This window comes from Thamnophis elegans, chromosome 4 (assembly GCF_009769535.1).
Source record: "Thamnophis elegans isolate rThaEle1 chromosome 4, rThaEle1.pri, whole genome shotgun sequence".
NCBI classification, from domain to species: Eukaryota; Metazoa; Chordata; class Lepidosauria; order Squamata; family Colubridae; genus Thamnophis; species Thamnophis elegans.
The window spans coordinates 35,232,933-35,293,880 of NC_045544.1; the positions used below are offsets into that span (position 1 = coordinate 35,232,933).

At 41.8% G+C, this 60,948-nt stretch overlaps 1 protein-coding gene and 1 long non-coding RNA gene across 2 annotated transcripts; both read right to left on the minus strand.

The window, feature by feature from the left end:
- Nucleotides 1-8,734: 8,734 nt before the first annotated feature.
- LOC116507276 (cytosolic sulfotransferase 15-like) lies at nt 8,735-45,612 on the minus strand. Its single transcript, XM_032215308.1, has 13 exons — nt 45,466-45,612; nt 44,900-45,108; nt 38,073-38,199; nt 37,615-37,709; nt 36,580-36,760; nt 35,959-36,080; nt 31,873-31,910; nt 28,691-28,845; nt 25,507-25,715; nt 20,832-20,958; nt 19,920-20,014; nt 12,025-12,205; nt 8,735-10,466 (listed from the first exon to the last, which is right to left on the minus strand). The coding sequence occupies exons 1-13, from the start codon at nt 45,602-45,604 to the stop codon at nt 10,273-10,275; spliced, it is 1,872 nt and encodes a 623-aa protein (XP_032071199.1). The 5' UTR covers nt 45,605-45,612; the 3' UTR covers nt 8,735-10,272.
- On the minus strand, nt 45,607-59,839 carry LOC116506944. Its single transcript, XR_004255110.1, has 4 exons — nt 58,766-59,839; nt 49,588-49,736; nt 48,419-48,575; nt 45,607-45,694 (listed from the first exon to the last, which is right to left on the minus strand). It is a non-coding gene; the product is annotated as an uncharacterized LOC116506944 (long non-coding RNA).
- Between the last annotated feature and the right edge of the window lie 1,109 nt (nt 59,840-60,948).

The window sequence follows — 60,948 nt, forward strand, 5'->3', positions numbered from 1 at the left end:
ATCACCACGTGGATGTAAACTGTATTATCATTATCATTATCATTATCATTATCATTATCATTATCATTATCATTATCATTATCATTAATATTTGTAACAACATCATTTATTACTAATATCCAGCTTCCTCACCTCCAGCCAACATAGAAATACACCTTGTTACCATTATCAACTATTTATTTAAGCAAGCAATCTAAAAAATTACTAAATTCCTACTTACTAATCATCAAACTTAGCTATTATTATTATTATTATTTATTATCAATTTTCATATATCAACCTATGTCCTTACAGAAGGCATATAGTCTTATTTCTTTTGCCATTTGTAGAGTTAATTTTCTATTTAATTCCTTGGTAAAAATTTTATGGACATCTCTCCACACTTTATTGTCTGTTGGATCTCTCAGGTAATCTCGGTGCCCTTTTGCTACTTTAATTGATTTATCTTTGATTATCAATCCTGTTTCTGATAAGATTTTTTACTTTAAAACCATCATTTTTTCTCTTTTTTCTTCTTTTGTGCCTTGAAATTTGGGGTAGAGCTCTGGACCATCAAGTTCCCCCCTCCAAACTCCCATTTTTTTGCTTTCAACCACTTTCAGTTCAGAAATCAAATCATTAGGTTTCTTATCTTTGTGTTCCTTTTTCTCTTCAGTTTTTGGGACTCCATCTCCCTCATTTTTTTCTGGTATAAACTCTATCTCCTTGTCAATTCCCCAAGTTACCAATAACTCTTGAATTGCATCCCAAGTCTTTTGCAAAGTTAAAGTTTCCTCCTCTGTAAATTGCTCCATGTTCCATATTGTAAATTACTGCCACTGTAGCTTTAATCTTCACAAGAGAGAGGTTCCGTTTTTTTTCCTTCTCCCAGTACCGATAAAGCTCTCGAAAGACAGCTGTGGTAAACAATGTATGGCCTTGACCACCATTCTACTTGTACCCCTTGTGATGTCAATTCTAATCCAGTTTTAATCTCCCCCTGTCTGTTCAATAACTCTATATGTAAATATGTTTTCCATATTAATTAAATTCGGGTGTATGTATGCTTCCATCGTAGATAGCCAAATGGGTATTTTGGTGTAGTGGTTGTGTTTAATTTTGTTCCATATTAATAACTGGGACTGTCTGATATAATGTCTACTGAAATATTTAAGTGCGGGTCCTTTTTCATACCAAAGGAAGGCATGCCATCCTACTTGGAGGTCATGACCTTCCAATTTGTGTAATCTTTTATTTCTCAACATTATCCATTCTCTTAGCCATGTTAGAGTGGCCGCAGTATAATAAAGTTCCCAATCTGGTACACCAAATCCTCCTTTTTCCTTAGTGTCTTGCATAGCCTTGAGTTTTATTCTTGGTTTTCTTCCCTGCCAAATAAATTTCAAAACCAGTTGATTCAAATGCTAAAAAACCTTTTTCTAATTTAATGAGTATGAGTATGAGTAGTTTATTTATATGCTGCCCTTTTCCCTGGGGGGACTCAGGGCGGCTCACAATTCGGAAGGAAGGGAGGACAAACAAATTAACACATAAGACAGTACATCATTAAAAGCACAACATTCATACAATTCGGGTGGGTTGCGGTCTTTAACCCCAGGCCTGACAGGACAGCCAGGTTTTAAGGGCTATGCGGAAGGTCTGGAAGGTGGTGAGGGTACGAATCTCCACAGGGAGATCGTTCCATAGGGTTGGAGCTGCCACCGAGAAGGCTCTCCTCTGCGTGGTTGCCAGTCAACATTGACCGGCAGATGGAACTCGGAGGAGGCCTAATCTATGGGATCTAATTGGTCGAGTGGAGGTAATTGGCAGTAGGCGGTCTCTCAAGGCGGTCTCTCTTAATGGGAATATTCTGAAATAGGAAAAGAAATTTTGGTAATACGTTCATTTTTATGACTGAGATCCTACCCATCAGAGACAGTTGTAGGTTTTTCCACCTTTCTAAGCCTTTCTTAGTTTTATTGATCAAACTAGTATAGTTATCTTCTTTGATGGTCACACATCAAAAACCTCCACTGTTGGAGCGCTCAAAACTTCTGAAGGCAAGCTGTTCCACTAATTTATTGTTCTAACTGTCAGGAAATGTATCCTTAGTTCTACATTATTTCTCTCCTTAATTTACTTTCCACGTATCACTTCTTGTTGTGCCTTCAGGTGCTTTGGAGAATAGCTTGACCACCTCTTTGTTGAGATATCGGATTGCTATGATGTCTCCCCTAGTCCTTCTTTTAATTAAACTAGACATACCCAATTCCTGCAACTATTCTTCAAATGCTTTATCCTTCGGTCCCCTAATCTTCTTTGTTGCTCTTCTCTGCACTTTTTCTTTTGTCTCAACTTCTTTTTCATATTGTAGTAATCAAAACTGGATGCAATATTCCAAATGAGGTCTTACCAAGGCATTATAAAGTGGTATTAACACTTCATGTGAACTTGATTCTATCCTTCTAGTAAGGCAGCCTAGGACTGTGTTGGCTTTTTTGTCAGCTGCAGCACATTGCTGGTTCATATTTAAGTGATTGTCCACTAGGACTCCAATATCCCTCTTGCAATTACTACTATTGAGCCAGGTATCATTCTATTCTATACCTGTGCATTTGATTTTTTTTCCCCCCTAAATGTAAAAGTTTACTTTTTTCTATGTTGAATTTCACTTTGTTAGATAGCACCCAGTGTTCAAGTCTGTCAAGATCCTTCTGTATCTTGAGCCTGTATCTTCTGGAATATTGGCTATTCCTGCCAGCTTGTCTAAATCTTTGATAAAGTTATTGAAGACAACTGGGCCTAAGACAGACTCTTGGGGTACCCCACTGCATACATCCCTCCATGTAGAATAGAATAGAATAAGTTTATTTATAGGCCGCCCTTTTCCCTGAGGGGACTCAGGGCGGCTAACAACTTATATGGGAGGGGGTACATACAATGACATATAGCACAATATATAATTAAAAGTAGAACAACATTCATTCAACATTCGGGTGGGGGCGGATTATAATCTTTACCCCCAGGCCTGACAGGATAGCCAGATCTTGAGGGCTGTGCGGAAGGTCTGAAGGGTGGTGAGGGTACGAATCTCCACGGGGAGATCGTTCCAGAGGGTTGGAGCTGCTACTGAAAAGGCTCTCCTCCGCGTAGTTGCCAGCCGGCACTGGCTGGCAGATGGCACTCGGAGGAGGCCTAATCTGTGAGATCTGATGGGTCGCGAGGAGGTAATTGGCAGGAGGCGGTCTCTCAAGTACGCAGATCCACTACCATGAAGGGCTTTATGGGTGGTGAGAAGCACCTTGAAGCGCACCCGGAGATCAACAGGTAGCCAGTGCAGCTCGCGGAGGATAGGTGTTATGTGGGTGAACCGAGGTGCGCCCACAATCACTCGCGCCGCCGCATTCTGAACTAGCTGAATAGCAATAGCAATAGCAGTAGACTTATATACCGCTTCATAGGGCTTTCAGCCCTCTCTAAGCGGTTTACAGAGAGTCAGCATATTGCCCCCAACAATCTGGGTCCTCATTTTACCCACCTCGGAAGGATGGAAGGCTGAGTCAACCCTGAGCCGGTGAGATTTGAACCACTGAACTGCTGATCTAGCAGTAGCCTGCAGTGCTGCATTTAACCACTGCGCCACCTTGGCTCTTGGCTGAAGTCGCCGGATGCTCTTCAAGGGCAGCCCCATGTAGAGCACGTTGCAGTATTCCAGCCTAGAGGTCACAAGGACACGAGTGACTGTTGTGAGAGCCTCCCGGTTCAGGTAGGGTCGCAACTGGCGCAACAGGCGAACCTGGGCAAATGCCCCCCTGGTCACAGCCAACAGATGGTAATCAAAGGTCAGCTGTGGGTCCAGGAGGACTCCCAAGTTGCGAACCCTGTCTGAGGGGTGTAATATTTGGCCCCCCCAGCCTGAGCGATGGAACACTAGCCAAATTATTGGGAGGGAAACACAACAGCCACTCGGTCTTTTCCGGGTTGAGTACAAGCTTGTTTGCCCTCATCCAGTCCCTAACGGCCTCAAGACCCTGGTTCATCACGTCCACTGCTTCATTGAGTTGGCACGGGGCGGACAGATACAGCTGCGTATCGTCCGCATATTGATGGTATCTTATCCCATGCCTCCGAATGATCTCGCCCAGCGGTTTCATGTAGATGTTAAATAGTAAAGGGGACAAGACCGACCCCTGCGGCACCCCATATGTTAGGGGCCTAGGGGTCGATCTCTGTCCCCCAACCAACACCGACTGCAACCTGTCCAAGAGGTAGGAGGAGAACCACTGCAAGACAGTGCCTCCCACCCCCACCTCCCGCAGTCGTCGCAGAAGGATACCATGGTCGATGGTATCGAAAGCCGCTGAGAGGTCAAGGAGAACCAAGATGGAGGCATGGCCTCCATCCCTGGCTGTCCAGAGATCATCGGTCAATGCGACCAATGTAGATGGAGTTCCATCAAGGACTATATGTGGAATGTGGTTGATTAGCCATTTACAAGTCTATCTGGTGGTGATGCTGTCCATTCTTCATTTTTCTATCTTATTAAGCAGTAGTTTGTGATCAACTTTATCAAATGCCTTACTGAAGTTCAAATAAATTCTATCCACAGCATTTCATTGGTGCACTAACTTTGTCACTTTATCAGTTGCAGTAAGATTTGTCTGACATTATCCACTTTTGACAAACGTGTTGGCATCTGGTTATGACTTTGTTTGCTGGTGCTCGCTGACTCGTTATTTGATTATCCTTTCCAAAATCTTTCCAGGTATTGAAATCAACTGATAGGTCTGTAATTTCCTGGATCCAATTTTTTTTCTTTTTTGAAGATGGGAACGATATCAACTCTTTTCTGGTCATCTGATACTTCCCCGGTGCTCCACGCATCTCAGAGTTGCCAAGTTTAAGAAATACTTCATATTAGCAAATTAATGGTTATTGATTTTAATAATATTTGGAATGTTTTTTATAATCTTAAGAGTATATTCAATACTAAGAAAATGTTTTTAATTTTATTGGATATAATCAGAGAAAGAATTAACTGTCAACTTCATTTTGCTGGAAATGTAAAAGGAAAGCAAAGGCATTTTCTAATTTTATATAGACTTGTAGCCATAGACTTTGGAGTGGCATAGTATGTATTGTGCAATTGAAGGAGGAAATATATATTTCTGGCTATCTAAGCAGTAATTCTGTGGTGCAAAAGCAATAGAACTTAGACATATACCTTTTCGTAGTGCTTTATCGTCCTCTCTAAGCATTTTATAGAATCAGGATATTGCCCCCAACAATCTAGGTCCTCTTTTTATCAATCTCAGAAAGTCAACCTTGAGCCAGTCAGCAGAGCTTTCCTAACTAACTAGCATGAGGGAGGTGTGAATTAAAAGACTATGCTGTCCTGAGTTGGGTGAGGAAGGCAGGAGGGAAGAAGTTCATTGCAGCCACATCCTAGAATCCCTCGGGATAATATATGGATTTTACTGTGTCATCTCAGGTGTAGAACAACTTGGCATGGGTAAGATGGTGCAAGAAGCTCAGTGTGGATGGGTTGACACCAACAGATTGGTGTGGATCGCTTAGCACCACTGGGGCAGTGTTGATGGATTGACGCTGATGGGTCACTGATGATAGTTCGTTGCCAATGGCATGCCCGGTTGCCTGAATGCGTAACAAGTGGTCCCCCACCCCTTGGATGTGGGGACAATTCACCACCATGGGACAACAAAGTGGGGAGGAGATAACTTACGAGCGGAGAGGGAATAACATCTCCACCAATTTTTTACACATAAAAATGTCTCTCAGCTTGCGAGATGTTATGATTTGAATGTAAGGGATAAAGTAATATAAATAAGTGACTTTTTATATATAAATCTACTCAAATTTTAATTCTACTCAAAGGTTGTGTGGTTCTTTGCAGCATCACACACTGTGCCTGATCAATTAAAACCAATCTAAACTCCTCTGGAACAGGAGCTTGCAAGAGGTTATAAGTTTGGATACATACTGAAAACGATTTTCAAAGATAAGAGTTTTTAAAAGTGCAATGTGATTTAATTAATTATACATCATTGTTTCCTTTCCTTTTTAAAATGAAACATTTCCTCTCTTTGATACCAAAGTATCCGGTTTCAGTAATGAACATGAGGAATAAAAAAAATGATTACATACATTGACACCTTGACTATAACTTTTGTTTTAACAATGAAGTGACCAGTGACAGCAAACAGTTGCTCAAGGGTATTGTTTGCATTTAATGTCTGAATTTTAAATCTACTTGAAAGAGAACAAAACGAGCAAAAAACAAAACAAATCTTATTATGTGGCTGAAAACCACTGGCTTGACCATTAAATATTTCACTGGATTAGTGGGGATATGTGTATTTTTCTTATGATTTTGCCAAATGCCTTCTTGGATTTGAGTCCTGATGTGCCAGGAGATGGGAGGATGGCTTGGCCCTGGCATTGTGATAATCAGTTCATAGACTTTGTCTATGGACCTTGGAGGCCTATCGCCTAGCTGGGTCCAAATAGGACAATCAGAAACAAGCTTTGAAATGCCAAAACCAGCCCAGTAGGAGGGAAGCACTTGGCTAGATTAGATCCTAACCATCCCATTCTGATCCTGAAGAGGCTCCCAAACAAGCCTACATAGTTGGCCATGAGAAGCACTGATGTTTCAATTTTTTTTACTACTGGTTCTGTGGGTGTGATAGGGGAAGAATACTGCAAAATCCCCATTCCATCCCCACTCCTGGGGGAAGGATATTGCAAAATCTCCATTCCCACCCCACTCTGGAGCCAGTCAGAGATGGTATTTACCAGTTCTTCGAACTACTCAAAATTTCTGTCACCGGTTCTCCAGAACCCTTCAGAACCTGCTGAACCCTGCTCTCAACCTTTAATATGGTTTCCCATAAATTGTCTGGAAAACTCCAGATCTGACCTTGTAAGCAGGTTTAATAGTGCCAAAAGCCAAATCTTCAGAGGATAACCCAATGTGCATTAAAGCATGGGAAGACTGATTAACAGAGTTGAAAAGGACCTTATAGGTCATCTAGTCCAACACCCACCCACCCCCACTCAATCAGGAGGCCCTACACTATTTCTGACAAATGGCAGTCCAATCTCTTCTTGAAAGCCTCCAGTGATGAAGCTCCCACAACTTACGAAGGCAAACGATTCCATTTGATGGGATGCGTTGATGTAAATGGGGATCAGAGGTCTTTCAAATAACCTGTTCCCAACTCATGGAGGACTTCAAAGGTTCCAATCAGCATCTTGAATTGGATCCAGAAGCAAGCTGGTAGGCAAACTGGTAACAGGTGTAATATGTGCAATTTTTGGATCACATGCAGCTGCCCATGTTTTTTGTTTTTTTTAAAATATATTTTATTCATTTTCACATTCCATTTTACAATCACTTATATACAGGGTATTTGCTATAAGAAAAAATAAAAATAAAATAAAATAAAAAAGAAAACACAACTCATCATTCACAACCCCACCTGACACTTCCATCCTCCATACACCCCATCTACCCCCTCCAACTTTCCTTTCCTCCCTCTAACACTCCCCTCCTACTTCCCTTTCCCCTCAAACCTTCCTTCTCCCCTTACTCCCAACACGCCCTCCTTACATTCCCCTTACTCCTTCCTTACTCCTCCCTCTTCTTTCCCTCTACCTCCCTCCTTGGTGTATGCCTTTATTCAAGTGTTGTTTAATCTGATAAAAAGTAAAATAAACCAAGGAAAAAAAATATAAAGAAAGAAAAGAGAAAAAAAAAGGAAAAAAAAAAAAAACCGTATATAAGTGCATTCTTGTTCTTATTGAGACTATGTTAACACCCACCCACCCACCCCCCATAAATCCCCATCCCTAATCCTCCCGACTTCCCAGGGCCCACACCTGGCACTGCCTTCTATCTAAAGTATCTTGTGTTCGTATGGATTAAAAATAAAAGTAATATATTAAAGGAAAGAAAAACAAGAAAAAAGAAAGAAAAGAAAAAAGAAAAAAGAAAAAAGAAAAAGGAAAAAAAAGAAAAAGAACTCTTTGTGTTAAGCTCAGCCCCCCATCTTTATCTATGCTTAAATAGTGTAAGTCATTCTATCTATATTTTATTCTCGTCTCTTACTTCTTTGTTATTTACCCCAACCTCCTGTAGACTCTCCCGTTCCTCTTCCTTAACCTTGTATTCAGATAAACATTTATACAAATTTGTATAAACATCAATATACAATCTAGCTCAAAAATAATCCCTTCTAGTAAAATTTAAGCAGCGTGGATCATTCCACATATTCAAATATTACTTTACAGAAGAATAATCAAACTTTCCCTTCTAATAGGATTTAAACAGCATAAATAATCTTTCTTAACCTTATTTTCAAACAGTAATTCAAAATAATCTAACCAAACTTTCCCTTCTTAGTAAAATTTAAGCAGCGTGGATCAAGTATTACTTTACACAAAAGTACACAGCTTTACACAGCTGCCCATGTTGTTGCATTTTGTACCAGTTGAAGCTTCTGAATGCCTTTAAGGGAATCCCCATGTAAAGATGTTATGGTAGTCGATCAGAGTTTAACTACAGTATGAGTGACAGAGAGTAGAATGCTCAGATTTGAAGAAACAAAAGGTAACATTCCTCAACTTGGTACTCTCCAGAGCTAGCCATGCAGCATAATAGTTACAATCCATCTGGAGGTGTCATTTTGGAAAAGGTAAGATTAAAGATCTCTCTCTATATGGATCTTTACTTTGATTCTTAGCCTATTTCTGCCAGGCTGGACATAGAATCTGTTGCAGATTAAGTGTTGATAGTAACTTGAATACTGGGAAGTAAACTTGCAAATTTATATGGGCTGGCTAAAATTGGTAACCATATTGGTAACCATAAGTCTATATAACCTTATGTTTTATGCTCTATTCGGAGAAACAGGCGAGGACATAACATTTTATGTTACTGTCATACTATTGGGAGTTGTGATGTCTCCCTTGGAGACCTGCTTGAGGGAGGATGAGTTTATTCTAGGCACATCGAAAATGGGTTTAATTACTGACGCTGAACTGGCAGGATAAAGAGAATTTCAGCCTTTTGCGGGGAACGGCTTGCAAGTCAGTGAAGAGGATGGGGAAGAGCTGTTTTCTATGGTGGATCTCAGAGCACACAGGGTAGAGAAACTGAGGTCTGCCAGATTGCTCAGGAGAAGGCCCCACTCCTTTTGATGGGTTGCACAAGGAAGCTGTTTATTATGGCAGAGAGAGGGAGGCGTTGTTGGGAACAACATGTATGCTGTGTGCTTGTTTGCTTCCTGAACTTCTCCTGACAAGTGAGTTCTCGTGGAGGTACATTCAGTTTTGTCTGGTGACTTTGAGTTGGTTCTAGTGGAATTACTTGCTAGAGCAGTTTTGTATTTGTTTTATGGACTATTGGCCATCGCCTGGTGAACTAATCTTGGCTTGCTTGTGAATGGCTTATTGTTCAATGATTGAATATGAGTGTTTTAATATTTGTAAATCAGTGAGAGTTGCAGAATTGCAGTAGACTAAAAAAACCTAATGAAATATATCTGATCAACTAATTTTTAAATAATTTTATTAGCAAGATAGATCAAATAAATGAAGAAGAATGCTAATGTTTGGCAAGAAACTGTATGGAAAGAGAAAGAACTTCAGGGGAAAAATAAGCTCCATATGATATCAACTGCAAATTAATTTTTAAACTTATTATTAAACCAGAGCTATAGAGAAACCTGATCAGCTGTACCCTCTGGCTTGGCCTCTACATCATGATCTACATCAGTAGGTATTACTTAAAGTTGTTGGATATAACATGCAAGTAACCTAATGTGCTAAGTATTTTTTTCTTAACATCATCTTTTTTATAAAATTAATTGTTACAAAATTAATATATCTAAGATATATAAAGGTGCTGTCCCAAAATTATTTCCCATTATCGAAGCAACCGTTATGTTGGCCCATAAAAATAATAATAGATTAACATATCTTTGTTCCCTACACATTACAAGAACATTTCTCCCAGCTCCCAAAGCATTTATTTGTATTGCAAAGAACTTATGAAACCATTCTGGTATATCTTGACCCATTTGTGGTGATAAATTATAGGATGTTTTCAACATTTTGAAAAAGATGCGGTTGCCAAAAGCCATGATTTTTTAAGGACGCTTCACTAAGCAGGAAACAGCTTTGAGCAGAAAGCACTTGTGCACACAATACACATAAGTACATACAGAAAACGCATAGGTGTATTGTAGTAGCTTTAACTACATATAGGTATTACAGTTGTGTTGGACATTTCTGCTCTTTGTCCTCCTGGAGAGGTACCTGCAGCTTCCCATGCTGAATAGATTGTATTTCTTTTATATCCCAAATGAATTTGAGATCGATATCCTTCATTTGTGCTTGAAAAATATTGTCAAACCTTTCACTTTGCGATACTGTCATAATATTCTTCCAGTCTCCAACAGTTCCTGATGGAAAAAGGAGCAGATTGAGGAATCAATTATTGGTCCTAGCCTGTAGTGTGTTTTTCTGAAAAGAACCTCAGCATTGATCCTGAATCCTCACAGATCTACCCACCAATGGTGGGTTCCTACTGGTTCAGCCGAACTGGTAGTGGTTTGGTGGCCTGGGTCACTGGAACCGGCAGCAACCCAGGTCTGCCACGCCCCTGAACTAATTCTCCGGCGGCGCCATAGGTGCTGCCATCTTGTTTTTAGCTTCTGCACATGCGCAGAACAATTTTTATGGTACTGTGCTTGTACGCGCAGCATGCCCATGAGTGAACCGGCAATAGTGCCTGACGGAACCCACCCCTGCTACCTACCATGAAGGTCCCCCCACTGCCAGTGAGGACCATCTTTTTGGCCCTGTGTATTTGGTACAATTTTAGAAACACTGTTCTGTCTTCCCACAAGATCCAGCTGCTACCTTTATTCTCTCATAGTACATTTATTCATCAGGCAGTAGGTAAAAAAGTGAGTTTAGGACTCAGCAATAATCCCAACTGAGGTTTTTATAGTAATGCATTACTTTGGACAATTTTTTCAACAGGACACTGCACCCGTCATAAATATGAGTCAGTTGCCATGCACCTGAATTTTGCTCATGTAACTCTGGGGATGCTGCAACAGTCGAAAGTGTGAAAAATGGTCATAAGTGACTTTTTTCAATGCTACTGTAACTTTGAACAGTCAGTAAATGAACTGTTGTAAGTCGAGGACTACCTGTACAACATAAGCATGAATGAAAAAAATAAATAGTTCTTTGCTTAGCAAAAACAATCAGTTCTTGCCCAAGGGATCCACAAAATGGATTCTTAGTGCCTTATTGGATCTGGAAGTAATAAAGGTGGGATCAAAACCTAATAAATAAAAAAAACTGCACTTCTGAAGGAGCAGGAAATCCTCCCACCAGAGCCAGCTTTTGCTCAAGTTGCAGGGGCATTAGCGCTCTCTCTCTCTCTCTCTCTCTCTCTCTCTCTCTCTCTCTCTCTCTCTCCCTCCCTCCCTCCCTCCCTCCCTCCCTCCCTCCCTCCCTCCCTCCCTCCCTCTCCATCTCCCATTTCTCTCTCTCTTTCTTTCTTTCCTCCAACACAACCTCTCAGCCTGTTTCAGCCCCCTTTCAAAGCTACACCTCAAGTTCTGGAAGATCCAGGGGAAAAGCTTGATCAGAAAGAACTGGATTCTTCACTGCCCAAGCCAGAATGGCCCTGCAAGGCCTAGAGAATCAAGGCCATGCCCTTTCTGTTCAATGGGAGTTGAACTGATCCTACCCCCAGGAATCACGTGAGTGCAGAATTCGCCTCTCCTCACAGTAAACTAACATGGATTTTGCCTGCTGAAGGAGTGGAAATGTTCGTTGAACACTGAGGATGACATAGAACTACCTCAAGTATATGCTGGGGACAAGAAGTCAATGTCTTGACGACCCAAGAGAAAAAGAAGTGGTTTCTGAAGCATTTTTGTCCCCTGTTTAGATGCGAGAGAGGAAAAAAACCAAAGTTTGATTTTTTTCTGTCAGTATTACCTTTGCGTATATGCTTTACGTTTGTTAGTCCAAAACACTCTTCATATGTTTTCACAAAATTTGCTCTAGGGTCCGCTTTCATATTCTTGAATGTAGCCATCTCCACAACTTTGTCCACTTCCTGGCTGTTCAGCTCTTTTCCAATAAATTTGCATATTTTAAGTACTACGCCTCTAAGATCCTGGAAGAAGAATTATTTGCTTTTGGAATATTTCTACAGAATACCCTTAATTTGGAGTAAGCTCCACTGAACCCGCTGGAATTGATTTCCGAGTGAAAGGATTATATAGAATAGCATTAAAAGTTTTAAAAGTGTCATTTATTTCTTTATGCGGATAAAACGCTGGTGGAAATGAATTGGATGGAGATCCTGGATCTACACCTATATCAATTTCAGATGAAACAAGTTATGTGTGTATGTATGTGTTGCAAATAACTACATGCATATACATGCATAGATGTAAACACATACACACACACACCTGTATTGAAGTAATGGGACATGTTATATGATACCCTACTGCTTTTTCTCCATCCTATTAGGGCCAGTATTATCCTAATGTTTTCTTGATAGTTTTCTAATAGATTATTACAGATATCTATTATTTTTCAGATCAACAATTATAGATCTTATTAATGTATTTCAGCTCTTTATTGTGTTTTATATCTTACGTTATTCATCTAGAAATGTTATCATGAGCTGGACACCATATAAACCAGTGGTTCCCAGGTCCCACGGGGGGGGGGGGATTTGATTTTTAATGGGGGCAATTTGAACCTTGTTTAAACCACATTAATAGCCTTTTAGACTTCCTCCGCATGAATAAAGTTCACTTTTTGACTAAAGTAAGAATTATATGTCACAGGGGGGAGCATCAGCATTTTAAAGGGGCATGGCAAAAAAGAAAGGTTGGGAACCACTGATATAAACCAGCTAATCAACCAATTAGTATATATCCATTCCCATCATGCTTTTTCCTTGGGGAACAAGCAATGTTATGCAAAGCACACAAAAGGAATAAGGCAACCAGGAGAGGAAGAAATAAAACTATGGTTAAATCAAGCTAAATCAATACTGTGCACTATACCTTTCCAATCTTATCAGCTTCATCTAACTATCATTTTCTCTGTCTTCTTCTGCATCCATTCACTGTTCTTTCAAATATTTGTTATTTAATTGATCCTAATTAATATGACTAAGTCATTGCAACAAATGTGCTTCTCCTATATAGCTTACTCTCATTTGTATTTAATCCACATTCATTCAGCACTTATTAAATCTTAAGGTTGACTCTTCTTGTTTCATCACCTATTTACAGTTCCACTCAACTGAAGTTTATATTTCTGCTGACCAAATCTCAATTCCTTTTAACAAATTGAGCAAAGCATGCTCTTTTATGCAGTCATTTTCACTGTACTCTTTGTCAAATATTCCTTCTTGCTGGGCACCATATTATCTCCTACCTTTATACCTATCTATCAGCATTCGTACATTTTAAACTTGTTCTGCTCTTTAATTCAATTCTACTAATTGCACATATTTAACCATTTCAAAGAGTTCAATGATTCAATCCATATTTATATTAATTTTCAAGTCAATATTTCTCATTCTACATGTCTTCTAACTATCTGTGAGAATCATTTGAATTATCATCCAACAACATTATCTATGTATGTAGGCATTGTCTACATACATAAGTATAGGAATGTTCATATACCTATGAATGTCAACAAAAAAGTAGTTATTATACATACTAACGTATAATGGGAACATATCAGATTTTTGTAGATTTTGTAGATTTTATTAATATTTGTAGGCCGCCCTTTTCCCTGAGGGGACTCAGGGCGGCTCACATAAAATCGGGGAAGGGGAATACAGACATTAAGATAAGACATATAATAAAATAGTAAACAACATACATTCATCATTCGGGAGGGGAACTATCCTTGTCCCCAGGCCTGACGGGCGAGCCAGTTCTTCAAGGCTGTGCGGAAGGCCTGGACGGTGGCGAGGGTGCGAATCTCTACGGGGAGCTCGTTCCAAAGGGTCGGGGCTACTACTGAGAAGGCCCTCCTCCTTGTAGTTGCCAGCCGACACTGGCTGGCCGATGGTATACGGAGGAGGCCTAATCTATGTGATCTTATTGGTCGCAGGGATGTAATTGGCAGAAGGCGGTCTCTCAAGTATCCAGATCCACTGCCATGTAGGGCTTTATGGGTGACTAATAGCACCTTGAAGCGCATCCGGAGATCGACAGGTAGCCAGCGTAGCTCGCGGAGGATAGGTGTTATGCGGGTGAACCGAGGTGCACCCACAATCACTCGCGCGGCCGCATTCTGTACTAGCTGAAGTCGCCGGATGCTCTTCAAGGGCAGCCCCATGTAGAGCACGTTGCAGTATTCCAGCCTAGAGGTCACAAGGGCCCGGGTGACTGTTGTGAGAGCCTCCCGATTCAGGTAGGGTCGCAACTGGCGCACCAGGCGAACCTGGGCGAATGCCCCCCTGGTCACAGCCATTAAATGGTGGTCAAACGATAGCTGTGAGTCCAGGAGGACTCCCAAGTTGCGAACCCTCTCTGAGGGGTGTAGAATTTGACCCCCCAGCCTGAGTGATGGAATATTGGTCGAATCTCTGGGAGGGAAACACAACAGCCACTCGGTCTTTTCTGGGTTGAGCACGAGCTTGTTAACCCTCATCCAGTCCATAACAGCTTCAAGGCCGCGGTTCATCACGTCTGCCGCTTCATTGAGTTGGCACGGGGCGGACAGATACAGTTGAGTATCATCCGCATATTGATGGTATCTAATCCCGTGCCTGCGAATGATCTCACCCAGCGGTTTCATGTAGATGTTGAATAGTAGGGGGGATAAGACCGAGCCCTGAGGCACCCCATAAGTTAGGGGCCTAGGGGACGAACTCTGCCCCCCCACTAACACCGATATCAGTAGGGTTAATCAGTGACATCATCAAAGTAAACTACCAAAATCCATGGGGTAAAGTGGTTACTGGGCCTCTCCTTCCATCACTCATGCTTTGATCACCTTGTGGGTTGCTACATACTCTACATGGGGCTACAGTTGTACAAGCAGGCCTTGTTATAACCACCACTGTTTCATCAGCTGAATTGGTTACTAGTAAGTTCCAGAGCATAATTCAGGCTATAGGTATTGCCTACAGAACCCTACATGGCCCAGGTATTTGAGAAACCCTTGGTCTTTTGTAGTGCCTGTGAGACAGAGCTAGCTGTTTGGAACTTGTTGATCATCTCTAGCAGGACTAGGGAAGCTGGCCTTCCTTATTTGCTCTCTAAACAACCATTCTCTTAGAAATGAAACTCTTCTTCACTTTTTCTGCCTTGAAGTGAACTTTAAACACTTGGCTTTTTTCCCAGGCTTAGACTAAGCACATACAAACTCTTTATGTGGGGAATGAGGTGGAAAAGTGTTGTGGTAAACTGATGTTGTGGTAAATTGTAGAATGGAAGAGACCACATCAGAGGTGGGATTCAGCTGGTTTGGACCAGTTCACATGAACTGGTTGTTAAGATTCTGCGTGGTTCAGCGGACAACTGGCTGCCCCGCCCAGTCTGCCCCTCACTGCCCCGCCTACCCTGTCTCTTACAGCCACTTCTTTTCTTGCCTTGTCTGCTTTGGTCGCTCGCTTGCCTTGCTCGTCAGTCATCTCAGCTCCTCTAGACCCTAGATCACATAGCACCCCGAGCTCTCTGGTTTCCTCACCCGCTTTCCTGGCTCCCCAGCCAACACTCTCACTTAGGCCCTCTCCAGTTCCCTTGCTGCTTTCCTGGCTCCCCAGTCATCATGCTCTCCTGAGATACTGGCCCAACCCAACTGCTTCTCTCTGCTGCTGCTCTTGTTTTATGGCCTGCTGGAGCATCTTGTGCAGCACAGTGAATTTTAGCAGCTGTGAGCTTCCGCTTTGAGTCCTGTAAGTCCCATCTGGAAAGCACTGCGGCAGAGAGAAGCAGCATTTAATCTGGCTGCTTCTCTCTGCTGCAGCGCTTTCCAGATGGGTCTTAGAGGAAAGTGGCAGCGCATGGCTACTAAATTTCACTGTGCTGTGCAAGATGCTCTCCTGGCAGGCCACCAGCAAGAGCAGCAGGAAAGAAAAGCCGTCAACCTGGAGAGCACATGGGGTGTCTGCCCAAGCGCCCAAGGCATGCCCAGCACCAACAAGGGCCACAAGAAGCGGCTGCAGGATCAAGCAATATCTCATGGCCGTAGTGTTTCTTGTTGGGGTTGGGTGTGCCTTTGGCACTCGGGGAGATGCTCCATGTGCACTCCCTTTCTTCCAGAACTCGTGCAGGGTACCCAGGCTTGTAGGAGCAGCAACATTTTTCAGCTTGTTAAAGAGGACTACTCTGCACCAGACTTGCAGTTTCCAGCCTGGGCTGCTTGGAGGTAAAAGCATGCAATATGATCTCACTAAGCTCCTGGTTCCTCACATGCGTGCTGGAAGAAAATTGGCAGATGGACAGCTGCAGCCAGAGCCAGGCTTAGAGAAGCAGCAGACAGACTTCAGGATGCACAATCTACCCCTCAAGCTCCAAATGCCCAAACCAGCGAACTGGAAGGGAGATTCTCCATCATGCTGGTGTGTACATATGGACCAAATGGGCTTTTTGCTTTCCCCCCCCCCCACCTCACCATCCCGATCCAGCGCAGCACCGACAGCCCAATGGAGGCAGAAAACAGGGCGTTTCCATTGGCCCTTCTCTTTCCCCCACAGCCTCCTTTTGCTTGCATGTGCCAGGCAGGCTCGGCAGGCAGTCACGATCTTTAGATGGGCTTTTATTTTGTCAGCCCTGGGGGGGGGGGGGAAGGTGCTTGGAATGGTACATGGGAGATTGCCCTGTCTCTGCAGCATTGCCCCACCTGCATTGCACCACCTTGTCATGAGTGATGTTGAGTTGGCCCACTCAGTCACATGATACTACCCCAGCCACGCCCACCCAACCAGTCACTAGGAAGAACCAGTTGTTAAATTACTTGAATCTCACCACTGGACCACATAGATCAATTCAAGATCATTGTTGACTGCAAAGGAATACTGATCAGCTGTTTGCCAGCTAGCAGAGCATTGGAGACTCTCAACAGTGTGTTTCTTGGGGCAACAGTAAATTTATTGATTTTTTAAAAAAAATGCCAACGGGCAGCAAAGGCTGTTTGGCAGGTTCTATATTGTGCCGACCTGCCTTAAGGTATATCTGTTGTTTTCTGATATAAAATTATTTGGTTTTATTGATTTGTTGCATTTTAATTTTGTGAATCTACCTACACTTCTCCCCCCCCCCCCCAATCCGTTAAACATGTGTTTAAGGAGCTGGTTTTAAAACTCAACACCCACAAATACCTCTATTAGATTTTTATTTATTTCCAAAGAGGTCAAAAACAAGTTCAATAGTGTCATGCCTAGTGATGTGCAGTCACTAGAGGCAGGGGAGGCGGGGCCTCACCAGTCTCCTGAGGAAAAGGAAACAAATTTTAAAATAATTAAAAAGGCCAAGGTAGTTGCTCCCAGACTCCAATTCACAGTGACTCTGAGTCTGCTTAGTGCTAACTGTTGGAGGAGGCTAGAGAACTATGGGCCTCCTTTGCATAAGGAATTTTTTGCCTTTTAAGAGTTAACCAAGTTGCGCGTTTTGCTTGTCTTTCCAGCGCAGGGGTGCAGGCCAGGGAAGACAGGGTTTGGGGGCCCAGAGGAGGAAGGGGTGATCTCCCCCTCCGTTCATCTGTCCCGCTGCAGAGCTCCTCCCGGGGGAGGGGGAGGCAGCGAGTGCGCTGATCCCCGTTTGCAAGACCAGCCCTCCGCCTTCTTGTCCCGTTGGGAAGGGGGGTGGGAGACAAGAAGGGGGCAGGCTGGCCTTGCTGCTTGCATTTCCCCTATTCCCCCCTATTTCTCTAGGTGCAGAGAAAGAGCCAGGCTTCAGAAAGGAAAGGGTATTTTTAATGATTTTCTTTTAATGATTTTTAATGATTTCCCATTGAGGAAAAGGGGAGTTTTAATTCCCCACCAGTAAAAAAAAAATGTTTAGTCTTTGAAGGGCTCTTGTGTGACATCTGCCTGTGTGTGTGTGTGTGTGTGTGTGTGTGTGTGTGTGTGACATCAGTGCCTCACCAGCCATAAACCTCTGGTCATGCCCTAGCATTACCCCAGATCAATGCAATCATGTGGAAGGTTACAATAATGATTCACTTTAGGGCTGGGTACCAGCCTTTCCTAATGGATTACAGAGGTCATCCTACCAGTCATATTAGGTAGGATGACCTCTGTACTATCATGGATTTTGTCTGTTTACCTCAATGATGTCTAATGATTAAACTACTGATAAACTTCCACTAAACTTCCACAAAATTCCTTAAATATATTTTCTACGAATATATTAAACAGCCCAAAGGGACATTGTTTTGTCTTACTTCCTCATCAACCTTGCACCATTCCCTTAGCACTCTTAAGAAAAAGTCACCTTTTCAGCTCCACACCTGGATAAAAATTCCATCATTCAATGCTATGCCTTTTATTTATATATGTTCTAAATCATCCAATGCACTAATGTACACCTATGCCTCTAATAGCAATGCCTCAGTCAATCACAGCTTCACATTAAAGAAAGTTATTGCACTTCTGTGGAATTTGAAAAGTTGTTTGCTGGATAATTCCCTTGTCAAACTCTTAAAGAAGGATGAAAAGAGAATAGGAATAGAAGAATGGCGTTTTCTTGCTGTATTTCCTCTTCAGGAACTTGATCTATCCAAAAGCTTTGGAATAAACCCTTTTTTCCTCTTGTCCTTTCTCTATACACTTCTTTCAGTTAAAAAAAAAAATCCCTGTCTGAATCAGCTCTAAAAACACTGCTTAGTTGCATAAGCAGAGAATTAGCAGGACTTTGATTTTCAAGTTCTTGGCAAAAACATGTCAAACTGGAATAGTTTATGTTGAGTGCAAAAGAAAAACATGCACAAACTCTTCTGTCCTTTAAAATGTAAATATTAGTTGTTCAGAACATTCACAAATGTTCAACCATAGATACAAACAAACATTACCTACAGCTGCATCTCTATTTGTCTAGGTCTATTCCTGAATCTATTGATCTTGACAAAAGAATACGGTGTTTTTCAGAGTATAAGATGTTCCGAAGCATAAGACGGACATTAGTTCTTGGAGAAACTATGAAAACAAATAAATATTTTTTTGCCTCTGCCTACCAGCATCCATCGGTATTCATCTGGCTAGCATCCTTGCAGCAAACAGCCTGGTCAGCTTCAGCATGTTATCGCAGGCTGATTCAGCATGAGCAGCTGATTAGCAATTGGATTGGCCTCACAGAGTACTGCCAGTCAGCAGTTCCAGGCCTCCATGCACCGCCTTTTTGGCTTCCACGCATCACATTTTTGGCCTCTGCATGTTCTGTTTTAGATCCATTCCAGGCTGCCGGGATTCCCACAGTACATCGCTGCTAATCACTACCTCCTTATGTCGTATTTTCAGCCTCCATGTGCAATGTTTTTGGCCCATTGCAGGTGGCGGGGATTGCTGCCGCCGCTGATCCTCACTAACTGGAACTGGCCAAAAACGCAACACACAGAGGCCAAAAATGGGGCACGTGGAGCAGTGACCTGTGGCGATGTGCTGTGGTGATCCCCGCAGCCTGGAACAGGTCTAAAGTGGGGTGTGCGGAGACCGAAAACCTGACATGTGGAGGCCGAAAACGGCCAAAGGGTGGGGGCCGATAGGTGTGTGGGGCTTTGGCAACATTCACTGTAGAAGACACACAGACATTTCTACCCACTTTTGAGGGGGGAAGCGGGTCTTATACTCCGAAAAATAGCGGGTCTTATACTCCGAAAATAGTGGGGAAAGAAGTGAATAGTCTCACCTGGATCATTTCTTCATAGCACAGGAAGAGAATATTTAGTTCATTCCGATGTGTATACCAGCCTTTCACATGATCAAAGACCAAACTGCTAGCAACTGTTGGTTCAAGCAGAGAATGGAAATAAGAGTGGTCGTACTTAAGTTAATTCTGATTCCTCATAAGAGCTATAAGGAAAATATTTCTCTTTTAAATATTATATACACAAAGCCAATGTCAGTAATTCATAATGATTTTGAGGATCACTTCTTTCTAAACAGCATGCATTATAAAATTAGAATAAGAACTCTTTGGAAATGTCGAAAAATTGCTAAGGATATCAACAATCTTTTTTGCATTTTAAGGCACACAGGGGGGGCATCAACTGTGTGTACAGAGACTGCTTGAAATTATGACAGCACTGAAAGGGCTTATGACTCCTACCTGAATTTATGACTGCTGCCATGTCCCCATGATTGTGTGAACAAAATTTGGGCTCTTGGGAATCTGCCTGCTTTTACAAGGGATGCTATGATGGCTTCCTCTCCTATATTCTTGCTGTACTGTCCCACTGGGTCCCAGGCCATAGTTTGAGAACCCCTGGTTTAATGCATTTCCTCTAGTGAATCCTGTTAGAACCTTATTGCTACTGTATGTTGGCTGACATGGATTTTATTTTAATAGAGAGAGGTGATGGTTCGTGAGTGTTCAATTTTTTTGCCACACAAACCAACGAGAAGCAATTGTGCAAGGTGAGATTTAGCCTGCAGTTTCATTGGCAAGGGAGGAAACTTTGGGTTCATTAGGTCTAAAGTTGTCCCCTATTGTTGAAATGCTTCAAACTGAGTGTTGTCGTTGTTAATAACTCCAAGGAAACATATTAGCAAATCAGCCCTTTTTGATAGTGTTGTGATAAATATTTTATTTCCATCTTACCATTTCCAGATAAGAATCTTTGCATGTATTCCTCTAAATTACATGCATTTACCATTCCATGGAACGAGTTGCGATAATGAAAAAAGGACACTAAAATGTCTTTTGGATTTCGGTACACATAAATCACCTGCAAAATATATATTATATGTAATCTGTAATAAATACATTCATTTTTAATAAACTGAGGATACCTTCTAAAGTACATTGAAAAATGTTCTTATTAAATTATGTAAATAATTTCCCTTTTCCTGAAATGTTTCCCTTTTCCTGAAATAAAGTATATTTCACTGGCCCATATTTTATTCTCACTTTCATGTCATGAATTAGAGTACACTGAGATATGGTAATTGGCTATATAGTAATTGGCAATATTAGCAATCAAACAATAAATAATATCTTAATCGACCTACCAACTTAGTCACACAGTAAACAGCAGCCTAATTAAGGAACAACCAAGAACACTCCTTCCAACACTGGCAGGGTAAGCCACTTCTATATAAAATGAGCAAATGAGCACAGGCTTCTTCAAACAGCTGAGTCCGGCAAAGAAAGTGGGTGGGTGGGTGGGGCAAGCATGGTGCGGACAGGCGGGGTAAGCGAGCAGTGACTGGACAGGGGGAAGTGAACAGGGGGGCAGGCCAGGGGAGGAACTGTTCTCCACTCCTTTCTAGCACTCAGGATGTTATCTAGTTGGGTAATGAAATGTCTGCAAGAAACTACCAAGCTTAGAGAACAATTTAGAGAATACAATTGACTCAAAGTTGTTTTTTGTTTTAATGGATCAGTCTCAGAGGTTGGTTTCATCTGGTCCGGTCCAATATGCATGTACTGCTTGGAATAATTTTGTGTCTGTTCCTGTACTGGGGCCTCTAGAGGCCCTGTACCAGAACAGTCCCTCTCCTGGCCTGCCCCCCCCCCCCGTTCGCTTCCCCCCGTCCAGTCACTGCTCGCTTGCCCCACCTGTCCGCACCATGCTTGCCCCACCCACCCACTTCCTTTGCCGGACTCAGCTGTTGGAAGAAGCCTGTGCTTCCTTCTCTTTGATAAGTACTTTGCAAAACCGGGACTTTGCAAACCACTTCCCAAAGAGAAGGAAGTGGACGCGGGGCTTCTTCAGAGGAGCTGAGGTTGGAGCAGACCCTAGGTCGGTTATAAGCTTGCCCACCACCACCATGTGACTGCTCTGGGGACACAGTGTGCCACCAGAGTGGCGGGGCTGCCCTGGAGGGTCTCTCCCAGCCAGGAACGATTGCCAGGAGAAAGCCAACTGCAGCCGACAACAGGACGCGAAGGAATGGCTGTCAAGCAGAGCCGGGAGTATCCCCAGGTCAGTGGGGTGGCAGGAAGATTATGCGGGGCTTAACTGGAGATGGCAGGGAGGCAGGACATTGAGCTTCCCTGGGCGTCTGCACAGGATATAACAGCTGCTGGGCGGCTGCTCCTTCATGCCCCATTATCGGCAGCAGTTGGCTTTCTCCTGGTGATCCTTCCTAGCTGGGCGTCCGGGTGGACCCTGGGTCAGTCAGCAGCCGCACACTGCCACCATGTGACCACTCTGAGGGCGCAGCCAGGAAGGATTGCTTGGAGAAAGCCAACTGCAGATAGGAGTGTTCCCAGGTCAGTGGGGTGGTGGGGAGATTGCACGGGGCTGGACTGCAGGCGGCAGGAAGACAGGGGTTGAGGCTATGCCCCTATACTAGCAAAAAAAAAGAATATCCTGTCATCCTGGAATTGTGCCGCAAGGTAAGGGAAGTAGGTCTTGGGAGAGAACTTCCCTCCCCCTTCAGAGAGCCTATGTGGAGAGAGGAGGCATCCTGTTTGAACATAGGCAGGCGAGTGGTTTAGTGGCCAGTGCCTCCTTCGCTCATTCGGGTGGGCGGAGAAAGAAGGGAGCCATGCGATAGCCAAGTGCGAAGGCGCTCCCCTTTGCCCTTGGTGGCTGGGGTGCTTTATCACATGCCTCCTTTCTTTGTCCGCCCACCCCAACGAGCGAAGGACATGCCGACCCCAAACCACTTCCCCGCATTCAAACCAGCCCGCCTCCCAACTGGCAAAACAGACATTTTCACAGTAGTGGCTGAAGCATAATCCCGGGCAGTCAGTTCTGGCTCTCTCTTCCCCAAGCACATCCTGTTGCTGCTGCAGTCACTTTTGGTGGTGATGCTCTCAGTGATGGCAAGAAGCAGCTGCCACTTCGGATTCACCAAAAGTGACTCCAGCAGCAACGGGACATGCTTGGGGAAGAGAGAGCCAGAACTGACTGCCCGGGATTGTGCTTCAGCCATCGCTGTGAAAATGTCTGTTTTGCCATCTGGGAGGCTGGCAAAAAAACCCTCCATTTTCCTGTCACACCTAAACGATCCATGCCCTCCCCCTACGGATTGACGCCGTAGGAGCGAAGAAAAGAAGCCGGGCTTGGGAGGGACCTCCCCTCCCCTCCAGAGAGCCCATGCTGGGAGAGAGGAGGCAGGCTGGTTTGAATATGGGCGAGCGGGTGGTTTAGTGGCCAGTGGCTTTTTCACTGTTTGGGGCAGGCGGAGAAAGAAAGGAAGCTCTATGGGGAACCTGGAAGTTTGGGAATGGTGACTTCTGGTTTGTCCGTAGGTCCGTTTTTCACCCTCCGGAGCTTTCAGGGAAGCCTCCTGAAGGTTCCGGAGGTCAAAAATCGGCTCTACGGACAAACCAGAAGTCACCATTCCTGAATTTCTGGGTTCCTCGTATGTCCATTTTTTGCCCTCCGGAGGCTTCAGGTAAGCTCTTGAGGCCTCTGGAGGAGGCTGTTTTTGTCCTCCGCAGGCTCCTAGGAAGCCTCTGTAGCCTGGGGAAGGCGAAATAACTGCGGCAAAAGTGGGGGGGATTCACTGATCATGTTCATGTGTACGCACGGGGGGGCACGCATAGCATTATGGGTGTGGTACACCGGCGCGCGATCCCCTTGGCTGCTGTGCTTTTTTGGCACGCCAGCCAAAAAAGGTTTGCCATCACTGTCCTATACCATTTCAGACAAATGGCTCTCCAATCTCTTCTTTAAAAAACCTTCAGGGATAGAGTGCCCACAACTTCTGGAAGCAAGCCGTTCCAGTAGTCAATTGTTCTCATTTGTCAGAAAATTTCTCCTTAGTTCTAGGTTGCTTCTCTCCTTGATCAGTTTCTATCCATTGCTTCTTATCCTGCCTTCAGGTCCTTTGGTCTTCTTTGTGGCAGCCACTCAAATATTGGGAAACTGCTATCATGTCACCCCTAGTCAGTGGTGGGTTTCAAAATATTTTAGAACCTCTTCTGTAGGTGTGGCCTGCTTTGTGGGAGTGGCTTTCTGGCCATGTGACTGGGTGGGAGTGGCTTGCCAGCCATGTGACCAAGTGGGAGTGTGACCAAGTGGCAGTCATGTGACTGGGTGTGCGTCACCAACTTGTAAAATGTGGTGAAACTCACTTAACAACGCTCTTGCTTAGCAACCAAAATGTTGGCTCAGAAACTCTGGCATTTGAAGCACGTAAGTCTTAAAGCTGTCAACCCCAGGGGTGTTCAAACTTGACAGCTTTAAGACTTTAAGGTTTAGATAGGACTCTTAGAGGCAGGGAGGGCGATTGGTGAGCCAGCCAATCAGTGAGCGGCGGGCGGGTCAAGCATGGTACGGACGGACGGGGAGAGGGAGCTGGAACCGGTTCTAAACAGCATGGTAGATTTGTGGAACCTCTTCTATAGAAGAGGTTAGAACTGGCAGGAACCCACCCCTGCCCCTAATCTTATTGTCACTGGACTAAACATACTCAATTCCTGCAAGCGTTCTTCATATGCTTTAACATCCAGCCCACTAATCATCTTTATTGCTCTTCTCTGCATTCTTCCTAGAACTCAACAACTTTTTGATATGGTGGGGGTCCAAAACTGGATGAAATATTACATGTGTGTTCTTACCAGAGCTTGGATTTCAGTGCTATAAACATACAGCTGATCAAGAAAACATTGATTGTTTTTGAAAAGCCCCCAAAAGCTTTGATGTCTTCCAATTGCCTTTTCTTGAGCTCTGACTTTTTCCCAGCATCTCTTGGACCCAACGACAAGGATACTTCTTCCTTAGACTTCTCATTGAATAGCCATAATTCTAGTTCCTGAGAGCTATTGCCTTGCTTCTGTTTTCTTTCCCACTTCAGTTTGTGACAGGGATTTCTCTTGCATTCAATGTTCCTTTTGTAGATATTTGTCCACCATTAAGCCATTTTCTATTCCTATACCACCTATGCCTGTATTTCTCCCTACTTGATTTTTGTTTATCATTTGGTTTATAGCAAAGTGGATTTTTTTCCCCTGCTCTAATTGTTTGGGCCATTTTCTGTGTAAGTTTTCATTAAAAACAAGGATGCAAAATCACTTGTGAAATTTCATTTCCAAATAGTTCAGGCAGGGCCATAATTTCAAATAATTAAATCTTTAATGAATCACTACCTTGAGAAAAAATGGGTAAGAGCACCGATCAATTTATGCAATTAATTTATATATAATGTAGATGTTTTGTGCTTTTCCTCCTATAATCTGTACTCATGTTCATTCCTGCTTTTCTCCTACATGTATATCTACACATATATGCATAAATATACACATATACTTATACAATCATTGCATTTTTCAGCTAACTCGTTTTTATAGTCAGAATAGAATAACAAGATTGACCTACTTTTCCCTTTTTGGCCTTCAGTTTCTTGGGAACTAGGTAATATGGCAGATGGGACATGATGATACGAGGTGATGGCATCTGGGTGATATCCACATTGTGTAGGTTGTATTCTATGGATGCACTCCGATGTGATATGGGAATATTTTCTGTTCCATTCCGATGGCCTTCGTACAAAATCAAGCATACAATATTCTGGGTCCAGATAGTTCCTAAAAATGAAAGTCAACTTGAGAGTTTTAGGATGTCAAACCTATGTCTCCATATGCATCAAACTCTAAACTCTGAGACTTATGTTTGTCCCTTGATGGAGTAGGAAAAAAATGATTTCATAGTAAAGGGATGATGTTTTGCTATTTCTAGAGCTTTTCTTCCAAAGGTTCCTCATTGAGGAAGGAAGGAAGGAAGGAAGGAAGGAAGGAAGGAAGGAAGGAAGGAAGGAAGGAAGGAAGGATGGATTACTAAAGTGGTGCTAAATACTGCAGAATAGAAATCTTTACTGGCCAAGTGTGATTGGGCACATAATTTGTCTTTGGTGCAAATGGTCTCAGTGTACATAAAGAAAAAATAAAATATATTTGTCAAGAATCATAAGATACAACACTTAAGAAACAATAAAAACAATATAAGTTTTAAAGATAGAAGGAACATGGATATAGCAATAAGTAGGAAGAGATAGGTACTGGTAAGGATAAGAAGAAGAATAGTAATATAATCTTAAGTAGATAATTTGACATGGATATTGTAATGGGTATTAGTTGTTTAGCAGAGTGATGGCATTCGGGGAAAAACTATCCTTCGGATAGTTCGGATGCCCCGGCACTGTGTCTGGATTGTTCTTGTTGCACCACATGGCTAGTGTGGCAGAGGGATCTTTTGAGATGCAGTCATTGGTGTATAGAGAGAAGTGGGGTGGGGGGGCTCCTGTGCTAATTGTACATGTAACATGTGTTATTTTGCCTAGCTTCACCTGCTGTAGATATATTCTTTCCTTCTTTCTAGCTCTAGAGCTCTTGAGAAAAAAAGGAGCTTGGAAATTGTTTTTTCAAAGCCAAAGGATAGAAAATACTCCAGAATCTTAAAAAAAACAAAGGAGTAGAACCATGAAATCAACGAGGTTTGTTCTATGAGCAAGGCTTTAATAAGAAATGCCTGATTTCAGTGATACAGACCAAGTTCCAAAATAAAGGCATTTATTTGTGAAGAGGGGAACTAAGAAAGGCCACAATCACATGTTTAGAATTCCAAACTAAATCAACATAATCAGTGCAATGTATCTATTCACAAGTTAGAACTGTGGCATGAGAAAGGTCCATTTCCTACTTTGATGGAATCCGATGTCATGCCTGCAAGCTATCTTTTCTTTTTGGACTTCAGGCCTGCCAAACTTTCTACTGTGGGAAAATGGGAGGGGGGATTATATGTTGGGTGATATGTAACCATAATAACATTCTTCTTAGAAACTCAAGGTCATCCTTTGTCTCTGCACCTGGCCAGAATTGGATGGGTGGACTCTGTCTTTGTGGCAATGGAAGATTGAACCATGTGATGGACTTGTGGGTGTGGGGGCAGGACCTTGAACTTTCAACTGGGTGGGAAAATATTGAAGCTTTCAGATTCAGGTTTTCCTAGATGTGCCAATATGGCGCTCTTAATAAATAGGAAGCTTTTTATTTATTTATTTGACTTATATACCGCTTCATAGGGCTTTCAGCCCTCTCTAAGCGGTTTTCAATTTTTTTTAGCAAATTGAGTCAGCAACTTGCCCCCACAGTCCGGGTTCTCATTTCACCCACCTCGGAAGGATGGAAGGCTGAGTCGACCTTGAGTCGGTGAGATTTGAATCGTTGAACTGCAGATCACAGTCAGCTAAAGTGACCTGCAGTACTGCACCCTAATCACTGCGCCACCTCGGCTCAATTTGCCTTTTGCCTCAGACTCTGATTTTATTTGGGATGCTATTTGGAACCCATCCAGCATTTTCCCTTACCTCTTCTTTCAAAAAAAGCAAACCAGAGAAAATAGTTTTCAGAAAAAAATATTCTTGAAATTCTCCTGTCTAAAAAGCCCTTGAATACAAAAGATCAAAGTAGCTATTAGTGACCTATTTTTTTCTGGCTGATAGAGGTGAGTCAATATGGAAGAACTTATAGTGTGAATAGTAAAGCGCACCAAGCTATAGTACAGAAAAAGTTCCTTCTCTTTCTTGGGTCAAAGCAGGGGAAGGAAGAGTCAAATCTTTTCTTTCTGGGTAGGGTTTTTCCCATTCTTGAATGTGGGAGACTTACTTGGCTGTAATACTTTCAAAACATCCTTTAAGCAAAAGTGTGCAGAATTCCCTTTGTTAGTAAAGGATACCAATATGGAGGATTTCTTAGATTCTCTTAGCTCCACTAATACCAGATTTAAAAAATAATTTATGTCCTTTCAGCAGATGATTTCCAACAAGAAGGGTTACTTACTTTTGTACAGAGGGGCAGAATGAAACTTCTCAAAGAGAAACTTTAGTTACAGTATGGAATTTAAATATACATTGCTCATATCATACTGTAGGAAGTTAACACCCACCTGTCTCCTAGAAGAATGAAATGCTTTAGGAAATATTAAAAGGGCGGAAAGGGAGGCAGAAACTCATTTCCCCCTCACCTTTGTCAATGAGGAGCCAGAGAAACATGTTTTTAGGCAAGAAACAGACTCACTCTGTTAATAGCTTATCACTTAATAGCTCTATGTCAATGGGCCATTAAAAGTCCTATTCTACATAACAAAGATCTACCTCCTTCAGGCAGACCCATCTGCAACAGAAACTCACCACATGGCATCTGGGAACTCAACCAAGCTTGGGACTTGACACACAATCTACAAAGTTAGCTTAAAAAAACCCTCTCCTGGGAGTTTGACAACCAATCAGAATACATTTCTTACACAGGAACAGGAAACAGAGAGGTGGGGCCGAACAGAGAGTATAAAAAACACAGGAACTCTCAGCAAGCCCTTTTTCCTCCCCCTGTTTTCCCAACATCTGGAAGCATGTGATCCCCCTTTTTTGTTCAGGAGCTGAGGCCATGTGATCCTGTCCATCATTAAGCCATTTTTCCAAGCAGTCTCCATGTTTCCAGTGTCCTTTTCCCCACTTGGAACGGAACCCAGAAGGACATTTCTTCCAACAATTTTACAGAATTCTTACCAGACTTTGGATAAGTGTCTATGAATATGTCACTATCCCTCATTTCGAAATCTTCTAATGCTTCCAGGAGTTCAAGTTTCATTAATTCTTTTGATAAATTATACCCTTTATAGTTGAATAATTCTTCATTTTTTACTTTTTGCATAATAACAGGGCTACAATAAAAGAGAAATTAGAGGGTTTTTTTTTCTTTCCTTAATGCTAGCAGCATAAACAGGGTCAAGATCTCTCACTTTATAATTATTGCAATTATTGTTTCAATAATACACATTTGGCAACCTTCTTCAGCGATGATCCCCAAGAGAAAACAATGTGGAAAAAGTCTAATTTTTTTTCTACAACTGTTAAAACTGGAACTCAAAAAGTTACATTTAAGGTCTTCAAAGTTATCAAAAGGAAAATGAGGAAGTTGGATTTTTTTATAGCTGTTACACATAGCCAGGAGATGGAGAAACTTTTTGAACTTAATTTGAGAAAAACTAATAAAAATATATGTTGGTATGACCATTCTTTGATGGAAAGAAAAGAGGGATTTTAAAGTATTCCGCAGAATTTAGTGGAGACTGATGTTGAAGGTGTTTTAGGAGATCATGCAATTTAGAAAACCCAATTTTTATTTTCTTATTGTTTCTTGGATGAGAAGCAAAATGTTTCCAAAGAAAAACAAAGAAAATTTTTATTGGAATGATGATTGTTTTTAAAAAAAATCCTATTTATGCTATAAGTTTCTAGAACATTTGGAATTTCATTTTCAGCCCTTCAATTCTAGCTTCTCTCCATTGATTAAGTTATTAAAAATTTCAGTCTAAGGTATGTTGTGGAGACTGTGGAGTGATTGTTGCAATATATGCACTTGAATTATATAGTAATATTTATATAGTGAACAGCTAATTATATAGTGAATAAAGTCCATTATATAATTGGCAATCACCAATAAATAATACCCTAATCAAGGAACCACTAACTTAGATAGTCACACAGTAAATAACAGCCAAATAGAGAAATTACCAAGAACACTTCTTCCAACACTGGCAGGACAAGCCACTTCTATATAAATTAGGCAAAGTCCACACTCCTTTTAGTACTCAGGATGTTATCTAGTTGGGTAAGTTGGGTCTGCAAGAAACTACCAAGCTTAGAGAACATCAAGGACCACACAATTGACTCAGAGTTTCTTGTGCTTTTTATTGGGTCAATCTATGTAGAGATTTTTCATTTACGTAAAACACAACCTTTTTTTATTATTTAAAAGGCAAATCGCTAGATATAGTTTCATTATCTTGTTCAGTTGAGGATCTGCACTTTATCTTGCTTTCTGCAGAGAATAAGGAAAAAGTCTTAATAATAGAATTGGAAGGGACCTTGGAGCTCTTCTAGTCCAATGCCCTGCTCAAGCCATTTCAGACAAATTGCTGTCCAATCTCTTCTTTAAAAAACTCCAGTGTTGGAGCACCCACAACTTCTGGAGGCAAGTTGCTCTGCTTATTAATTGTTGTAACTCTCAAGAAATTTCTCCTTAGGTTGCTTCTCTCCTTGATTAGTTTCCATCCAAAGCTTCTTGTCCTACCCTCATGTGCTTTGGAGAATAGATTGACCCTCCTTCTTTGTGTCAGCCCCTTAGATATTGGAACACTGCTATCATGTCACCACTTCTTTCTTTTTATTAAACTAGACATACCCAACTATTCTTCATATGTTTAGTCTTCAATCCCCGAATCATCTTACTTTTTGTTTGGCAACTACCTCAGTTAGCAACTATTTGCAAATAAAATGGCAATTACAAAATCATTTTCCAATCAATCCACACACTTATGATTTCGTGTGCTCAAAACAAAGTACTCCACAAAGTAATATTAGCCTCCACCCCGTGGAATATTCTTCCCTTGGAGGTGAGGTGGGCCACCACTCTGCTTTCTGAAAAGGGGTTAAAACATGGCTCTATTGGGCTTGCATGGGGAGCCTAGTGCAGCATCCAGTCATGGGGTTGATTGATGCCATGAAAATCCTCCCTTTGCCTTTATCAAATAATTTTAACAGGGTGTATTATTCTTGAAAAATGTTATCATTTTTTTAAAAAATTAATTATGCAATTTAACTTTAACATTTTAATTTTTCTATACTGTCTTATATTTTCATCCTTTATTTTATTGTACATCAACCAGAATCCCTCTCTGAGGGAGATGGGTGACTCACAAATGTGAAATATAAAATAAACAAATAAACCTTGATATAATTCATAAGGAAAAAAATATCTTTCAATCATGTGTTCATTCAGCAACCATTTCCATTTCAGACCTGATTGTTGGAAAGGAACTCTGTTACTTTTGCACTGTATGAGAACTGTGTTAGTTTGGATAGCAAAAAATCAGGAGTCTGATACCATCTTTCCAAATTAACACTTTTTTAAGGTAAAGCTAAAGGTTTTCCTCGTACATATGTGTTAGTTGTTCCCGACTCTAGGGGTTGGTGCTCATCTCTGTTTCAAACCAAAGAGCCAGCACTGTCCGAAGACGTCTCCATGGTCATGTGGCCAGAAAGACTAAAGGCCGAAGGCGCACGGAGAGCTGTTACTTCCCACCAAAGTGGTCCCTATTTTTCTACTTGCATTTTTACATGCTTTTGAACTGCTAGGTTGGCAGATGTTGGGACAAGTAAGGGGAGCTCACTCCATTACGTGGTGCTAAGAATTTGAACAGCCAAACTGCCAACCTTTCTGATCAATAAGATTAGCATCTTAGCCACTGGGCTACTGCATCCCATAACACTTTTTATTAAGAAGCAGAAGCTTTTGTGAGATGCTACTCGGCTCCTTCTGATTCCTAGTTTATAGTAATTACAAATGTACATAGCTAGTTGATATTCTAATGATTTTATTAGATGACCATAATAAATACTGCATTAATCATCCATTTTAATAGCACTTATAAGTTTAATATTCTGGTTAACATATGAAGTCAAACTGGTTTAATCCTAAACAAATATATGCATTTTTTTTTATCCTTGCATCCACATGACTTTTTTTTTAAATGAAACAATGTACATGTGCTATACCTGTTAATAATAAAATGTCACATAACTATTTTAAAATGAAGCTTAAAATCATTAATTTAACATCTTAATCAAACATTTTCTAATAAACTACTATAATCTGTCTTAATGCTAGGAATAAATTTTAAAATTACCTTTGTGGTTCTTTCTTGCTGATGATTGAATATCTCTTTCAGAAATAAAGCACTGAACAGAGCAGAAGGAAAATAACACTCCTGAAATTAAGAAGCAGGCTTTTATTTATTAACTATGAAAGGATGCATGGGGACTGGCTTTTTTTCTTTAAAGGGTTTGAACTCTAGACTATTGGCATCAGAAAGCAAACCTTTATTGCATAGTCACTTCATGAACAACTGTTTTGCAATTCAGAATTAACTTGATAAAGCCACATCGAGATCAAACACAACCTGGATCAATATCATGCAGATGATGAATAGTGAAGGACATTGCATAAACCGTAAAGATGGGGAGGAGAAAAAAGAATTGCAGAAGTTTTTCTTTTTTCCTTCTTTCTCATCAAATAGGGTGGGACTACCCTACAACACTACATCTTCACTCAAAACCACCAAGCATTGTGGTTTTGTTAATGATGACCAGACTTATATCAGGAAAGAAGTCTTATTTGGCGTGCATTATAGTGATTCTTTCCTTACAAACATGTTTATAGACTAGGCAGTTCTGTTAAGAACCCATTAGATCAAAGAGATCATAGTATCACATCAAGGTGATGTAAAGGCAATGTAATTATTTGAATCTTGATTCTTTATATTTAACACATGTGCATTTTATTATTGTATTTCTTTTTTCTGGAAGTAGACTCTGTATTTCAGTTTAGTTTAATTTACTTTACTTTACTTTAGTATTTTTTTATTTTTTTATTATTTCATTTTGTTGTAAGACCAATCAATAAAAAGCTGCTGCTGCTGCTGCTGCTGCTGCTGCTGCTGCTGCTGCTGCTGCTGCTGCTGCTGCTACTACTACTACTACTACTACTACTACAACACAACATACCTTTTGGCCATACCTAGTCAAAAACACTACGATTGAAATACACAGAATCATGGACCTCCTCAATCTCTTTCTCTGTACCTACTTTCAGTGATGTACAAATATACCAAAAAATCAGAGAGGAACACCCATGGGACCACCACTTTCAGGGGTCATAGCAGAAACTATAATGCCATGTCTAGAAACTACAGTGCACCCGTACATACAACCACAGAATAGATCTGGTATGTAGATGGTGCCTTTATCATAATAAAAAAGGAACAACTAGAGAAGACACATGATACAATCCATAACATCTTCCAAGAAATAAAATTCACAATCAGAAGACATGAAGAAAACTCCTTAATCTTACAACACATGGACAAACTCAACCAAAATTTTAACTGGGAAACAATGAGCACCCTATACGGAGCTAAATCCAAAAATGTTAATGGAATTCCTAGAGGCTTGGCATTCAGGAAATCAGGAAACATGAAGAGATAAATCATGTTTACCCACCAGGGGTGGGTTTCTGCCGGTTCTGACCTATTCTGTAGAAGAGGTTCCACAAATCTACCGAACCTGTTAGAAGAGGTTCCTCACGGAGTGCCTGTCCCGCCCCCTCGCTCGCTTCCCCTCTCCGTTACATAGCCGCTCGTGGGCAGTAGCTTGTGCAGTGTGCCTGGCCTCCTAGGACCTCCCTGAACTTGCCAAGGAGGCGTGACTGCCAGCAAAGTACAGGGGCATTTCAGGGTAACCCCCCCACTGGTTTCCCACCTCCCTTCCCGGCGAAGTTTTCCAAAATGTGGTTTCAAAAGCAGCCTCCCATCCCTTGTGCCCAGCTCCCACTGAGCTTCGGGAAGGAGGAGAAGAGCCTTTGGGGAGTGAGGAGGAAGAGGGGGGAGGACGAGGAGGCACACGAGTGGGGCCGTGCCAGTACCAGTTCCACCTAATATTGCCTCTCTGAGAGATCTGGTTTGTTTCCAAAAATTATAAATAGGTATTGTCCACATATTACATTGAAATTCAAATAAACATATTTAATATGTTTTTGTGGGGCTTCCATTACTAAATGAGATTGTTCTCTTAATAGTTGTAGAAGGATATGTAGCATGAATTTTGATGAGCTGTAATTAAATTAATATAAAAGAAGTGTATGTATGGTTCAGGGTGAAGTGCTACTGGTATGGACTGGTTCGCCCGAACCAGTAGTAAAAAAATGAAACCGGTATCTCCAACAATCAGCTGTGAAGTGCGGTTTATATTAGCTAGAAAGCAGGATTTCAAATCTAAATTGCGTGGCACAGAGGACTTCCCACACACTCACTTACCTTTCAGGTACGCTCAGTAGCAGGCTCCGCCCACCTGCCCAGACATCATCACGTCCATTTTTGACATTCTGCGCATGCGCGGAGGTGGCATGTGCGAGCGGAGCAAGCGTGCACACGCTCTCACATTTGAGAACTGGTAGCGAAGTTAAGTACACTTCACTCCTGATATGGTTATATACTGTCTTCTCTTATTCTTCCTTTATTAGAGTAGTAGCAGCTAGTAATATTCTGCCAATAATTTTGTATAATCCATTTTTGCTTATAAGTAACACTATTAAATAGACCACTTTAATATAAAATTACTTTGACTGCTAGGAAAAATACTTTGATTGCTATAGAAAAATACAGTTTCTGACTTGATATAATCCAAGTTCAATGTCTAATTATATTTTTGCATTTGCCTTAGATATTTGGGGTCACTGGTTTCTGTGAAACAATCCAGTATCTGTTGAGGTTTTCTGCTCCATTTCTCTTCCAAGTGCTGGTTTCACATTAAGGGCTAATGATCCTGCCAAGTCTGGCCACTTTAGTAGCATGTACTAAAGTAGGTTTCTCGCATGGTCCTTGAGCTAGAGCTGCAAGCCGCAAAGAGCTTTCTGACTCACAGTGGAATATTACCCTCACATGATCTCAGCCAGCCAGGAATGTGAGCTCCCTCTGCTGGCTATGTTTAAAAAAGAAAAGCAATTTGTCTCATCTTAGTAATTTTCAATAGGTATATTCACAGATGCTTTTTTCCAAGATGTATTATCTGCAGAAATAAAAACATATTATTATTTATGTTTTAACTTGAATACAACCAAACATACTGGAGAAGTATTATTGGTCAGCAAAGCTCAACAAATTGTTCCTGCCCATTTATTTAAACTCTCTCCAGTTTGATTTGGTTGATTAGGATACATTACCCAGAACTTTTGTCTTGGAAAGAGGTTATTATCTGTTGATCCAAACCCTTTGTCCCTTCTGCTTGTACGCTGACTTGGACCTGCTATTCTCTAGACAACTGGTAAGCTTAATTTTTCACAAATTAGCTGAGCACTACAGTATTGTCCTGGAAGGACTACATCCTGCATATACTAATATTGTGTAATAGGATCTTTGATCTTTAGGGCGGTAGATGCTACTTTCTTGATAAGTAGCATCTATCACCTTCCTAACACTTGTATTCCTTTAAGGGCTTAACCAGACCTAAGTGCAATTTACCCATAATTGCCATGGGGAACTGTGATCCCTATGTTTAGAGATATTGTTGCCTGCCCACCAGCTGGCACCACTTCCCCTTCTGCCATTACAAGATCTGCCTTGCACAATTTTCTACATGTTCTATTGCTATAGGAACTGCTAGCTCATTCATATATTGCAAAGATATTTGTCCAGTACAAATGAAGTGATTATTTAATACAAATTCTGCTTGTTCCAAGAACTATCCATCATCCCTTCAGTGTATTATGATCCAGGTGGTCAAGACAAGGCAGGCCTCTAGAGAATCTTTATTTATGCCAGTATAGTTCTACTTTTGACTCAAGGCAATGAAGAAAGAACCTGAGCTGCATAAGAAAACCCATACTGGGACTAGGCAAATTGTAATGCATGGTAAGTATGTGAAGGACCTAGCTGGACATCAAAAGCTGGCACTCTCGCCTGTTTCCCCTCATTTCTAGAATTAAAAAATACAAATGATAATAAGATTTCAAAGAGAAGTACTTTAAACTGTGTTCTGCAGTTTCTATTTTATTAATAGCAGAGAATTTAATGACGCTTTGTTCAATCATCTTCTTAAAGTTGAGAATCAAATATTACAAGGTTACATAAAGACCATTCTTGGAATGTCATCTCTGATTCAAGTCATTTGAAAGTTTATATCACACATTATTTTCATCCACTGAGCTGGAAATAGGCTCATGGATCCTCCTGAATATCCCAGCAGAACTTGAAGGGCAGCTTTTCCATCCTCTTCTTAAAGACACAGTCAAATCTTTCATTCTGGGCAACAGTCATGAGGTTCTTCCAGTCCCCAATAGTGCCTGGGAAACAATAGTTAAAAATGTCAATAGTTTTTGTACTGAATTAAACTAGAGGCTATTTATATCATCATTTAATCCTGCAGGCTTAAAGGAGGCAGTTCTGAGACTGGAGGAGGACAGTGCCCAGGATAGAAAGTGAAGAGTTTATGTCTCCCTCACCCTAAAGTGGCCAGTGTGAGCTAGAACAATCCCATTCCCAAAAGATCATTAGACTATGCAGGCAACAGACTGATCGTTGAGACACTCAGATTATATTCATGCCAAATAATTTGATAGAATGACAAGAACACTACTTTAACATTGGTATAGCTAAGCAAGACCTACGGCTGCCTCCGATATAGGCTGGTGATGAGACTAGCACAACATCATGGACAGCAGCAGATATAGTGGTTGTTATGACACATTTATATCACTTCAGTCTTTCAAATGAAGGCAGTAATCCTGGTTTAAGATGAAGCCTGGTATATGAAAACCAGAGTATGAATTACTATTGATTTACCTTTGCGAAGAAAGTCTCCTTTTCTGCAATCTACAATGTCAGGAGGCATGAATGTGTAGTTTGCTCTGGAATCCACTTTCATGTTATCAAATGTAGCTTTATCCACTACATCATCCATCTCCTTTCCATTTAGTTTTTTCTCTAAGAAGTTGCATATTTTCAGTACAGAACTTCTCAGATCCTGCAATTCGATACAGCTTTAGATGAGGTCATCCACAACAATGGAGAAAAGATGGAAACACATCTCACTTATCACTATCACATATCACAGTCTTTAATTCTTTCTTTTCTTACTGAAAAAAATTACCCTGATAAAGTCATTTGTGTTTATTTTTTTAATGAAAACTCTACATGCACATAGAACGCAATATCAATGGATTAAAAACAGAAGTGCTCCTTAGGACTGTTGCGAAAGGTTTCTAAGAGGCAAATCAATGAGAATAATCTTGGATTTCAGTATATTTACTGTATGTGCACAATTTTCTTAAGATTCAGACTCTTACATTCTTAAAAATCAGCATCAGGGACTGGCCAATTCTATAGCTAGGCTAAATGCCTTGACACCTCTTGAAAATGCAGTTGAGTTGAGTCAATCTCTTTTGAGCCAAAACAGTAGAATATTATGACACACTTTGGCTAATATTTTTCTGAATTATAGGTAGAGAGTCCCATATTGGATTCCCTTACTAGTCAGTAACTCTATCAAAGAGATCAACTTTTTTTTTGCAACATTAATTTTCAACAGATACATGCTGGCTCTTTGAACTCTAGCATACCTAGATAAGTGCATATTGTTCATTAATCTGATGTCGAGACTAGTTTCCTGGATCCGCCTCTTTTCTTTTGAAGAAGTGACATTTACTTTTTTTCAGAAATTTCACCAGTCCTTCAGGAGTTCACAGAGATAACTAAGAGCAGTTCTGTAATTACCTGTCTGCTCCTTTCCTGAATAAGTTATTCTACACAATCCTTTCTTTCTAAAGCCTCCTGTGCTTCAAGGTTGTTCATATTGCATTACACATTTACACATCTTACCTTTTTCATTTCTTCATAAGAAAGGAAGAGAATGTTGAAATCACCCTTATGAGTATACCAGCCTTCTACATGGTCTAGCCATAAACTACTGGGCACTGATAGGAGAGAATTGAAACTCTTTACTTTTCAAATGTATATATTAACTTTTGTTAATTTTATCCTCGTATTTGTTCTCACTCTCCCTTAATAAGCTGTCTTCTCTTGCCTCTCCTCCCCCCCCCCTTTTACATCATGAGTTGTCCTAGGAATCCTTCAGTCATCTCTATCCATTCATCCCATTTTAAACCATTTTCATAAGAGTTTACACAATTATTGTATGAATATAGAGAATCATTATACTTATACTTAAGGGACAAGGTGGGTTGTTTGTTCTTTGTGGGAAATAAATTGAAATGTATTCATAATTTCTTATCCAAGACAAAGATTGACAAAACATGTCATGATCAGGTTCTTCTTACCTTTGCCAGACAAAAACCACTCCAAGAATGTATCAAAATCTTTTGGTGTTTCCCTTACAGGTGTAATTTTGGTAAAATGATAGGTAGAAACCAAGACATCCTTTGGGTTTCTAAACACATAAATAATCTGTAGGAGAAAAATGATCATATCTAGTAAAAATCTTATCATCAGATCCTCCAAGTGGAATGAATGCAGGGATGGCTTTCAGCTTCACACCACAGGAAGAAAGTGGGATGGATGAAAGTCTTCCTTGAAGCTTCTGGAGGTCAGAACTCCATTTCTAATTTATTTCACAATATGTTACCTGTCCATGAATGAAAACACTATCTATTTATCTATCTATCATCTATCATCAGCTAGCTCTTTGTGTAGATGTCCATCTCACAGTGACCTTTGGTGAGGTACACAGTTAAATAAATGTCAGACAAGGGGGCAGATAGGAGAGGACAGTGCGCATGGACCTCCCAATATCCTCCCCCCGAAGGTTACAGGAACATTGTGGAGATGTTTTCCCCCTTCCCTCTTTCTCCTTTTCCTACCTTCAGCATTTGCCTTATGGAGAGATGAGCAAATAACAACAACAACAACAACAACCTGTCCATAGAAACTACATGGCTATGGATGAAGCATGTAACAGTGATACCCATTGTCATTGGGGCACTGGGCCCCATGTCCAAGAATTTTACAAGATACATCAACAAATTGCAGCTTCCTGCAATAACACCAGTGGAATTGCGAAAAGCTGCGCTATTCGGAACATCTTATATTTTAAGAAGGTACTTGGTTGGTACTTAGGATGCTGGCAGCAAACCGTGAAGAACCAATGATTAAGGAAGTAAATAAATGAGGCCTTTTAAAAACAAGACAAAAGCTGAATAGAAGAAAGAAATAATTGAGAAGTGAGCTGAAAATTGGAAAAACAAAGCTATGCATAGCCAATATTTGAAAAGTATTGAAGGCAAAGCTGACCAAAAGCTAACTTGGAACTGGTTAAGATCAGGGGCACTGAAAACAGAAACAGAAGGCTTTATCTTGGCAGCTCAAGAACAAGCCTTAGCCACAAACTGCATGAAGGCAAAAATTCAACATGTTACCACCAACAGCAAATGTCGCCTCTGTAATGAGAAAGACGAGACAGTCGACCACTTTGGTGCAGCAAAATTTAACAAACTGACTATCTATAATGCCATGACCGCATTGCTAAGATCATTCACTGGAAATTGTGTGAAAAGTTTGGATTTGAGTACAGCAAAAGCCACTGGGAACATCAGGTTGAGAAGGTTTTAGAGAATGAGAAAGTCAAGTTCTTGTGGGACTTCAGAATTCAGACTGACAGGCACTTGGCTCACAGTACACCTGCTATAACAATAGTTGAAAAGAAAAAAGCATGGTTCATTGACATTGCAACCTGAAGATGCACAAATTGAAGATAAACAGTAAGAAAAAATCACAAAGTACCAGGACTTGCAAATTGAAGTTGAGCGACTGTGGCAAAAGAAATCGTGTGTTGTCCCGATTGTAATTGGAGCCCTTGGAGCAATACCTAAAGGGCTACCTCGTTAATTGGAAATTCTAAATTTATTGGACTTGAACATTCTGACTCTACAAAAAACCACCCTACTTGGAACAGCTTATATCCTCTGACGTTAGTTAAAGGCTGTGAATCTCACCAAAGATCAACGTAACTACTACTACTACTACTACTACTACTACTACTACTACTACTACTACCACCACCACCACCACCACCACCACCACCACCACCACCAAGAAAGAAATGGAAATGTTAATACTTGTTAATATTTACAAGCACTACAAACTAAGGCCATGAAAGCAAAGATACAAAATCCACCGACAATCCAAACTGCCAATTTTGCAATGACAAAATGGTAACTGTTTCATATGTGAGAGCAGCAAAATTGCACAGATTACAAATCTAGACACAACTGAGTTGCTAAATTAATCCACAATGCCCAATCTGTATCCGAAAAGTCATGGGAACATAAAGTGGAAAAAGTTGTTGAAAATGAGATGGTGAAGATCTTGTGGGGCTTTCCAATACAGACAGATCGTCATTTGGAACACAACACACCAAATATCATGGTTGTTCAGGGCCAAAACGTACAATTTATTGATATCACTGTACCAGGAGATGTCAGAGTCAAAGAAAAAGAACCGGGGAAAAATCATGAAATATCACAACCTGGCCATTGAAACTACACCGTTATGGATGAAACATGCAACAGTGATACCCAATATCATTGGGGCCCTTGATACCATGTCCAAAAAATTTACAAAACACATCAAGAAATTGCAGCTTCTTGCAATATCACCAGTGGAACTGCAAAAAAAACTGTGCTACTTGGAACTATATATTCTAAGAAGATACTTGGCTGATACCTAGAACGCTGGCAGCAATCCTTATCAACCATTAGCACCAGTCAATGGTATTTATGATACATTTTTAAATGTTCAGTTGACTGAGTTTCATGTTTAATGAATAAAAGAAATAATAATAATTGTCACTGCACTGTTTCCTCTGTCAACAATACTGAATAACTCAGGCCATGGCTATCAAACATCAAAAACAGCTGGCAGACTATTCGACTTCCTTTACATGGATGATCTAAGGCTGTATGGAAAAACACCATCTGAAATAGAATCGCTATTCAACACTGTTCACATAAATAGCCAAGATATTGCAATGGACTCTGGATTGGACAAATGTGCCACACTCACTATCAAACAAGGAAAAATAGTGAAAACTGAAGGAATCAAGATGTCTCATAAAAATAACATTAAGAGTCTGGATGAAGATGATTACTACAAATACCTGGCTATTTTTCAAGCTGAGAACTTCAAGCACACTGAAGGCAAGAAAAAGATTAGAAGTAAATACATCAAGAGAGTGAAAAAGATCTTAAAGTCCGAACTCAATGGAGGAAATACCATCAAGGCAATCATTACATACACAGCTGGAATAGTGAACTGGACTCAAACAGAATTAAAAGCAATGGATAGGAAGACCAGAAAAATAATGATAATTAATCATATCCTTACAGCGACATTGACAAACTCTACCTAGCAAGGTGGGTGTGGAATGTTACAAGCAATGTTCCCTCTAATTTTTTTTCAGTGTGAGCAGAAAAGTATAGTGATTGAGCGGCATATTTTCATGCCTGAGCACCTGAATTTTTTTCACAGATGTCACCTAAGACAACAACGAAATCAGTATTATTTGAAACTCAAAGTTATGTTTATTCAAGGTACCCACTTAAATAAAAGTGTTATATAATATCAGTATCACTTAACAATGCTCCTGCTTAGCAACCAAAATGTTGGCTCAGAAACTCTGGCATTGAAGTGTGCAAGTCTTAAAGCTGTCAAGTTACAAGACCTTTGCACCCCTAACCCTTTAGGAAAAAAAAACCCAGGGGTCTTCAAACCTGACAGCTTTAAGCCTTGTGGACTTCAACTCCCAGAATTCCTCCTCCAGTCATGTTGCAACAACGTCATCTGCGTGGATCTGCTCCATCTTTGTTTTTTTTCACAGGGGGCAGGGCTGCCACTGAAGATGCCAACGAGCCCCCGCCGCCACTAAATAGCTGCTGCTGCCTCCTCCTCCTCCTCCTTCAAAAGCACCAACATATTTGCTGCCCAGCGCTGCAGCCGAGGTGAAGCCTCCAAAGCTCCCGCAGGCGCCCCCACCCATGGCAGCGGCGGCAGTGCCTCCCCCTCCGCTCGGAGCACCTCAGCTGGCCTCTGGGTTACCCCTGCTGCTGCCTCCACCTCCGCGGTTTTTCAGAAGCCATGAGGCCTTTTTCCCTGCCCCCCCCCCGCCGCCTTCCTACTAGCTCCCGTGGCCAAATGGCTCCTCAAAAGCACGGCAGAGGAGGAAGGGAGAGGGATAACGCGGGGGCCAGCTCAGGTGCTCTGCGTGGAGGCTAAGTCAAGGACTGGCTGTATTGCAGAGGAGCTGGGAACCACCCAAGGATTTTACGGCGCTACGAGGAGGAGAGTGAGCCTCTGAGCAGCTGCGGGGAGCCTGCCTGGCCAGGAGCGACCTTCGGCTGGACGGAGGGGCGAGGGCTTCCTGGAGAAACAGCGAGGGCCCTTTTGAGCTAGTGAGCAAGAACGTTTGTGGAGCACACCGGTTATGTGTGGAGGCTCCACGCAGAGAACCTGAGCTGGCCCCCGCATTATCCCTCTCCCTTCCTCCTCCACCCTGCTTTTGAGGGGCCACGGGAGCTAGTAGGAAGGCGGCGGAGGGAGGGGAGCAGGGAAAAGGGCCTCATGGCTTCTGAAAAACCGCGGAGGTGGGAGCAGCGGCAGGGGTAACCCAGAGCCCAGCTGAGGTGCTCTGAGCGGAGGGGGAGGCACTGCCGCCGCTGCCATGGGGGCGCCTGCGGGAGCTTTGGAGGCTTCACCTCGGCTGCAGCGTTGGCGGCAAATCTGGCAGTGCTGTTGGAGGAGGAGGAGGCAGCAGCAGCTATTCCCCTCATCTTCCGGAACCTGTGGCAGAAATCACTGCGCGCAGTTAAAAATGGCTGCGCGGTGTTTTCTTGCCACGTGCGCGGCCGCGCAGCCGCGCATCTTAGAGGGAACAGTGGTTACAAGTACATCAGATAGTTGAAGAAGAAAAAAGGGCTTTGGAAGAATATCTGAAGGTCAATGAAGATGATGCACTGAAGTTAGAATGTTAGGAAGGCTTGTTGACTACTGGAGAGACCAAACTGGCCTACAAGATAGACCAAATGAAGGACAGAATGGAGGCATGGGAAAACAAAACACTATATGACCAGTACATTAAAAAATAGTAGGGAAAGTAGATAATAACAAGACCTGGCAATGGCTAAGAGCAGGAAAGTTAAAGAAAGAGATGGAGGGATTAATTCTGACTGCACAAGACCAAGCCTTAAGGACAAATGTATACAAAGCCAGAATTGAGAAGACAGCAACAGACAGTAAGTGCCACCTATGCAAAGAAGCTGAGGAAACAGTGAACCACCTGATAAACTGCTGCAAGAAGACTGGCCAAACTGGCTATAAGCAGCGGCATGACAAAGTAGTAACAATGGTGCATTGGAAGATCTGCAAGAAATATCATTTGCCTGTAAGCAAGAACTGGTGGGACCATAAAATAGAAAAAGTCATAGGAATGAAGAAGTTAAAATGCTCTGGGACTTCAGAATCCAGACAGATAGGCATCTACCATGTAACACTCGGGATGTAACAGCTGTCAATAAGAAAGACAAAGAAGTCTGGATAGTGGATGTGGCAGTGCCTGGAGGCAGCAGAATAGAAGAGAAAGAACTGGAGTAAATAACAAAATAAAAAGACCTACAAATAAAAATAGAATGACTATGGCAAAGGCAAGCAAGGGTAGTGCAATTCTAAAACAACTGAAGCACAATTTGAACACCATTGGCATTGACAAATTTGCCATCAGTCAATTGCAGAAAGTCGCTTTACTTGGAACAGCGTCCATCCTGCAACAATATCTGTAACACCATCAAACATCCAAATCTGCCTATCTCAGGTCCTTAGTAAGGACTTGATAGGTACACAAAAATGCCAAACTCAGTATGAACATCTGGCTGACTGTGTGATGAATAATAATAGTAATAGTAGTAATAGTAATACCGTGTTTCCCTGAAAATAAGACAGGGTCTTATTTTCTTTTGATCCACAAAATAAGCACTTAGCCTTATTATTTTTGAGGTGCAGGAGATAGCGAGCGTGGTCACCTCATGGCTACTGCTGTATTGCAATATTTTCGAGAAGGACTTATGTTTAGGGGAAGGCTTATTTTAGCGCATGCACTCAGAAGCCCTATTGGGCTTATTATCCAGGGAGTTCTTATTTTTAGGGAAACAGGGTAGTAATAGTGCAGTCATCTAACAGGCTCCATTCTATCTCCCATTCTATCATGGGATCTCAAGGCTTATTGGCAAAACCATGTTTTCAGGATCTTCCAGAAACCATCAGGGTTGGGGCCAGACTCACCTTGGCAGGAATGATGTTCCATTGGACAGGGGCCACACCAGAAAAAGCTTTCCTCATACGTCCTGCACTACAAAACTCTAGGTGACAAGCTCCCCCCCCCCCGAAAAAAATCCCATGCTTCATCTACTGGATTTGATGGAATGGGTTGATGTAACTGGGGATCAGAGGTCCTTCAAATAACCTGTTCCCAACTTATTGAGGATTTCAAAAGTTCCAACCAGCATCTTGAATTGGATCCAGAAGCAAGCTGGTAGTCAAACTTGTAACAGTCCATAAAGCAGGTGCAATGTGTGCAATTCTTGGATCACACAAAACTGTCCATGCTCTTGCATTTTGTACCAGTTGAAGCTTCTGAATGCCTTTAAGGGAATCCCCATGTAAAGATGTTATGGTAGTTGATCAGGGTGTAACTACAGTATGAGTGACAGAGAGTAGAATGCTCAGATTTGAAAACAAAAGGTAACATTACTCAACTTACCGTCTGGAGCTAGCCATGCAGCATAAAAGTTACAATCCATCTGGAGGTGTCATTTTGGAAAAGATAAGATTGAAGATCTCTCTCTATATGGATCTTTAGTTTGGTCCTTAGCCTATTTCTGCCTGACAGGACATTCTGGGTTCCCTGTTTTGTTTGAGGTATTTTCTCTTGTACTTCAAACATTATTAGCACACACCAAATACAATGGAACAATGTAGTATCTGTTTCTTTGCCCTTGTCTATTTGTCAATAAAACATTCAGATTTAGATTAGAGATAAAAGAAGACAGGCAGCTCTCCAGTCCATCCCAGGATACATACAATGTAGCAAAATAAATCATACCTTTGCTCTTTTATTTTGTAATCCTTTGGGAACCAAATAGTAGGGCAGATGGGAAGTAAAGAGACGAGGTGATGGGCGATTGGGATAATCTATGTCAGCAATATTACACTCCAGCCATGGAGCTCTGTCAATCAGGGTAATATTTTCAGTTCCATCTCGATGACCTTCATGAAGAATCAAGCTCACAATATTTTGAGTCCATATCGTGCCTGGAAATAAACAACTAAATTAATGCGTGCAGAGTGATTATTATTTGGACAATGCTGAAATTATGCAAAGCATACTTTCCTATTAGAAAGGATAGCAAACATTTCAGAGAAACGCAAAAACAGTTGCGTCTTCTAAAATATTTCATGGGCGTATGAGAGAAAGTTAGTTCTGCAAAGTAAAATAAAATAAAAATGGTCAAAATGCAGATTTAGCAGCTTTATTTTCTACATTTCCTACAACTTCTAAAAAAATGCCAAATGTTAAAATTTGGTTAGTGCATAGCAAAGTTGCAGCAATCATAATATTATAACTTGATACAAGATTAACTCTTCCTTGGAAGACATCTTTAAACTTACCAGATTTAGGATAAGTGATTATAAATATATCATCATCTTTGATTTCAAAGCTTTCCAGTGAATCTATACTTTCAGGTGATACCCCTTTTACAAAATAGTATCCTTTGTGTTTATACAGGAACTTATTTTCTGGTTCCATTATTTAACCTGTTGATATAATAATAGAGCAATTGACAATTGTTCCCACGTTTATGGTCAATCATGTTGTTTTTTTAAAAAATCATGTTTCCTGAAAACAAAGAAAAACAAAATATATTATTAAGATCAGTTTTTGTAGAAGAAGCAGAGCCTGGGGGCAGAGTCAAGAGGGGAATAAGTCTGGAGTCCTTACGTTCCCTCAAGCAGTCTATGAAGAATTATGGACTTACTAAGTATGAAATGAAAAACTTATTGTTCATAGCTGGGCTACAATTTTAGATTAATCATATATAGTTTCCATTCTATGTATAAATGGGCACTCTGTAAATATAATTTAAAAAATTGAGCACTATTATTCTGTGTGGTCAAACTTTACCATTGCATTTAAAATTGGGTTTGAATGAATTTTCAATATTTAACCTACCGTATGTCATGCCAGCTAGACTGACACTTATTACATAATAAGCATTTGTGGTCATCCCTCTTTGCAAAGCCAGTGCTGAATGACTAATTTCAGCAAAGGCACAAATAGAGTAATTGGTTCCACCACAAAACCGCGAAGTCCTTATCCATGCCGACATAAGTGCAGAGGCAAATCCGCGGCGTCCAAAGCGCTAAGAAAAAAACGACCCTACCGCCGCGACAACAGCGTGGCGACAGAAGGGCGTTCTACATGCTTCGTTCTTTGCCTCTGTACCTCCAAAGGTAGCCCTCCTCCTCCAGCTGACAGCGGCAGCGGGCACGGGACAAAGCCCTCCCGCAAAAGCCCCAGGGGCATTGCTCACCTGGGAGCCAGAATCAGGCTGGGTCAGAGCTGGGTCGCAACCGCCCCAGCCGAAGCAGCCCCACGCTTCCCACGGCTCATAGTGCCGAGCGCCTCCCGGCCGGCTTCTTCCCCACCTCTCGCCCGGCCTCCGCAAGGACTTGGCCTCTGGGCGGCTCCTCGCTTCTGCCCGGACAGTCCCCGGTTGCGCCCGCCGGCCCACCTGGGCGGGATCGCGGCACCTGCCTGCCACGCCCCAGCAGACAGCGCCGTCCCCGCGAGTTCGGCCTGCAGGGAGCTGAGCCGCCCCGCTGAGAGCGCCTCCCTCCGCGCAGGGTTCAGCCGCTGCCAGGAGGGAGGAGGTGTCGGCGAGACCCGCTCAGGCCCTCGGAAAGAGCGGGGGAGGGCTGAAGGCCGGTGCCTGCAAGAGAAGGGCCGGGCCGCCTGCCCAGAGCCAGCTGCGGAAAGGACTTGCAGCTGCGGGGGGGGGGCAAGTGAGATGTGGTGGTGGCCCCGCTGGAAGACTCCAAAGTCCCCGCCGACAGCTGACAAATGGCAGGTGGAGGCTGGCCTCCTCGTGCCCCGTTTTTTGACCTTCCTTGCAAGGCCATCCTCAGCCAAGGAGATGCCGCTGACTTCTTTGGCCTTGAGGGAGGGGCGGGCTGGCTGGCTGGCTGGCCCAAGCAATGGAGCCCTTCTGTTGCCGCGGCAGTAATGACGTGCGGTGATGACGTCGCGGCTTTAGCGACGCCGTTTAATCACCGCTATTTTGATGAACGCGGATTTGTCGTGCCACGGAGTAATTAACATGGAGTAGCTCCCATTGAAGCAAATTATTGGCTCACTTGCAAACGCCTCTACTGATTTGATAAATTAATAGGCTAGGCCCGTGATGGCGAACCTATGGCACACGTGCGGAGCCATTTGTCAGGGCACGCAAGACGTTGCCCTGTCAGCTGGCCAGCACGTATGCACGTGCTGGCAAAGCTGACTTCGACCTTCTTTTGAGGCCATTTTTAGCCCTCCGGAGGCTGTGGAGCCTTCAGGGAAGCCTCCTGAGCAAGAAAAACTGGCCATATGGGCAAATCAGAAGTTCGTGAATGTACTTCCAGTTTGCTCGAAGGGCCGGTTTTAGCCCTCTGGAGCTAAAGGCTATGGAGCCTTCAGGAGTCTTCCGATTTGCTCATAGGGTCGTTTTTTGCCCTCTGGAGCCTTCAGGGAGGCCTCCTGAAGACTCTGGAGGGCTAAAACCGGCCCTATGAGCAAATCAGAAGTCTGTTCCTGAACTTCTGGTTTGCCCTTAGGGGAGGTTTTTCGTGCTCTGGAGGCTTCAGGGAAGCTCCTGAAGCCTCCCGGGGGGGAGCTGTTTTCACCCTCCCCAGGCTCCGATAAAGCCTCTGGAGCCTGGAGAAGATGAAAAAAGCACGCCAAAAATGGGGGGAGCACTGGTCCTGTGTGCATGCATGCTGGGGTCGTGTGCATAGCATTATGGGTGTGGCATGCCCGCACTCCCCCCCACTTTTGGAATGTGAGCCACAAAAGGTTCGCCATCACTGGGTTAGATCCTCAATGTATTAAGGCAATATTCTACACATTTTTCAAAGGAAGATTCAGTTTTATACAGACATTTATGCATGCACAGAAAATGAAAGCTGTGGGATTTGGATGGGTGTAGTATGTATTGTGTAACTGAGTCGGAAAATATATTACACAAGGAATAATTTCATGGTGCAATGTAGTGTCATAAATCTTTGAACTACATACTTTTCATTTCTGTAGATACTGATGACAGCTTGGATATCACCAAGTTCTCTAATTGTTTTCTGCAGGTAAAGTCAAATTATCTACATTCAGTTAATTGTCAAGCTTCAGGAATGTTGTAAATCCTAACTTTATGCAGTTACTCAATTGCTCACTTATTCAACTAGATGTTGGGAAATATTTGTATCTCACTGCACATTTCATCAGTTCAGATAAAATGGTTGCCCAAACATTCTGATTGTGATAGACAATTTAAGAATTCAAAAGGTGATTGACACATTATTTCCATACCATGGCTTCATGGGTATATCAATGGAGTTAATTGAGGAAGTCTTCACTATTGTGTGTGTTTTCAGTCTCAGAGGTTTTATCAATAGCATCCAAGAGTTGTTTGATTTGACTCTTCCAAATCATTTTACAGCATTACCCATTGGAAGAGCAAAAACTCCTGCATGAGAAGAGACTTGATGAAATACAATCCTACTGCACAGACACATACTTCTTGAGAAAGATACTTGAAAAAGTTGCAGTAGATCAGCTTCATGGATCCTCTCAAGATCAAGGAATTATAGATTAAGTAACTAGTCAAGTAACTGAGTAGATCTTGGGTTCTGATATAAGTGCATTCCCTACCCCCACCCCATGGCATAAATCCGTGATGGCGAACCTATGGCATGCGTGCCACAGGTGGCATGCAAAGCCCTCTCTGTGGGCACGCCAGCTGTCAACCCAACCCAGCTCCACCGCACATGCACGTGCGCCTCCTGCCAGTCAGCATGTCTTCAGGTCTCTGCCATGCATGTGCAGAGGGTGGGGTGCATGCGGGGGACGGGGGCGTGCATGTGTGGGGGATGGGGCACATGCACAGGGGGGACGCTCACATTGTATTTTGGGCCCTTGTGTAGAGCCTCTGTGCCCTGTTTTGGCTTCTAGGTTGGTGCAAGCCATCCAGGCCCAAAACGGGGCACAGGGGGGCACGTTTTGGCTTCCAGGTCCTGCACCAACCTGGAAGCCAAAAATGGGCAAGGGGGTGGGGGAGCATGTGGGGTCACACATGCATGCGTAGGGCAGGGCACACATGGAAGGTTGCACACACATGCACAGGGGTGGTAGGGTCATGCATGCATTGCATTATGGGTGCATGCGCACACACTTTCAGCACACAACAACAAAAAGGTTAGCCATCACTGGTATGGATTCATCTCTGGCACTCAGGCCTCATGTGATCCCTGGATGACTAATTGGGCCTTATCTGGGAGCTGTGTTGTAACAACCTCTCATTAGAAATACAGCAATGTTCTTTGCATGGGTCTGCCCTTAATGATGACTCAAAAATTACAAAAAAAATATCAAAACATGGCAACAAAACTCAACCAAAAGATCCTTGTAAAGAGACTTAAGGTTGTAAAATAACATTTAAAACCTTAAAATTTTTAGACAACTATTATTTGAGGATATACCTTTTCTGAAAAACTCTTTTTTTGTTTCCGTTCATCATGACAAAATGGAACAAAGTTTGCTTGGAGACTGGTCTATGACACAAGGCTGGGAGAAGAATTATGTAAGAATGGGGAAAAGAGCCTTCTCTGTTGCAGCATCTGTTGTAACACTTAGGCAAGAAAAACCAAAAGTACACATATAGACTGGGTAAAATCAGGCTTAACAGCAATAACTGTGAGAGGGATCTTGGAGTCTGAGTGCAAAACATACAACGGAGGCTAAAACATACAATGAATGGTTGCAGGAACTGGATGTGGTTAGTCTAGTGAAGAGAAGGACCAGGGGAGACATGATAGCAGTGTTCCAATATTTCAGGGACTTCCATAGAGAGGAAGGGGTCAATCTATTTTCCAAATCACCTGAAGGCCAGACAAGGAATAATGGATGGAAACTGAACAAGGACAGAAGGCTCTGGAGGGCGTAAACTGGCCCTACGAGCAAACTGGAAGTCCGTTTCCGAATTTCCAGTTTGCCCGTAGGCTGTTTTTTGTGCTCTGGACGGCTTCCGTGGGGGGGAGAGGCTGTTTTCAGCCTCCCCAGGCTCCTATAAAGCCTCTGGAGCCTGGAGAAGGCAAAAAAGCATGCAAAAAATGGGGGGGGGGGAGTTTGCACCTATCATGAGTGCATGCATGCTGGGGTGTGCGGCACACCTGCGCATGGCCCCATGCACTCCCCCCGCTTATGGCACGCAACCCAAAAAAGGTTCACCTTCGCTGATGTAGAGTCTCCTACTTGACCAGGGATTGGAGTAGATTACCTACAAAGTCCCTTAGGTTAATCTGTTAATTTTGGCCTGGAACAATTTCCTTCTTAGGCAGGGAAGTTGATTTCAACTTTATCTGCTTTTTTACTTCAGATTACTTAGAGCCCATAGTCTTACTGTACATTTTATCCCTTCAGAATTGCTGCTAAATCTTAACAAAATTTGTATATGTTTTAGCTGCAGGATCCTCAACAGTTAAAGTTTTGGTTTATAGCTGTCTCAAAGGTGCTTTTCCAAAAGACAACTGGACTTTATTTTGCCTTGAAGACATTTAGCTTCTTATCCAAGAAGCTACTTCAGTTTCTGAAGAGCTGCTTGGATAAGAAGTGAAACGTCTTCAAGGAAAAACAAAGAATGTCTGGTTGCCTTTTGAAAAAGCATCTTTGGGACAACCATGACCTGGGTGACTGAGAACCTCCATAGACATGTATAGTTTATGGATGCTTGTCACTTGGCATATATGTGACATCTCTGCTCCATAGGCTGCACTGTTTGCCAGTGTGCTTTTTGTTTCAATTCAAGGTACTGATAGTTACCTTTAAAACCATTAATGGCGTGGGGACTAAGTTATTTGCAGAACCACTTCTCCCTAGTCATATCTCCCTGTCCTACTAGATCTGGCAGGAGAGGCATTTTTTGGATCCTGACCATTAGGGAGTATTTACCGGTTCTCCGAACTACTCAAAATTTCTGCTACCAGTTTTCCAGAAACAGAGGTGAGTTCCTACCAGTTCGGACGAGTAGGTAGTAACTCAGCCAGACACAGCCCCAAACTGGTTCTATTGGTGGCACTGTAGGCGCTGCCATCTTGTTTTTTGCTTCTGCGCATGCGAAGAAGCAATTTTTTTCACTACTGGAAAATGTGTGCATAGTGCACGAAGCGTGACCCTGAGCGAGCCAGCAGTAGAAGCCGGAACCCACCCCTGTTCATAACCTGTCAGAACCTGCTGAATTTCACCCGTTTTGAACCCTTGCTTGTGGGCTAGCTGGCAGTAAGGAGACTGCAGGCCTCCCCTTCTTATGTTTCAGGGAACTGAACTCCCTACATACAAAGGTGGCAGCTGCCAGACAAGCTTTCCAAAACTTTCCCCTTGTTTTAATCTCACACTCCTGCACAAACCTACTTTTTTCAGTGAAGAAAGCAAAGAAAAAAAAAATGTGGGAAGGGACAAACTTGTTCTTTCTCTTCCCCTTCCACCCCCGCCCCCGTACTTTGGTGGAATGAAGCTAAACTCTCCGCCTCTGCCCTCCAATCTCTGCCTCCTTGAACAACTTAATTTGCTACATTTACCATGTGCACCTAGAATGAGGTTGACAAAATCTGTAAGTGACTTACCTTGATAAGTGACTGGCAGGCTGAAGAGTAGAAGAAATGAATCTTCCAGGGATTTAGCTTAATGGAAGGCGGGGGAGCTGAACAACAACAAACTTTAGAAAGCTTTTTACTGCTTGTCTGACTCCTCTTATGACCCAGTTTGCTACATATGTTTGGGCAGTTTCTCCCTTCAGCTCTCCACACAAACAACAGCCGGAATATTTTTTTTTGCTCCTTTGTTCTCCCCTTCTTATAAAATTTTACTCCACCCCTTCCAAGCACAAGCAGGAACTGCTAATGTTCGAGCAAGCACTGTGAGCCTGATTATGCGAAGCTGTGGTTCATGTTTATGACAAGCATGCCCAGGGTAGATCCAGACATATAAGAAGTCTTATCCGGGTCTATTTAAAGTGATTTTGCATGCATGCTGAGTGCGGGGCTTGTCATTTACAGCAGTTCAAACTTCTCTGTGTGCTTGAAAATAATACAGCAGCCTCAGATTCCAAAGGGCTTAAGCTAGACAATTAAGCTAGACACTCTAGACAATGATTAGCTCAAAGCACCATTTTTATATTCCTATGGTACCGGTAGTTGCAGCAGTCACAAATCATCTGAAGTTTTTTTCTGATGTAGAATACAACCATGACTCTGTTCTATCAGAAATAACAGAAAACAGAGTTGGAAGGGACCTTGGTCTTCCAGGCCACCCCCCTGCTGAAGCAGGAGATCGTATACCATTTCAGACAAGTGGTTGTCCAATCTCTTCTTAAAAACGTCCAGTGATGGAGTACACACCATCTCTAAAGGAAACCAGTTCCACTGATTAATTGTTCTAACTGTCAAGACATTTCTTTGGAGTTCTAGGTTGGTTTTCTCTTGGCTAACTTTCCATCTTTTACGCCTTGTCCTGCCTTCAGGTGCTTTGGAGAATAGGTTAACTTCCTCTTCTTTGTGGCAGCCACTCAAATATTGGAACACTGCTATCATGTCACATACATCCCTTAAGGAATCTATTTTTTTACTTCAAATATAAAGAGTTGGCATTCCTTGGTAGCTGGGCTAAACCCATTCTCTGCATTCAAAGCAACTACAAGTAGTCCTCAATTGACTACAATTGAGCTCAAAATTTCTGTTACTAAGTAAGACATTTGTTAAGTGAGTTTTATCCCATTTTAAACCACAGTTGTTAAGTGAATCACTGCAGTTGTTAAGTGAATAACATGGTTGTTAAATGAATCTGGATTCCCTGTTAAGGTTTGCTGTCAGAAGGTTACAAAAGGTGATCACATGACTTTGGCACACTGCAACCATCGTAAATATGAGTCAGTTACCAAGCATCTGAATTTTGATCATATGACCATGGGAGGCCACAATGGTCATAAGTGTGAAAATGGTCATAAGTCACATTTTCAGTGCCGTTATAACTTTGAACGGTCACTAAATGAACTCTTGTAAATTGAGGACCACCTGTATAACATAAACATCATATTTTTCAGATGTTTTACTCTGTTAATTTTGCTTTTTCTTTGCTTTCCAATCTCCCACACTAGGAAATCTAATATTTGAGTAGTTATATGACCTGATCAAATATAATTGTCATGATGGCCCTGCCCATTTTGGTAATGAGCTTCACTCAGTACATTACTCAAATCTCTGGCCTCATCTGGAGGTGAAAACTTCAATTCCCAGAATTCCTCAGCCAACCCACCATCAGAGAACATGCTATTTACACATGGAGTTAAAGTGAAGACTCGACTTGCTTGCCATTGTGTGCATGATTTGCAGGGTACATCCTGTGAGAAGGCATCTTATTGGCTGGTGACCAAGGGAAACTATGCCCATTCACTTCTGGCATAATTCTGAATCTGATGCTGTCCCTTCTGCTGTAACCTGATGATAAACCACCATTAAAAAAAGCATAGACTCCTGGTACTATGGTTGCTAGCTAAGTTAAAATACAGGTAATCCTTGACTTACAATAGTTCGTTTAGTGACTGTTCAAAGTTACAATGCACTGAAAAAGTGAATCATGACTGTTTTTTACACTTATAATTGTTGCAGCATCCGCATAGTCAGATGATCAAAATTCAGATGCTTGGCAACTGATTCAATTTATAATGGTTGCAATGTCCCGGGATCATGTGATCACTTGTGGTGACCTTCTGACAAGCAAAATCAATGGGGAAGCCAGATTCACTTAACAACCATGTTACTAACTCACTGCAGGTCATAAAATGGAGCAAAATTGACTTAACAAATGTCTCGCTTAGGAACAAAAACTTTGGGCTCTATTGAGGTCATTAGTCAAGGATTACCTGTACAGAAATTGTTGGTATTCTTTTGACCACTGTTTACCAGATACAGTTGGAGACTGGAAGAATACATTGACTAAACACCACAGGAGGAAAAGTTTGATTATGAGGTAATGCTATCTATTATAAAGTTCTCAGAGCATGAGAAAGTGAATAATTATTTGCAAAGCAATACTAGCTCAAACCACCAACAAAGTGTTCCATTATCAGAAAAGGGTTTAATCACTTGTTTTGTTCTTCAAAGAGTTCTTAGCAAGGGAATTAAGTCCCACTCTAGCAGACAGAGAAAGAGATTGTTAAAGTGAAAACATAGTTATTAAGATTTCTGTAACAAATCCGTTTTCCCTTTTCAATAAATCAGATTAAAGAAGGCTTTGCATGAATATTTGTTGCTAAGAGCCCACATCCTCTTTGTCTAGGGTCCAATCTAGATGAAGTGTCTCCCCCCACCATCTTTGAAAACCATTACTATAATGTAGCTGAGATCTGCAAAAAATACCTCCTTTGATAGATGTCATATAACAACTTCCTTGTTCAGAATTTTTTTAAGCAAAGATTTTTGTGAACAGGAGCAAGATGAAGATAAAGTAGGTACAATGAATTTTTCCCTTACATATTGGAGTTCGCCGAAAAAAATGTTTTCAGAGTTGCTTGTTCTGTATCTTGCCAGCTATATTATGTGCAGAAACTAATAAATGTTTTCTCTTATTTGCCCTTTGCATGCAATGATAGCTATTATAGATTCAACAGGCTGGTCTTTGAATTGCTGTGTCAGATTCTCCTCCCCTTATGAAGAATCGGGGAATGAGGAAGGTGAGACAAGCTTAGTTAGTAACGTTCAGTTCATTCAATGGGGTCTCTATTCAGCACAGCCTATGAATGAATAAGAGTTCAGTTAAGATCATCCAGAAGCTCACAGTCCAAAAGGATGTTGTTTATTAACAATAAAATATCAGTTTGCAAGAGCCCGTTTCCATTCCTAATTTTGGCTGTACTACGAGACAATAAGCTTAAACTTCCTTGCCATCTTCTATTTACCAGAGTCAGCAAAATATTAACACGTCCCAACGCAATTTACTTCAAATCCCCTATCTTCTTTCTAGCATAAAACTATTTAATTAAATTATAGCGGGGAAGAGAGAAGGTGAGTCTGTCCTGGTTGGTTTCCTCCAGTTCATTCAATCAGATCTCTATTTAGACTGAACAGAATAACTAAATTCATTTATAATACATACAGTAGTAAATAAGTAATACAGGAAAAATAAAACTAGGAATATTGTTGAGAAAAATGCCCATGTACACAAGTAGCTAAATCTCTCTCGTTGAATAATTCAATGCACATGACCAGATATGTACAAGACTTGAGTCTGAATGAGCTTCCAGTTCACTCAAGCAGCAAACATATAAATACCCTTGAATTTATCCTTCACACATCTAAATATCCTTGAGTTTATCAGTCAACTCACTATTATAGTTAGAGAAAAGTAACAAGATAGGTCAACTTTCCACTTTTTGGCTCTCATCTTCTTTAGCCAACTAATCAATTATTTAGTTACTCAACTATTTCTTACCTAGTTATTACCTAGTAATCTACTCAATTACCTAATTACTCAATCTATTTAATATCTAGTTACTCATCTATTTATTACCTCCTAAATGTCTATGGAGATTCTCAGTCATCCAGGTCATGGTTGTCCCAATGGTGCTTTTTCAAGAGGCAATTGGACTTTTTTTTTCTTTGAAGACATTTCACTTCTCATCCAAGAAGCTTCTTCAGTTCTGACTGCATGGTGGGGAATGGAAGGATTTATACTCCTTGCAGACAGATGGTCATTGCATTCTTTAAGATGTTAAGATTACCTGGAGATTTATTTGTGTCATCAGGGTCACCTCAGTGGTGCAATGGGTGTGGAGCCTTCTTGGAACTGTTGAAAGGACTGTATGGTAGATTGGAGATATATGATGTCATATCCCTCCCCCTCTGTTGAGAGAGACCTGTTCAATTTTGACACAGATGGCCTCTTTAACCCCTCTTTCAAACCAGCAATCCTCTCTGTCCAAAATATGGACTTTGTTGTCTTCAAAAGAGTGGCCTGTGTCTTTTAAATGCAGATGGACTGCTGAATCTAGTCCTGATATGTTCGTTCTCCTCTGTTGTGCCATGTGTTTATAAAGTGGTTGTTTCATTTTCCCAATGTACAGATCTGCACATGGCTCACTGCATTGTACCATGTTGCTCAGTTTCTGTCTGGGGGTTTGGGGTGGACAAGCTTCTGCCTTAGTGTATCTTGGGTTTGAAGTGTGCACGTATATTATGTTGGCTGAAGATCCTCCTGAGCTTTTCCGATATTCCTACAACATATGGAATGACGACGTTGCTTCATTTATTGTTCTTGTCATTGTCTGGACAGAAGAGCTCCTGTAGGGTCTTTTTTGAGATTTGATGAAGGCCCACTTGGGATAATCACACATTCTGAGAGCTTCCTTGATGTGTGTTTGCGTTCTTTTTCTTTCCCATTTTTGCTGGTAGGCAGGCCTTCAGGTCAGTGATGTAAGGTTCTGATGACTCCCATTTTGTGCTTCAGTGAGTGGTGGGAATCAAAATGTAAATATTGATCTGTGTGAGTGGGTTTTCTGTAAACGTCAATGTTAAGGCTTCCTTAATGTGTACTACACAGTCCAGGAAGGATAGACTATTTTCCTTAACAACTTCATGTGTGAATTTGATGTGTCTGTCCACAGGGTTGATATGTTTGGTGAATGTTTCAAATTCCTGTGCTTTGATCTTGATCGAAGTATCATCCAGAAAGCTATACCAGTGTGTGTGTGTGTGGAATTGCTGTGAAGGAGTCTAGGCAGTGGTAAAATCCAAAAATTTTTCCTACCAGTTCTGTGGGCATGGCTTTGTGGGGGTGGCTTTGTGGTCATGTGACTGGGTGGGCGTAGCCAACTTGTAAAATGTGGTGAAACTCACTTAAAAACGCTCTTGCTTAGCAACTAAAAATTTTGGGCTCAATTGTGGTCGTAAGTTCTTTCTTTCTTTCTTGTCTCTCTCTCTACCCTTTCCTCTTTCTTTCTCTTTCTCTTTCCTTCTTTCTCTTTTTCTTTCTTTCTCTCTCTTTCTCTTTCTTTGTCTCTCTCTTTTTCTCTCTCTCTTCTTTCCATCCTTTCTCTTTCTTTTTCTTCCTTCTTTTCTTTCTCTTCCTTTCTCTCCCCTTCTCTCTGATTTGTTTCCCCCTCTTTGCCCTCTCTCTCATTCTCTCCCTCCAGCTCTTTCATTTGTTTTTCTCTCTCTTTTTTCCTCTCATCCCTTTCACACGTGTGTGCACGCACCAGCAAAATACCTTCCTGGGCCAGGATCATGATGACTCATGATCAAGGATGGCGACTCCTCCTCCCACTGCCGTCGCTGGCTGTGCAGCACGGGAGAGCCCCATTGTGCAAGAGACTCCTCAGTGCTGTGGTCCCTTTTGTGTTGGCTCAGGAAGGAGGAGAATGGGGAGCTGCAGCAGCTGCCATTGTCAGATGCAGGAAGGAGAGCTTCAGCTCTCCTGTGTAGCACAGGAGAGCTGGAACTCTCCTCCCTGCATCCTGCAATGGAAGCTGCTGCGGCTCCCCATTCCCCTCCTTCCTGAGCCAACACGAAGGGCACCACGGCTGGAGTTGAGCTGCCTGTGAAGGGCACGGAATCGCAAAAAGCAGCCAGTCCTAGGCAATGCGGAGAAAATGAAGGGGCGCTTCAGCTACACAGCTCTGCAGAGAGGCTTATGCCTTCTCAGGGTGGAGACCAGATTGCACGAAAGGGTCAGCAGGGAGCCGGAGGAGAGGGGTCAAAGAGCAGCAGGACCCAGCGCAGTGGTAAGGCTGATGGTGGGCGGTGGAGATGCATTAGCTGCTCTGAAGCTGAGAGGGGCGGCGCGTGACGACTGTGCTTGAGGGCCGCGTGGAAGGCAGGCAATCATGGCAGGGCTGCAAGGAAGGGAGTAAGCTGCTAGCTCCCTTTCCCACGGCCAGCCGGCCCTGACATGCTTGCCTGCCTTCCACATTGCCTCTGCTTGCCTGCCTTCACAAGCTGGCCACGGGGATACCAGGAAGGCCGTGTGGAAGGCTGGCAAACATGGCAGGGCTGTGGGCTGCCGGGGAGTAGGGGAGCAGGCTGGGTTGGTAGAAAGCAGAGACTGGGCAGAGCGGGGCGAGTGAGAGGCAACTGGGGGACCAGTTCAGGGGCGTGGCTAGCCAGCGGCCCCTAACGGTTCGGTGCCCCAGGCTAAATGTCCACTACTGGTTTTCCCAAACTGGTCCAAACCAGTAGGATTTCATCCCTGAGTCTATTATTATCTATGAATTATTATCTCAACTAGGTAAAATGGCAGATGTAACATAATGTCAGAAGGTGGGATCTGGACAATATCCCCATTACATAAGTTATGTTCTAGTAATGGAGTTGGTAGAGATATATTTTCTGTTCCATTCCAATTGCCTTCTTAGAAAATCAAGCATAAAATATTCTGGATCCAGACAGTTCCTATAAAAAAACTGAACTTGTTTTAAACTTCTGGGAATTACCTAGGATTCATAATACAGTACCAAAGATATATCAATATGAGAAAAAAATACCAGTAACTTGCATTTGGTCTCATTTCAAATGCAGAAATAGATTAAGACTGAGGGTGGAATAATTCATATAAGACCTATGAACAGAATAAACTTATTATAATTCTAGGCACACTCTGTGCCATCAAACTTACTTCCAAGTGAATTCTCAGATTCTCTTCATCACAGGAACAGAACATTCAAAGCCACAGCATAGAGAATTCTCCAAAACCTTTAAAAAAGAATGAAGTAGGAGAGAGAGTCATTCAGTCAATGAGGTCTGTTCTGTAAGCAAGGTTTTAATAAAAATGCCTGTTTCAAAGATAACAAAGTTTCAGAGTCCAAAACAGAGGCATTTATTTGTGAAAGGAGGAGAACTGACAAAGGCCACAATTACAGATACAGAATTACAAACTAAATTAACCTAGTCCAACTTATCTATTCACAAGATAAAAATGTGACTTTTTTTTGCAAAGAGAATATCTGACAAAGGTCCAACTCCTGCTTGGATGGAAATCAGCATTTCTTCCTACCTCTTCTTTCAAAAAAAAAATAAAACTAGAGAAAAAGTATTGTTTTTCAGAAAAAACTATCCTTGAAACTCCTCTCTCTAAAATGTCCTTGAAAGCAAGAGATCAGTGGTTTCTTTCTGGCTTAAAAATGTGAGATGGAGAAAATTATGGGATGAATAGTAAAGAGCACCAAGTTTGTAGTATAGAAAAAGTTCCTTCTTTCTCTTGGGTCAAAGCAGAGGAAGGAAGTTAAATCTTTTGTTTCTGGATAGGTTTTCCAACTCAAGAATAGGGATATTTACCTGGTTATAATTTCAAAACATCCTGAAAGCAAGACTCTATTATGCAGAATTCTCTTGCTCAGTAAAGGATGCCAACATGGAGAATTATTTAGATACTCTTTTTTTAATTTACCGAATTATATACCCTTTCAGCATTAATGTCTATTAATTGCAGAATGATTTCCAACAATATATATTATTTAAAACATATGGAGGGACAGAAAGAAACTTCTCAAAGAGAAAGTTTAATTACAGTATGAAATTTAAATATACATTGCTCATATCATATTACAGAATTCTTACCAGATTTTGGATAAGTGACTGAACATATCACTGTCCTGAGTTCAAATTTTTCTACTGCCACAAGGTGCTCAGGTTTCACCAAATCTTCTGCGAAATTAAGGTAAAGGTAAAGGTTCCCTCACACATATGTGCTAGTCGTTCCCAACTCTAGGGGCAGTGCTCATCTCCATTTCAAAGCCGAAGAGCCAGCGCTGTCCGAAGACATCTCAATAGTCATGTAGCCGGCATGATTAAATGCCGAAGGTACACGGAACACTGTTACCTTCCCACCAAAGGTGGTTCCTATTTTTCTACTTACATTTTTACATGCTTTTGAATTGCTAGGTTGGCAGAAGCTGGGTCAAATAAGGGGAGCTCACTCCGTTGCATAGCACCAGGGATTCGAAGCGCCAAACTTTCTGATCTACATTAAGCCCTGTGAAATTAAGCCCTTTAAAATCTAATGATTCTGCATATTGCTTTCCCCCTACCAACCTAAGAGTATCTGCAATAAAAGAGAAATTAGACCAATTTTTCCATTTTAATGCTAGCAACTAGTGCATAGGCCTACTGTCAAGGTGTCTCACTTCATAAGCTCTTGGTTTCAACCATTAAGAGCTGGTAGTCAGCAATGATCCCCAAGAAAAGACAACCTGGAGAATGTGGATTGTTTTTATACAGCTGTTAAAATTGTAACTTAAAATGTTACATGTAAGGGTTTCAGTCTTATCATAAGAAAAACATACAAGGTGGAATTGTTATAGCTGCTACATATTCCTGGGAGATGGAGAAGGTTCTGCTTTGGCTATCAGCTCCTCAATTCTAGCTTCTCTTCACTGAATAAATCATTAAATTTTTCAGTCTATAATGTGTGTTGTGGAAAATATGGAGTCAATCTTGTAATATTGGTATGTGAACATGATGGATCTTGGCGCCCACTATGGCTCTTAACCAATGAAGGTAGCCACAGACTTTTAAGATAACTGTTGTTTCTTTAGTGGCTTTACCATGACTGTTTCTGCAAATATGGTTCAAGAAGAAGAAAATAAACAAGTGGAATCTTACTCCTTCTGCCTTGTGATTGATTTACATGAGTAAAATGAAAAGTTGGGTTTTTATAATACAATTTATACATTGTACTTTGAGAGAAAAAAAACTATTTTCAAAAGATTTCCTTTAATAGGTGAACACAAAAAACTACTCAGATGCAACTCTATGTGTCATTCTTGATTCCTTGAGTCTTACATATATCTTGCTAGATTA

Bases quoted from the DNA above. Each gene is read 5' to 3' on its own strand.
- LOC116507276 (XM_032215308.1), bottom strand. From the start codon at position 45,604: ATGGAACCAGAAAATAAGTTCCTGTATAAACACAAAGGATACTATTTT. The intron at 31,911-35,958 runs TGAGCCTATTTC...CTTTATTTCTGA, and splicing joins GGGATATTCAGGAGGATCCA to AAGAGATATTCAATCATCAG. The intron at 12,206-19,919 runs GTGAGACTATTC...TTCTTCTTCCAG, and splicing joins GCTATGAAGAAATGATCCAG to GATCTTAGAGGCGTAGTACT.